This window comes from Glycine max, chromosome 1 (genome assembly GCF_000004515.6).
Source record: "Glycine max cultivar Williams 82 chromosome 1, Glycine_max_v4.0, whole genome shotgun sequence".
Lineage (NCBI taxonomy): Eukaryota > Viridiplantae > Streptophyta > Magnoliopsida > Fabales > Fabaceae > Glycine > Glycine max.
The window spans coordinates 42985472-43057560 of record NC_016088.4 but is presented as its reverse complement, the minus strand read 5'-3'; the positions used below and the strand labels follow the sequence as shown (position 1 = coordinate 43057560).

Here is a 72089-nt window from a genome sequence, read left to right as displayed (position 1 = left end):
ATTTTTGAAATTGTTTTGTAGTGTAATTAGGTTTTGTAATAATTTGTGTAATTTGATGATATATTGATTTTTATTATGTATGGGATTATTTGGTCAAAAAATATTTTTCTGATTTGTTTGTTAGGTATTGATTTTATTTATAAAAACAAAAAAAATATTTTAGTTATTACTAAGATTAAATTAGATTACTAAGACTAAGATGAAATTAGATTTTCAAAATTAAGATTAGTTTGGCCAAAAAAAATAATGTAAAATATTTTAAAATTTTTAGTTAGTTTTAAAAAAATGATTGAAATGAAAATTTAAACAGGAACTCATTTTAAGTTTTAAAAAAAAAAGATGAAACCAAAATTAAAAATTAAAAATATGATTGAAATAAAATTTTAAAATATATTAAATTTGGTAGTTAAAAAAAATATTGAAACCAAAATTTAAAATATATTAAGATTGTTAGTTTTAAAAAATGATTGAAACTAAATTTTTAAATATATTAAATTTGGTAGTTATAAAAAATATTGAAACCAAAACTTAAAATATATCAAGATTGTTAGTTTTAAAAAATGATTGAAACTAAATTTTAAAATATATTAAATTTGGAAGGTATACAAAATATTGAAACCAAAATTTAAAAGACATTAAGATTGTTAGTTTAAAAAAATATTGAAACAAATATGTAAAATAATTTTAAAATGTTAGTTAGTTTAAAACAATTGTTGAAACCAAAATTTAAAATATATTAAAATTGTTTGTTTTAAAAAATGATTTAAACGAAAATGTAAAAGATTTTAAATTTGTTAGTTTAAAAAAATATTGTGCAGATAATGGTTAGAACTAGAGGCATCGGACGCGCTTAAGGCCGAGCAATAGGAAAACCCCTTGGAGGAGAGAGGCGAGTGACAATGATAATGATTCCCCAGCGGTGAAGGCCTACTGCATTTTCCCGTAGGTAGCGACAATAGGCACGTGTTGTCGAGCATCCTCCTACAGCTACGGAGGATTTAAATGAAGAGCAGCAACAACCACCTATTGAAGAAGTTGTTACTGATGTTGAGGGTTTTCCATGCGGATCCCATGACACGTTAGTTTTGAGAGATTTTGAAAATCACATTGCTTTAAGCATGTGGAATAGAGAGGTATGTAATTCTTAAAAAACATAAAGCATGTACTTTACAACTTATTATTTTTGTTGTTACATGATCAATATTATTGTTTGCTGGAACATCTTGACCTGAAGCTATCTTCCCATGGAAGGAAGATGGCTAAGTTTGAAGCCCTGCTCCAGAGATTGAAGGCCTTGTGCCTGCCAGTGGACTAAGTCCTTTGATCGCATGTTCTCTAGATATGGGCTATTGAGGACTAATGTTTGCTTTTGTGGAACGTTGGCATAATAAAACTAGTAGTTTCCATTTGCCTATCGGAGAGGTGATTATCACCTTGGATGACATCACGTCGTTGCTACATCTGCCTATCGTAGGGACATTCCACAGCTTCGAGCAACTTCATGTCGATGACACTGTCGATATATTGGTGGAATTAATTGAGGTCAACGCTGCAAAGATGAAAGCTGAGATGATTCAATGTCATGGCTCTTATGTTCGACTATCGTGGCTGCGAGACATGTATTAGACAAAAATCGAGGCATGTCACTGAATTGTAGCAGCACGAGCGTATTTGTTGCATGTGCTTGGATGCACATTCTTTGCTAACAAGAGTGCCATGCACGTGCACGTGGTATTCTTGGATATACTACGAGACTTGACGCACAATGAGACTTACGCTTCGGGCGCTGCTGCACTTGTGCACATGTATGATAATTTAAATGAGGCATCAAAGAGCACGACGAGACAACTTGCAGGATATATCACTCTATTACAGGTTAGTTCAAATGTTAATAAAATATTATTTCATTGGCATTGGTTATTAAATGTTGTTGATTATTTTAATGAGTATGTTTGAAAATTTATCTAGTGTTGGATCTACGCGCATTTTCCATCTGTTGGTTCTACCCTAGCTGCCGAGGATTATGATGAAAGGAGACTGCATGCATGTTGATGGACCTTTGGCAAGGCTGCCCGTGTCGACGTATCGCATGCGTCTGGACAAACTAACCCTTGACATAGTGTGCTAGATTTTGTATGGTGATCACTGTTCATTTAGAGAATTTGAGGTCATCTTGTTGTTTTCCGGCCATCTTAGATGGGGTCCCTTGACAGTCATGTTAGACAAGTGGCCTTAGATATCTTAAGAAGGGGGGGGGGGGTTGAATTAAGATATCACAAACTTTTTCCTAATTAAAAATTCTATTTTGATTTTAACCCAAAATTCTTTTCAAAATGAATTCCTAAATAATTATGCAAATTAAACTTACTGAATATAAGCAATAAGCAATAATCAATAAAAGAGTTTAAGGGAAGAAAGAATGCAAACTCATATTTATACTGGTTCGGCCACACCCTTATCCCTACGTCCTTTCCCCAAGCAACCCGCTTAAGAGTTCCACTATCTTGCAAAAGCCCTTTACAAGTTCTGAACCACACAAGGACAACCCTTCCTTTGTGTTCAGATTGCTTTACAACAAGAGACCCTCGGTCTCTTAATCCCTTTTCAGAAATAAGATGAAGAGAAGAAGAAATCTCTCTTGAAAGAGATAGATTGAACAATTGAGCACTCAAATAATTCCTTACTGAATTGCAAGTGTATTGGCCAAGGAATTTTTTTAAGAGGATAAGATTATTTTGCTTTTTAGAGGATAAGAACTTTTTGTTCTGAAAAACTCTAATCAAATTCGTGTTCCAAGTCACATATAAATAGACCTTTGATGACCATTCATAAACCTTTTGGATAGATGTGACTCTTAGAAAATATTTTTTGAAAAGCTTCTCTGGTAATCGATTACAAGACTTGTGTAATCGATTACAGGCTTTAAAATTTGAATTAAAATGTTCTGTAACTGTTGGTAATCGATTACCATCCATGTGTAATCGATTACACATTATAAATTTTAAATTCAAATTTCTAATGACTGTTGTAAATATTTTCAGCTGTTGGTAATCGATTACAATCCTCATGTAATTGATTACATGCCTTCAAAAATATTCAAAATTAATCTAAAAATGTTTCAGGAAGTGTTTTGGCCACTGGTAATCGATTACATCCTCTGGTAATCGATTACCAGAGAGTAAATCTCTTGTAAAAACATTTTGGCTTAAATTCATTGGCCAAACCTCTTGTTGTTTCAACTTGGAATTCCCTTCCTAAATCACTAGAGATCTTCTAGATGATGTATCTTGAATTTCTTGGATTTTTGTCTTGAATTAAACTTGAGAAGCGCATGATCACATGGCATCATCAAAACATCAAAGTCAAAGTCTTTGCTTCTACAATCTCCCCCTTTTTGATGATGACAATTTAATTCCTAAAATCAAGATACAAGATAGAATATATGCAAGATATAACGTTCACTCATTCCATACTCCCCCTATATTTTGGAATTAATGATCTCTTGATTTCTAAGCTTCTAAATCCCATAAATCCCATTTCTCTCCCCCTTTGGCAACATCAAAAAGCCAAAATTTGCGGTAAGCAACACGAGGTTGAAGAATAATAATCGAATATAACTAAAGTTCACATAATCATTCATAAACCAAATATAATCCAGTCATAAAATACTAAGTGTCAAATACCAAAATTTAACTAAAGTTCAGAGAATAATAACTTAAAAAGCATAACCAAATACACGGCTTAAAATAAAAGATAATAATAATCTAAAACTAGGAAAGTGGTGGAAGGTCGAAGCACCGACGAAGATAACTCACATCCTCTTCAAGCTGACTGATGCAGGTATCCATGCCTTCAAAGCGATCATCCAAGGAATCAAAATGTTCACCAACATAGGTGCGGAGGCCACGTAATTCTTAAAGAACTTCATTCATGAGGGCTGAGGAATCTTCTCTTTGAGGCGGAGGAGAGGGAGTATGCTCGTCTTGCAGAGGTTGCACGTCCTTCTTTAGCCACTGTCCATCACGATCTTTACAGTAACCAAATGAAGTTACTGCACCAGCACCAATGGCAAAAGATCTCTTGACTTGAACAAAATGTTCATCATCAAGAGGAATTTGAAAATGACGGAGGCAAAGAGTGACCAATTGAGGATACGGAAGAGGTGCATTGGCCTGTAATGCCTTATGCATTCGGTACCTAACCAAGTGAGCCCAGTCGATCTGACGACCAGTAAGGAAAGCCCATATCAAAATCAAGTCCTCCTCAAAGGCTTGAGCCAAATTAGAAGAACGGGGAAGAAAAATTCTAACTATGATAGTGCATGATGCGACAATCAAAGGTTAATGATCTGGCCAGCAATCTACCGGTCATATCAGCCTAGTCATTACAGACCATACGGCGAGCATCATGACTAGAATAGTCGAACTTCAAGTCATCAACAATGGTGCCCTCAAAAGGTGCACCTGGACTGGGTAATTTAGTTAATAAAAAGAACAAAGATTGATCAATGATCATAGAAATACCATGCACCTAAGAGTGAATCGTACCATCCTGAATTTTTAAATTACTGTAAAAGACTCTAACTAGTTCAGGATAATAAGGCAATTTTAAGGACATAAAATCAACTAATCCAGAGTTTTGAAACACTTGATAATAGTCAAATGTCTCACCATTAAAGAAGTCTATGTCTGGGTACTTAGGGTCTAAGATGATCCTAGAAGAAAATTGAGAATTGTACCGTAGACATTGATCATCTAAAGAAAATAGAGTAGATGATGACAAGGAAGGGGAAAGTGGTGTTGTGGGTGCTTCAGATGGTCCGTGGTGTCGATGGGCAGCAGCGGCGGTGGAAGTGGATGAGCCCTTTCACTTTTTCTATGATTCAACCATTTGATGAAGTTTTTGCAGATTTCAATCGGTGGAATCAAAGGCGGACTGAAAATGATGAAGTTTGGGCTTTGTGGGACGTGATTTGGTTAAGAATTGAGGGAGATATGAGGATTTGAAGTTTCAGGAGAAAGAGGCACGTCGAGGAGAGTGTGGTTGTGCAACGCTGCTGGTTTATGATAGCTTTTATAGAGAGGACCACTGGTAATCGATTACAGGATATTGTAATCGATTACAGGATACTGTAATCGATTACAAGTATGATGTTCTACTATAATCGATTACACACAGTGGTAATCGATTACTAGGCCATTTGTTCATGTGTAATCGATTACACAGGTTGGTAATCGATTACCAGAACACTATAGGAGCCTTTTCTCTTAAAAATTCCTAAGTCTAAGTCTAAAATCATCAACAAACTCTATCAATCAATCATACTAACAAGAATTTCTAGTAGTCAATCAAAATTAAGCATAATAACATACTTTATCAACCAACACAATCAATCAATCATTAAGCATAAATGTTTCAATCAATCAATTAATCCTTATTTATCCAAATCACTAACATCTAAGAGGCCTAATTCTCTTCTAATGGTAAAGAATGTTTCTTTGGGGAGAGGTTTTGTAAAGATATCAGCAAGCTGATTCTTTGTATCAACAAATTCTAGCACACAATCTCCCTTTAGAACATAATCTCTTAGAAAATGGTACCTAATTTCTATATGCTTGGTTCTAGAGTGTTGAACTAGATTTTTGGAAAGATTGATTTCACTTGTATTATCACACCTAATAGGTATATGGTAAAGAAAGATTCCATAATCAGAGAGTTGTTGCTTCATCCATAAAATCTGTGCACAACAACTGCCGGCAGAAATATATTCCGCTTCTGCAGTAGATAAAGCAACATTGTTTTGTTTCTTACTATGCCAAGAGACTAGAGCAGATCCAATGAATTGACAAGTTCCACTTGTGCTCTTTCTATCTGTTTTAGAACCGGCAAAGTCTAAATCAGAGTATCCTATTAAGGTGCATGTGGAATTCCTAGGATACCATAAACCTATATTCATAGTGCCTAATAAATATCTTATGATTCTTTTAACACCACTAAGATGTGATTGTTTGGGATTTGATTGAAATCTGGCACACATACACACACTAAACATTATATCAGGTCTACTAGCAGATAAATAAAGAAGGGATCCGATCATACCTCGATATTGCTTAACATCTATTGACTGACTGATTTCATCTTTATCTAAATAGCAGGCAGTGCTCATTGGTGTAGCCATGTGCTTAGTATTTTCCATGCCGAATTTGTGAATTAACTCTCTTCATTACTTGGATTGACTGACGAAAATACCAGCCTTGGTTTGTTTAATTTGTAATCCAAGAAAGAAATTAAGTTCTCCCATCATTGACATTTCAAACTCACTTTGCATGTCATGAGAGAATTCCTTGCACAATAATTCATTAGTAGATTCAAAAATAATATTGTCATACCCTAATTTCGTCCGAGGATTATTATCTGATGATATGCAACCTTTGATTAGCCGCTTTGAGATACTTGGCACCCTTTGTTGCACAATAGGTGAAGTCCCGAGACGTGCCGGGAATCAAAAGGAAGCAGGCTTACGCAATTCGTGAAAATCCGTGATGTGACGGAAATCGAAAGGAAATGTTTTTGCGCAATCCGTAAGCTTCCGTAACTTCTTCAAAAGATAAAAAAGAGTAAATATATAATCCGTAAGGATTCATAACCTTATGGAAAGAAAAAAGGTATCGTTGCGAAATTCTTAAAGTTTCGTAACGTTACGGAAAAAGAATCAGCAAAAAAGGGGCAAAGGGGGTGTATTTAGTAAAATGGGGGGTGCATATAGTAATTTTTGAATCTGGGCCCTTCTAGAGGTTTCTGGGCAATTTCGTGCTTAATTTTGAAGCAACCTAGCTCGCCTGGGCGAGCTAGGTGGCCACCACACCCCCCATTTTGTTGAAAAATAGGATTCCGGGACACCCGTAATGCTTCCATAAAATTCTCATAACCCTAAATAAGCATATTTAACTTAATACGGGTGAGAGGGAAGCGAAAAAAAGAAGAAAATCAAGTCCTATATGCTTCCGTAACTTTTCCGTAAATTACGAAAGAGGGGGTGAACTTATCAAAATTGGGGGGATGCAAATAACAATTTTGAAATTTTGAATTGGGCCTTCCAGAATTATTTTTTGAAGCTGGATTGCTTCTGCCAGCTCGCCTGGGCAAGCTGGGCGGCAACCTCCTCCCTTTTTTTCCTATAAATAGGCTGAAGGGGGCTGTTCTAAGGATCCCGGATGCCCCTGGTGAGGTATTTCAGCTGTTTTGGGTGAAAAAAATTGTTTCCGTGAAGAAAATCCAAGCCGAGGTGCTTCCGTAACGCTTCCGTGATGTTTCCGTAAGCAAATCCGTGAAGGTTTTCCTCCGTTATTCACCATTCTTCATCCGTTCTTCGTTCTTCAACGGGTAAGTTTCCAAATCGAGCTTTTCAATTCATTCTATGTACCCGTGGTGGTCCCCATTTGTTTTGTGTACTTTTATTCTCGTTTCATTTACTTTTCGTACCCCCTTTTGACGTGCTTCAGTCATTTATTTAAGTCGTTTCTCGCCTAATCTAAAAATAAAATAAATTTCCACCGATCATTTGAATTGTAGTATTCGTTAATTTCTGTTAAAATGAATTCCGACCGTTCGGTCGTGCCGTAACCACGTTGGAAATCAAAAAAGAGGTAAAATAATAATATAATAATAAAAAAATATCTTTTAGTAAAATGAAACACAAAAATCAATCGGACGTTTTCTCTTTGGGATTTCTCATTCTTAATTGAATTGACTAATAACTAAAGCGAAACTAAGGCTAAAATCAATTCGCCAAGTCAAGCTCGTCCACCAAAAAATCACTAAAAAGGATTTGAAAGTTTTATCTCAGTTTTTTCCTCACCAAGTTAAATGGATCATTTTTAAGGCCCAACACCTTTAAATGATCACCTTTCAAGTAAAAAGAATCGCTTGATTCACCTTTTAAAAAAGAACTACGTAGGTCTGATTTCCTCTTCGATGGAGGGTACGTAGGAGCAAGAGCCCCGCTTTTGTCGACCTCAAAAATAAAAAGAAAATAAAAGTTAAGATAACACAATTTCACAATTCTAAAAAATAGGTTGTTGTCCTTTGAGACAAACGTAAGAGGTGCTAATACCTTCCTCAAACGTAAATACAACTCCCGAACTTAGAATTTTTATTTCGACCGGTTTCCTTTGGTTTTTCCGACGTTTTCCACAAATAAACGTTGGTGGCGACTCCGCGCATCTTTCCTCCTTTGGAAAGCGCACCCGTGAGCCTCGCTCTCGCTCGCCCGCGAAAGGGCACGTTGCGACAAATATCATCAACATAAATTTGAATCAATAAAATATCATGTGATTTTCTCTTTATAAAAAGGGTAGTATCTACTTTGCCTCTAGAGAAATCCTTTTCTAAAAGGAACTTACTCAGACGCTCATACCAAGCCCTAGGGAATTGCTTTAAGCCATATAAAGACTTTTTAATTTAAAAACATGATTAGGCTTGTCTGAGTTTTCAAATCCAGGGGGTTGATCTACATATACTTCCTCTTGAATAAAGCCATTTAAGAATGCACTTTTTACATCCATTTGATAAAGCTTTAAATTCATTATGAATGCATAGGCTAATAGCATTCCGATGGCTTCTAATCTAGCAACTGGAGCATATGTCTCCTCATAATCTATTCCCTCTTCTTGATTATATCCTTTGGTGACTAATCTAGCCTTATTCCTTATAACTATGCCATTTTCATCTAATTTATTTCTAAATACCCATTTTGTTCCAATGATTGGGTAGTTTTAGGGTTTCTCGACTAACTCCCAAACATTATTTCTTTCAAATTGGTTTAGTTCTTCCTGCATAGCTATTATCCAATTTTCATTTATTATGGCTTCATTTAAATTTTTAGGTTCAATCATAGATACAAAATCATGTTATTGCATAAATCTTTGAGAGAGTGTCTAGTTGTTACCCCTTTTGAGATGTCACCAATAATATTGTCAAGGGGATGATCTCTTGAAGTTTTCCACTCTCTTGGAAAATCATTATTTGCTTTGACTTCTACTAGTGGATCTTCATTGCTTCCTTCTCCTTTTCCTTTAGAATCTTGTCCATGAATGTGCATTTGTTCTAAAGATTCTGCAATATCATCTAAAATATCTTTTCTTGGAGAAATAGCATTAGACTCATCAAAGGAAACATGAATTGATTCTTCAATTGTCATTGTTCTCTTATTATATATTCTATAGGCTTTACTATGCAAAGAATATCCAAGGAAAATTCCTTCATCAGACTTAGCATCAAACTTTCCTAAGTTTTCTTTTCCATTGTTTAATACAAAGCATTTACAACCAAAAACATGAAGATGTGAGATGTTTGGTTTTCTACCATTGAACAGTTCATATGGGGTTTTCTTTAAAATAGGTCTTATTAAAGCCTTATTCATAATATAGCATGCAATATTAACGGCTTCAGCCCAAAAATATTTTGGAAGAGGAGTATCATTTAATAAGGTTCTAGCAATTTCTTCCAAAGACCTATTTTTCCTTTCAACAACTCTATTTTGTTGAGGGGTTCTAGGTGCAGAAAAGTTATGTTCAATGCCATGCTTTTCACAAAATAAATCAAATTCTTTATTTTCAAACTCACCCTCATGATCACTCCTAATATATATAATTTTGAGATTTTTCTTATTTTGAATAACTTTTGCAAGTTTCTTAAATGCTTGAAATGCATGATTCTTATGAGTGATAAATAGTGTCCAAGTATATCTAGAATAATCATCAACAATGACAAGTACATAATAGCTTCCACCAAAACTCATAATTCTAGAAGGACCAAACAAATCCATATGTAACAGTTGTAATGGTTGAGTAGTTGAAACAATGTTTTTGGATTTGAATGAAACTCTAATTTGTTTTCCTTTTTGACATGCATCACACAGTCTATCTTTTTCAAATTTCAATTTAGGCAAACCAACAACTAAATCTTTTGAAATTAATTTATTTAAGTGTTCCATGTTTATGTGAGCAATACGTTTATGGCATAGTCATGGATCATCATCTTTGCTAAGAAAACATTTATTATTATCTAATTTTTGGCTTAAGTCTACCATATAAACATTGTTGACTCTATACCCTATATGCTTTATATTAGTATCATGTTTATGTTCAATGATACATTTTTGAGAATCAAATGATACTAGATAGCCTTTATCACATAATTGACTAACACTAAGCAAGTTGTGCTTAAGACCTTCAACAAGTAGAATATTTTCAATGGAGTTTGAAGAATTCGTACCTATTTTTCCAACTCCAAAAATTCTACCTTTGTTGTTGTCACCATAAGTTACATGCCCACTTTTCTTGGTAGAGATATGTGTGAACTTTGATGAATCTCTCGTCATATGTTTTGAACAACCGCTATCTATGTACCATTTCTTCTTCAAAGATACCTACATGATCAAGTTTGTGACTTAGGTACCCAAACTTTATTGGGTCCTTGTGTGTTAGTGTTAACTAAAGATCCTTTTGGGATCCATATCATTTTGATATTGTTGCAATTTTTCTTAAAATAACATGTAGAAGTGTCATGCCCTTTTCTTCCACAATAAAAACAAGTGATGAAAGGAGAATTATATTTATGTGTGAAAGCAAAGAAATTTTTGTAAAATTTTTGTTGTTTTTCAGGTTTATATCCTATTCATGCCTTATCAAAGACACGTCTTTGTTTTACTAATATGACATCTAGGTTATTTTTACCAATAGAAAATTTAGCAAGTGAGTTTTTCAAATCTTTAATTTCTTTTTCATACTTGCTACAATAGTAACATGAATCAGATATTACTTTTTCATCAAGAATAGTAGAGACATAAACTTTATCATTTGATTTAGAAATTGAAACTTTAGTTTTAAGATAATCTAATTCTTTATTTAATTTTGAAATTTCATTTTCTAAATTTGAAATTGTTTTCTTAGCATATGAAACTAACTTTGCAAGTTTGATTGATTCTCTATGCAAATCAGCAAATGCATCTTGTAATTCATCAAAAGAAATGGATAAGTTGTTATTTGAAGATGTTACCTCTTCATCGCTTTCATAACTTTTAGCCATTAGGCACAGGTTTATCTCTTCATTTTCTGAATCCTCAGATGATTCCATATCATTGTCATCCCATGTGATGTAGGCCTTATTCATCTTCTTTTCACTAAAATGTTTCTTTTCAGATTTCTCCACTCTTTTCTTGAAGATTGGGCAATCGACCCTCAGATGTCCAAGTTGATTGCATTCAAAGCATTTTGGAGTAGAGGATGAATCTTTTGTCCTTCTTTTAGGTTTAAAATTTGGTCTCCTTTGATTTCCTCTGAATTTCAGGAACTTGTTGAACCTTTTTACAAAAAGGCTAAGATCATCATCTTCATTCAAATTAATTAAGTCTTCTTTATCACTTTCTTCTTGGATTGAAGATGAAGCTTTAAGATCAATTCCCTTCTTTTTCTTATCATTTTCTTCGTGTTGATTTAGTCTCAATAGTTCAATTTCGTGTTCCTGTAACTTTCCAAATAGTGTAGCAAGAGACATGTTAGATAAATCTCGTGATTCAGTAATGGCTGTTACCTTAGGTTGTCATTCTCTGCTTAAACATCTCAATACTTTATTTATGAGATCTTCATTTTGAAAAATTTTCCCTAAAGATGCAGGATGATTTACTATGTGTGTGAACCTCTTTTGCATGTCTTGTATACTTTCATTTGCATTCATCTTAAATAGTTCATATTCATGAGTTAATGTGTTTATCCTAGATCTTTTAACATGTGTTGTGCCTTCATGTGTTACTCGTAGGGTATCCCACATATCCTTTGCACTTTTATAGTTTGATACCCTAAAGTATTCATCCATTCCTAGGGCATATGTAATTATGTTTTTGGCTTTTAAGTTATATTGTACTAGTCTTCTTTCTTCCTCACTCCAATATTCCCTAGGCTTTTCTATTGTTGTAATTCCAGCAACCATGGTGGGAATATAAGGCCCTACTTTTATTTCATCCCAAACATTTAAATTTATTGCCTCTATAAAAATTTGCATATAGGTTTTCTAGTAATGGTAACCCACTCCATTAAAAATAGGAGGCCTATTTATTGAATTCCCTTCAGGAAATAAATAGTTTGATGAGTCCATTTTTCTTGAAGCTTCTAAACTTTATACAAGAATGAAGCTCTGATACCACTTGTTAGACAAGTGGCCTTAGATATCTTAAGAAGGGAGGGTTGAATTAAGATATCACAAACTTTTTCCTAATTAAAAATTCTATTTTGATTTTAACCCAAAACCCAAGATTCTTTTCAAAATGAATTCCTAAATAATTATGAAAATTAAACTTACTGAATAGAAGCAATAAGCAATAATCAATAAAAGAGTTTAAGGGAAGAAAGAATGCAAACTCATATTTATACTAGTTCGGCCACACCCTTGTGTCTATGTCCAGTCCCCAAGAAACCCGCTTAAGAGTTCCACTATCTTGCAAAAGCCCTTTACAAGTTCTGAACCACACAAGGACAACCCTTCCTTTGTGTTCAGATTGCTTTACAACAAGAGACCATCGGTCTCTTAATCCCTTTTCCAAAATAAGATGAAGAGAAGAAGAAATCTCTCTTGAAAGAGATAGATTGAACAATTGAGCACTCAAATAATTTCTTATTGAATTGCAAGTGTATTGGCCAAGGAATTTTTTTTTAAGAGGATAAGATGATTTTGCTTTTTAGAGGATAAGACCTTTTTGTTCTGAAAAACTCTAAGCAAATTCGTGTTTCAAATCACATATAAATAGACCTTTGATGACCATTCATAAACCTTTTGGACAGATGTGACTCTTAGAAAATATTTTCTGAAAAGCTTCTCTGGTAATCGATTACAAGACTTGTATAATCGATTACTGGCTTTAAAATTTGAATTAAAATATTTTGTAACTGCTGGTAATCGATTACCATCCATGTATAATCGATTACACATTATAAATTTTGAATTCAAATTTCTAATGACTGGTGTAAATATTTTCAGCTGTTGGTAATCGATTACAATCCTCATGTAATCGATTACATGCCTTCAAAAATATTCAAAATTAATCTAAAAACGTTTCAGGAAGTGTTTTAGCCACTGGTAATCGATTACATCCTCTGGTAACCGATTACTAGAAACATTTTTGCTTAATTTCATTGGCCAAACCTCTTGCTGTTTCAACTTGGAATTCCCTTCCTAAATCACTCGAGATCTTCTTGATGATGTATCTTGAATTTCTTGGATTTTTGTCTTGAATTAAACTTGAGAAGCGCATGATCACATGGCATCATCAAAACATCAAAGTCAAAGTCTTTGCTTCTACAAGTCATTCACCGACCGAAGATGGTTGTACGACAGTTTGAATACGTCTAGAATATTCCACCACATCCTACTGTGCCTTTTGTTTCTATTAAAGAAATGGATGATAGATGGATGTAGTTTGGTGACTACATTGCACCTGTAGGGAAAATCTGTGTAGTTCCTGGCTAGTGTTCGTCAGATTACATGGAGTGCTTCTACATGATTTCGCATGCATTTATGACTCCGACACAACTAGGGGATCCTCCTAAAGTTCCACCTGTTCAATACTATGACACATTTGTTGAACCAGATATGCATCAGCAATCGGTAGCGGCAGCGGCTCCTGATGACGCAGACGTTGATGTGCATCGTCTAGGACATGTAGTGGTAATATTTATTTTTTGTATTTTGTGTTTGTTGTTTTCTTTTGTATTTTATTACTAACAATTGTTATGTTTGGTTTTTTCCCTTACTAGGATGGTTATGTAGCAATTGCTGATAAGTTGGAGAAGCTTTTGAACCTGAGGATCCTGACCGAAGGAATAGAAGCCTATACGGTTGCTAAAGAATGTCTAACCATTGCAAGAAGCTACTTTGGCCAACCAACTGTAGGTCACAGATTGAGGCGTAGGCAACATACGGATGGGCATTGAAGTTGTTTTGTTTTCCCTTATATATGTCATTATTAATTTTTTGGATAATTTATTTATTTGGTACATTTATGTATTGACATTGACATTTGGTTAATTTATAATTTTGATGCGTTAATTATGGACACGTTTTTATTTATTTTATTCAAATTTTTGTTATCCATTTATCATTAATTAGCCATTAATGTTGATTTAAGGAATAAATTAATTTGTCCATAACAAATTACAAATGTATGTTTTTTACAACATTTAAGCATCATAAATCATTTTCAAAGTTGACAACACAATGTGAATTGCATGCATCTGTTTAAAAAAATGAATACTACACCCACATATTGACATAGAAATGACTACTCAGTTAGTTAAGTTCTAATAATAACAATGCATGTCTGATGCAAAATTAAATCATGACACAACATTGTTGTACTTGACAACACATAGCAAGTGGCACGCATCTATTTTTAAAAAATAACACAAGCAGTCTCATTGAACAACATCTATATATACCACATCAACACTCTTAATAATCACACATTCTCCTCCAATCTACCTTTAGAAACCAAATTCTACAAGAAACTATGGCATTTTTGGGAGAAACAGACAATCAAACCATTGTCAACTCCATATTAGCTTTTATTTTTTCAAATGGATCGATTATTCACAATGAATCTGATGTTTATTTTCAAAGTTCCACTCCGATACTCATTCGAGTACCTAATGATTGTGGTTTTGAAACACTAGCAGAATGCACAATACCCTTCAACTAATCAATGATCAATATTTAGATAAAATTTGCTACTGTCATCCATTCGCAGATGCAGGTAACTAATTTGTCTTTCAATGTATGCAATTGAAAAATGATGATGATGTTAACATAATGTTAATATGTAATGATCAATATTCGTGCGTTAGTCTGATTGAGTTATTATGTACCATTGGTAGAACACCGAATGATATATTAAACTTACTTCAAGCCACTTGACTCCTACTCATGATGCTCTGTTATATTACAATGGAAGGTGGAACATGTCACGCCAACACGACTTCATGGGTTACTCGTTAACAGAAAAAAATCCAAAAAGATTTGACATTCCTTTGGGATGTATCATTGAACAACTAAAGGATGTGACTAAGAAAGTTGAACCTCAAGGGATTCTGCCTTATGGTATTCATGAATCACAAACGGTAAGACGATTATTTTTTTGACAGCCAGGTCATTCTGAGTATTCAGACAAAGTTATGTGTTAGACAAATGGCCTCAGTTATCTTAAGAAGGGGTGAATTAATTTCGCACTAACAAACTTTTAACCCCCTTCTAAAAGAGATAGGCTCATAATGCAGAAGAAGAAGCAATCAATTTAATAGTTCTTTAAAAATGAAAGACAAAATTTATTATAATAAAATAAATGAGATAAGGGAAGAGAGAATGCAAGCACAGTTTTATACTGGTTCGGCAAATTTCGTACCTACGTCCAGTACTCAAGCAACCCACTTGAGATTTTCCACTCCCTTTGTAAAAATCCATTTACAAAGTTTGAATCACACAAGGACAACCCATCCCTTGTGTTTAGGAATCCTTACAACTTAAGAGACCCTCAATCCCTTAATCAATCACTTTGAATGAGAAGAAAGAAAGAAGAATTCTCTCTTAAAGAGAAGGATATTACAATTGAAGTCCATGGAGAAACTCTTAATGGATTTGCAAGTGTTTGCCCAAGAGTTTCTTTTGAGAGAGCATTTGGCAATGAAGTTCTCTTGGAATCTCTCTCATTTCCTTTTGAGAGGATAAGACATTTTGAACAAGCAAAACTCTCTCTTTAAAATTCGTGCCCAAGTCACCTATTTATAGGCCTTTGATGACCATTCACAAATCCAATCAAAAGATGTGATTGTTGGCAGATTTTTTGAAAACTCTCCACTGGTAATCGATTACAATGTTTGTGTAATCGATTACATAGTTATAATTTGAAGGGACATGACTTTTGAATTTGAATTTAAGGAGTTTCATTACTGGTAATCGATTACAAACATATGGTAATCGATTACATGTTCAAAATTCAAATTCAAAACCCTTTTCAACAGCTCTTTTTCATTCTTCCCTTCTGGTAATTAACTACAATTCCTGGTAATCGATTACCAGAGCCTTGCATGACTTTGAAACCCTTTGTTTTGAGGCAAGGCTTGATCTTTAGTGAATCTTGAAATAAGGCTTTGTTTGTTGAAGCAATCTTGAATTAATCTTGAAGCAAATGCTTATCCTTTGAAGCGGCCTTGTTTGATTTTTTTTTTGCATCATCAAAATTCATGTATTTATACATTCATATTCTCCCACTTTTTGATGATGACAATCAAGTGATTTCTTTTCGACATCATCAAAACAATGCATGATCCACATTATGAAATTTGAAATTATTGAGCTGAAAACTAACGATGACGTGTTGAAGGTCTTAGTACAGTCTAATTACTGGAAACAATATGGCCCAATAGAAATTTTAGATGTTTTTAGTAAACCGGTAATCAAAATGAAAGACGACATGTCTCGGTTGTAACATAATTCAATGCAAAATTACTATTAGTTAATTGTAGTTTTTAGTGCATTTTATGTTTGTTTCAACTATGTTGTAAGTTAATGTAATGTTTAAATTCGTGTTCATACGCTAATGAAATTGTATCTTTATTATTTTCAAAGTACTTAATTATGTCCTAACTTTTAAAAATAATTAGTGGAAATAAATTATTATTTACATAAATGTCAACAAAATTACAAATGTCAACAAAATAATTATTTACAGAAACGTCATTCTTCACCAAAATCAACAAATTCGATTTTTAGTCTAGACAAATTTGTGTAATGTTGCATTCTACCTATGTATAGGGTGAGCCACTGCTTTATCTGACTATGACAATATGTATTCCACAACAATGCCAATAGTGGTAAAGGATAATAGTCTCGTAAAACAACATGTTACATAACGACAAACAGATTGAATGTAACATAACCAACAACATTGTCAACATTTATACTAACGTAATATTTATGCAAACACCTGTACAAAATGATTCCCATACACATGATCAATATGTATGGGGTGGGCCACTGCATATTACGCGATGCACTAAAGAATCTGGTGGTGGTTGACTTCTGTGAGGAAAAAATGTCATGCTTTGTTGTCGTGAAAAAGAAACAACAATCATGTTGTATTGTGAAGTAATGACATATCCTATATTTGTAATATTCATCCACTTGTCCATGGTAACCTACATGTAACAGACAAAAAATAGCGGTTACTTAAATGTTATTTTAAGAAAAAGTGACATAACAATAAACTTACGCACCGTAGATAATTCATCAACAAGTAGGGAACACTTTAATTCCTCAAATCTCTATGCCACCAAGCAGGTTGATATACTCTTCCGACCAGCTTGTCAGTTCTTTATGCAAATGGTTGCGCATCAACAACCGTGATTCTTCACCCATACCCAATAAGACAATTATTTCCCGATAGCCACGGTTACCATCTGCTTTGACATCAATAATGTTTTTCAATAGAATCCTGGTTGCACAGATGAAATTGATCTAACATTAGAATATTTTGTATATGTATTTGTTGCTCAGATGATGATGCATTACGTTTCACTGAAGAATTACTATTTTGCATAGTGTGTAACGCATCAACATACTCCCAATAAGATGGATCACGTTTTTGTGACTTTTTTTGTTTGGTTAGTGGTTTTTTTGAAGTACCCTTGGTCTTCACTTTCTCTGGAGGAGGACACATAAAGTTCATATCAAGATAAGCAATTTCTCGCAACTTTGTCTTCAAATGTACTTTGCCACATACATCGATCTGCTCAAATTGTTTCGATATTGTTTCCATCTCCTCAGTTATGGTCACCTCTAGTGGTATCGAGCCAACAACATATTTTGACAACTCACATGCACATGGAAGACCGTGGGTACTCCTGATGACACATCCATAACATGAAGGGTTTTTGCCTGCATAAGGTACATGCTCATAATCAACAGCAATTTCATTTAAAGTGTACCTTGATACCATGTCAAGTAGTTTTTTGTACAAGGTAACTTTAAACACATGTCCAACCACGTGCGTGCTTGTCTCAAAAGATGCCTTAATTTGAGTGTGTTGAAGTGTCATCATGTTGTTCATTGCTTTCCAAACACTGCATACGTCACCAAGGGAGTTTTGTAGGAGTCTCTTTAATAACCAATGAGCACTCTCAACCCTACAAATGAAGTATACAACAATGTATAAACAACCACAACATTTTCATTTAAGTCAACACTTAAACAAATCAACACAAACAAAAAACAATATTCATACCTGTTAGTGGTTGTGTTTCCTAGATGCATCACTTTGTTGGTCTATGCTTTCACAAATTTTTCTTTGTGCAGAATCACCCATGTTTGACACACATAGTCCACAAACATAGGCCACAAAGAGCAAGTCATTTCAAAGTTTTTAAGGTACTCATCAAAAGAACTCTCACGTGGACAGTCAACCAAACTCCCCCAAGCCTCCATGACATAATCTCATGCATTCTTTTGAGCAACCAGGGTTTTGCACTTTGCCTTCACATTCTTGTCAATATGAAACCGACACAGCAAGTTCATAGCATCCGGGTATACAGTTTTCACTACATTCATCAAAGACAAATCTCTATCGGCGACAATAACCCCGGAGAGTGCATCAACTCTCATGAAAAGACCCTGAAACCGTTGTAGAGCCCAAACAACATTATTAAGATGTTCCCCTTCCAAGTAAGCAAAAGCAGCGAAGAATGTCATTCCTGTTGGTGTAACACCAACAATATCAAGCAATAGTAGTTTGTACCTATTTGTTTTATAGGTATTGTCAATCAAGAAAACCAAATTACAAGAATTGGTTAATTTTACTACATCAGGATGACTCCAGAACAAGTCACGTACAACATTATCATCCTTCATCCTATGCGAGCGAATATATTGATCTCAATTAAGCATCATCATGAGATGTTGCATTCGGTGTTACTCTATCTTATGGAAGAATTGTAAGCATGTCTGGCATTGCAAATTTTTTTTATTGTTGTATAATTGTTGGCATTGTGCTCCTTTAACGCCAAAAGAATATTTATTGGCTTCAACATGGACTTCATCATATTAGTAACAACAATCTTCTCATCTTTAGTCAGTCAACCCGCATATGGATGCCTAACTAATGAATTTTTCATTTCATGATTGTGAACCCCACAAATTAACTTCACCAACCATCCTTCTCCCATAAAAACTGGCTTCGCACACAACTTAAACGGCCATCCACATTTTTTACTGTCAGTGCATGTTCTTACCAAATCATTCTTCTTAGGCCTATACTCACCACTCCTTTCGCAAGTTATTGAAATAAATGAGGCCCTTCCTCTAACACCATTATTGGTGTCTGACCTCCTTATCACGACAACAAATCCAATATCATGAGCCACCGATCGAGCCCAATGTAAAACTTCATCATGACTAGCAAACAACTATAACACAATTCAAAAAAGGTCTGAGATCAATAAACAATTACGTAATATAATTACTATACCAACAACAAATTAGACAAATACCCGAGAAGTATTAAAGGCATCAGAGCAATCAACATGTTCTACTTTCACGCCAACATCTTCCTCATTTTCAACATTCGTATCAACTTCTTTAGACATGATATTATCATACATCCATTGTTCTTCGTCCATCTTAATAAAACATTTAACAAATTCAATGATAAAAAAAATACAAGCTAAAAAAATTATACAATCACCTCATTTGTTATCAACACAAATATATCTCTATACAAAAATAACAAATGTATTGTACATCATATAACCACAGACTACATTTTTACTACATATCTTCATTAAAATATCATTCAATAAATATCATATAAATTCTAATAAATACATCATTCAATAAAATACCAAATTTGCTTAATTATTAATCACTGTAATAAACATTAAAATACATAATCCAGTTAAATGTATACACAAAATTATTGTAGCAATCTAATATTTTTACCAATCTAATTACTAAATTATTTTCAATTAATTACTAAATTAATTTTTAAGCAATCTAATGTTGGTTTTAGAAATTTTAAAAAGTTTATATATATTATCATTTTTTACCAATTTAATTACTAAATACATTTTTTTATTTTTTTTTATAGCACTATAAACTAATATCACCAAATCAATATTTCTAAAATTGCTAAAACTATTACAAAAAAAATTACACTACACAAAAATTAAATATATAATTCAAAAAATTTTATTTACAATTAAAAAAAATTAAAACCTATAGATTGGCAATATGTATGGCCCATATAGATTGGCAATCTGTATGACCCATACAGATTGATGATCTATATGAGCCTTACGGATCAGCAATCTGTACATTTCTAAATTTTTTTGCGTACCTCTTCTTCTCCTACAATGAATAACGACCCAACTTCACTGTATACTCTTGAACAACGCATGTGCACCATCGGGGACAAAAAAATGCTTTTAGAAGGAGACTAACAGAAGCTAACGAAAGCAACCTACACTAAGGGAGTGAGATTTTGCAGAAAAAAAAGGCGCTAAAGAAATGTAAAACAGATGCTGCTATTTATAACCAAAAGTACCCATGACATTTTCAAAAAACTGCTAGGTGTCCCAGCAAAAATGTTGGGTGCCCCAAGCAATTGCCTTTAGCTATCTGTGTGAACTAGAGCTGGGCCTTAGGAGTTTTAGTTTTACTAATGCACCCTATTTTTTGCTAAATCACACACCCTACTTTATTTTTTAGCAGAGATAAAAATACCGGTGGGACCCAAGGGACTTGCGGGTACAATCCGTTAAACCCGCAGGTTATGTGGGGCAGGCTAAAAAGCCCGCTTTTTGAACATGCTCAAAAGAATAAGGCTTGTATACCATGTGGGCTGTGGGTTTTGCAGGTAACCCACAGGCCTGAACCCGTTTGCCCAAGTCTAAATATAGATCATTATTCCTAATCGTAGGATGAATCTTATTACCATAGGATGATCCCCGCGAGATTCGTGCATCCTCTATGTAACTCCCCTCTAATCCCTTCGACCACCATTTGTCATGGTTGAAAGCGATTTCTAACGACTTTGAAGATGGCATATAGTTTTTTTTTCCCTTTATGTCTCTAGTAGCCCTTCCACTAACACAACGACCACCGCATCTTTATGCCCCCAACACACCAGATCTAGATGAACTATGGCACCAGCTCTCACAGAATCAGTAGTTCCCTTTCCTCCTTTGAAACTCCTTCATCACCTCCACCATCTACGATGGGTGTACCACTGTTGAGATGGCAAATCCAGCCTTAGTCCCACTTTTCCCAACGTGACTTAAACCCAAACCCTTTCGAATTTCACCTTCATCGACATAGTCCTCGCATTTTTTTGCTTCAAGAATAGATCTGTACTTGTTGCAAACAGATTTGTCGTTCCAACACACAAGGCACACCATTGTGGAAGGTGGTCTTCATCGTAGTAGATCCAATTATGCGAAGTCTTGTCAAAGCAGTGCCTCTCTTTGTTTCTTGACATGACTTAGAGATTTAGTGGATATATATTGATGATAGGGTATTAGTAATTGGGATTGGAGGGGCGTGAGATGCGAGGCGACGAAAAGGGAGGAAGAAAAAAAATTGAAACATCGTCACCAGAAATCCCCTCCGACAATGACGAATGGTGTTCAGAGTGTGAAGGGTTGAAGATCTAGTGTGGAGAGTTCTACAATAACATGATTCATCCTCCAGTTAAAAATAAGGCTTAAATATGTGTTTTGTCTTTTAAATTTGAGTTTAAAAAAATTAGTCCTTCAAACATACAAAATACTCTTTTTAGTCTTTTTCCTAAACACCAATAGCATGTGCCAAACAAGGAATAATTTTTTGCATTTTCCATGATTCTAAACCTTCATAATCATTTAAAAGAAAAATAAAAAAAAATAAAAACATGAGGATTTCAACTTTAACTTTAGAAAATCTCTAAACCCAAAATAATCCCCAAATCACCTCCATCAAGATGCCTAAATGGTTAACCTCCATAGGCAAAAGCAAAACTCAAGAAAAGAAAAATTAGATCTTCCTAAACTCTCAATTTGTGCCTTCATATATTATTATCTTATACTATACAAATGAAGGACCAATTTGATAATCTCAAAGCACAAAAAAGGCTTTGGTTGGCAGTATGATATGCGTCAAGGGAAATGCAATCTATGTTGTTGTTTGTTGAGTCATGGTTGGTCCATATGGCGAACATGGTGATAACGACACCGATGGAGGTGGCGTCAGGGCACATCGGTGGAACTGTAAACGCATGGCAGTACATATAAGGATGATAGTGAACCTGTTGGAGATGCTAAAATCAACGGAGGTGGTGTGGTTGCCAGAGACAAAGGAACATCCCACATACAACCCTTCACCTTTGATAAGTGTTATGCATACGTTATTTGTATATTGAAATCATATAGCAAATTTGTAATTTCCTTCTCTTTTATTGCTTCTTTTGTGTTAAAACAATAGGAACTTAGCTTCTTCTGAGTTTTTATCCAGAAGATGCTAAAGTTGATCAAATTATAGTCATTTTTGTTGTATTTTTTTTGTAGAGATACAACAGAGGTTTGGAAGAGGACTGAAGAACTGGAATATCGCGCTCAGCATAATAGCCTTATTTAGCACATCAAGATCGCTCAGCCCAAGAAGCCCGCTTAGCGCAATAAGCCACATTGGAAGCCAGTTGTCACGTGCAAGCATACTAAGTACGCATCCTACGACTTAGCACATGGTCACTTAATCTAGCTAGACATGTGCGCTTAGCGCGAGTATCGCACTAAGCGCATAAAGGCGGTTCTGATTAGCCATGAAGTGGGAAAATATGTTGAAAACAAATTCATTCATTCATTCAAAACACTTCAATGTGATAAACCCATTATTGTTTTGGAGTTTTTCAAATCAAACTCTCTTGATGTAATCATTCTAACTATCTATTTAATGTTATGTTGATATTATTGTTCTTTTTTGTACTTATTATCATGTCTGTGGTCTGATCATCCATTCTCATGTAATGTTTTAGGATTTAGACATTTGGAAATGTTCATATTCTAAGAACTTGGAAAGACCATCTAGGTGATTCATATCTAGGAATAAAATGGTATTATTTAAATTGATTTATGCATCTTTGCTCGTAATGCAAATTATTTGATATAACTCTTAAGGGATAGAAGTGTTATTAGGTGATATAGGCTCTCTCACTTGAGGGATCATGGTTAGAGTAATTTAGTGGATGTGGGTTATAATCATTTTAATGTTAAATAGAGAAAAATGAATTATGATTGCATCAAGAGTAGTTCTGGTAGGCTGAGCCCCCAACACGTCTCATAACTTATCAGTAACGTCATTTCACAACTCTGAGTATTTGTTTTCTTACCTTTGCACATTCCTTGCTTTGTAGTTAATTTCCATCAATTTATACTTATGCGTAATCAATGAACAAGATTCAATTTGATTCATCAACTGTTTAAAAATTATATATATATATATATATATATATATATATATATATATATATATATATATATATATATATATATATATACACTATGAGTACAAGCAAAGTCCTCGCGGACTCAACACTCGATCTTGCGGACCCAATTACTACTTGAACAAATTGGTATGTTTGTCAAGGAGTAAACAACCTTCACTCCACTAGCCAACATATCTACCATAAAGGTTTCAAGAAATGCCATAGGGACGCTACGCCACTGAGATCCACAACCCGAAGAAGAAATCCTCGTTTGGTTCAGCACCTTTGACATCGACAAGGGAGTCGACGTTGGACCTTCCCCTATGTGTGTGGATTGGGAGCAAGGGTCAAAGATTCCAAATAGAAGATGAAGGGGATTTTGAGGTTACCAAGTTACAGATTGATTTGAAGTTTAGAGATTTATGAGGATAACTAGACAATTTCATGATTTTATTTTTTTTATTTTTGATTTAAATGATTCTGACGATTTTGAACCGCCAAAAATTACATTTCTAAATTTTAATTAAAAAATGTAAGACCCTATTTGGCATTTGCTAATGACAATTTGGGAAAAGGACTAAAAAGAGTTTTTTTTTACAAAAAAATTGAGGGAAAAAAAGTAGTTTTGAAGTTAAAGGACTAAAAAAATATGCCTCAACATTGAGGGACTAAAAACCTATTTAAACCTAAAAATAATGATCCACAGTAAATCACCTATTAGGTGGTCTACTATTGCCTTCGCCTACAATTTGGTATCTTATTTATGAAAAGTTGTAAAATAGTCTCTTAAGTAATAATGTCTTTTATAGCATATTATCCTTTTTGAAATACTGGTATTTTTTTTTTATTTTGGAGCTTGATTTTGAATCTATTTTTAATTGATTCAATATGTGAAATTTATCTCATTAGATTCACTTATGGAAACTATATGACTCAATTAATGTTCAAACATAAACATTATAAAATTGTGTAAAAATTGAGTCTTATGAGCAATTTTTTGCCTGATTTGATTTTAGGAGTTTTTCCAGTTTTTTGAAGACTCTTGTGACACATTTTCCTCTAATTTTATCTTGTTTATGTTATTTTTGGTCCAAACATTAGTTAGGTTCCATAGGTTTCATGCAGCTGAATCTAAAGGGACAAATTTCATGTTGAATAAATTTTTTTAAAATCATGCTCCAAAATCTAAACAATCAATGCTAACGAACCATTTTACAAGGGACCAAATTACAACCTAATAAAGTTAAAAACCCATATGAGTAATTTAGCCTATTTTATTATAATGACATAATTGTAATTATATAACTGTAATATATATATATATATATATATATATATATATATATATATATATATATATATATATAACTAGTTATGTCAAATTTTTTGTTTCTTCCTTTTCTCAAAATAGAATTTCACTAATTTGTGGCTTTTCTCCTGACCTATTACCTTTTAGTTACCTTAGAATTCCTATTCTTATGGGAAGCCCAAAAAGAATTCATCTTCAAAGTATTGCAAATAAAATCAAATCCAATAATGACACTTGTAAAAGGTCCATTTGCAACAAATATTGGAGTACAAAACTCCAAGATGTTACTCTACCAACAATCTTGCATATATTTGTTACTTCAAGAATCAACTTCAATTCTCAAACAAAAGGGTTCCTTATCACACTACTCTAAATCAAATCACAACAACTATTTCATGATTGGATTGCTATCTTTGGGTCACATTTTTCTTAACCAAGTAGTCTCAATAACTCAGGAGAGGGGGGGGGGGGGATTCAATTACTATGAAAATCATTTGCGCCCAACTTTAGTTCCAAAGAAATTGAATATATCTAATTTTTTAAGAATATATATTCAATTCTACTTTGACATAATAAGAAAGATAATACTTGTTTGGTATCCTATAGTTGTGCTAGTATTATCCTAGTATTACTCTAACCCTAAGTCTATCACATATAAGATATCAAATCTACTTAGTAGATGATAAACACAATATAAAGAGATAAGGGTTAGAAGAGAGTGCTCTAGTGAATTTTGTATTGGTTCAGTCAACTTGGCATACATCCAGTACTCAAGCCACAACTTAAGATTTTCCACCAAGCATAGCAATTACAAGGATGAAGTTGATTATGTATGCACAATGACAACCCCTCTTAGAACCCTATATTCAACACTTAAGCTCATCAATACAGAGATTGAGTTGATTACATATGCACCGCAACAACCCAAAATGATACAATTCTCTAAACCCTAAACCTAGACCCTCTAAGTTGATTATGTCTGCACACCGACAACCTTTAAGGGACATCACCATTTCTTCTCATGACAACCCTTCAAGATCTAACACCTTGAGTAACAATCCCTTGAGAACTAATGCCTTGAGTGACACCTTGCTAACTGTAGTTCTCCATAGTTGGAATAACAACTCTCTTAAGAACCTAACACTATCTTTCTCACTCTTAGACACATCAATGATCTAAGCTACTTGGCACTTAGCTTCAGTAGTTTTCTAGACTTGTATACTAAAGCTCTTGACAAGCTTTTATACTCTATGTTTGGTGCATTGAGCTTTATGAGTGGACTTAGGCTTTGCATAAAGATAGAAAAAAATAGATTAAGATTAGATTAATCTTAGATATATTTCAAATATATCTTTGATTCTCTTTAAATTTATCTCTTATTTGAAAAGCTATTTGTTTTTACAAAATATCCTTTTCATATTTATCTCTAACATAAGATTCTCTTCCTAGATAAAAAAAAAAGTTCATATTTTCTTAGAACACATATTGCTTTTGTCACAAAAAACTTATCAATTTTGAAATGGGAGTTGCTAGGTGCACCCAGCAATATTGCTGGTGCACCCAGCAATTTATTGAAAGGTCAATTTTGCCCTTCATTTAAAAACATAAAAAACTTTATCCCTCTTTCGGAAGCATTCTGTCTTCTCTCTTCCGCGAAAAAGCTTTTCTCCTCTCTTCTCTCTTCCGCGAAAAAGCATTCTGTCTTCTTCTCTTCTTCTCCGCGAGGCTTCTCCGGCTTCATCTTCTCCGCGAGGCTTGTCTTCCATTTGCATTCGAGGTAGGTGGCCTTCTTCTTAGCTTTCCTTTTGTTTTGCATTGTATGTGTAGCATTTAGGGTAGGTTAGTTGAACCATAGGGTAGATGAACCTTAGGGTAGAGGACGCCGGAAAAAATGGCGGAAGCTTGGTGACGGTGAGCCTTCCAGAAGACCCGTTAGGGGTTCTTCCGGAACTTCCGGAAGAAGATCTTCCGGAAGATTTCCGGAAGAAGGGTTCTTCCGGAGGTAATGAAACGACTTCCGGAAGAACAGATCTTCCGGAAAACTCTCGGAACACCTCTTCCGGAATGTTTCTGGAAGATGTACTTGTTCCGGAAACATTCCGGAAGAGGGTTCTTCCGGATGACCTTTCAAAGGTTCCGGAAGCACTTTCCGGAAGAGTCTTCTTCCGGAATTGTTCAGGAAGAAGTATTTCTTCCGGAAGTAGTGTTTTAAATTATTTTTTTTTAAAAAAAATATTTTTTTTGTTAATTGTTTTTGTTAATTGTTTTAGTTTATTTTTTATATCATTTTAGTTGACTAATTTACTAATTATTTAATTTAAAATTACTTATGTATTATTTTATAAATGAAGTAGTTTATTTGTATAAATAAAGTTGTGTATGTTTGGAAATATTTTTTTCCTATTATTGTTTTATTTGTATATATAATTTTAGTTGTGTATGTTTACTAATTATATATTTTGAAAGTAGTTGTTTTTTTTGTCTATAAATAAATTTTTTTATTTTATTATCAATAAAGTTGTTTATTTGATTATAAATGAAGTATTTTTTTTTATAAATGAAGTTGTTTAATTTTTTTTTTTAAATTAAGTTGTGGATGTTTAGTAATGAATTATTTTTATATTAGTTGTGTTTTTTTTTATAAATGAAGTTGTTTATTTTTTAAAAAAAAAATTAACTTGTGGATGTTTACTAAGTAATTTAGTTGTGTTTTTTTTTAGAAATGAAGTTTCTTATTTTTTTTTAAAATTAAGAGTTGGATGTTTACTAATTAATTTTTTTTACATTAGTTGTTTTTTTTTATAAATGAAGTTTGTTTAATTTTTTTTTAAATTAAGTTGTGGATGTTTAGTAATGAATTATTTTTATATTAGTTGTGTTTTTTTATAAATAATTGAAGTTGTTTATTTTTTTTAAAAAAAAAATAACTTGTGGATGTTTACTAAGTAATTTAGTTGTGTTTTTTTTTTAAAAATGAAGTTTCGTATTTTTTTTTTTAAATTAAGAGTTGGATGTTTACTAATTAATTTTTTTTTACATTAGTTGTGTTTTTTTTTATAAATGAAGTTTGTTTAATTTTTTTTTAAATTAAGTTGTGGATGTTTAGTAATGAATTATTTTTATATTAGTTGTGTTTCTTTTATAAATAATTGAAGTTGTTTATTTTTTTAAAAAAAAATTAACTTGTGGATGTTTACTAAATAATTTAGTTGTGTTTTTTTTTATAAATGAAGTTGTTTAAACTTTTTTAAAAAAATTAGGTTGTGTATGTTTTAAAATAATTTGATTCAAGTTAGTCTTATTTGTTTATAAATAAAGTTGTTTTTTTATAAAGAAAATTGTGTATATTTTGACCGAAAGAAATACGTGTTCGACATGATTTACAGATCATGGCCAGAACACGAAGTTTAGGTCGTGCCATAGGTAGAGTTGTAGGCAGAGATAGACCTGCTGACGATGATGCTGGCGATGTTCCTGAGAGGCGTAGGCCTACTGCCTCAGCCCGTAGACTACGCGTTTATCAGATGACTACGGAGGGACGTGATATGACTGAGGACGTCGCTGACATGACTGATGATGTCCCTGAGCAGCCTACGGAGGCACCTGAGATGCGTGTGGACGCACAGGGTGCTGATAGTGGTGAGGGGTCAGATGGTGATGATGCTGCAGAGGGATTCCTTGGTGGTCCACGAGACCCGTCAGTGCTCACATCATTTGCCGAGCATGTTGCACATGCCATGTGGAGTGGACAGGTATTTTAATTTGTTAATTATTTGTCATTGTTTATTTGTTTGTTTATGATTAATTTTTTTTAATAATTGTATAATTTGTACTTCAAATCAGGAACGTCCTGATTTGAAGTTAGTGTCACATGGGAGGAAGGTGACACTGATTGGGAGGTCAGTGCCTGAGATTGAAGGCCTGGTGGCTGCCACAGGATTAAGTCCACTGATAGATTGTTCAGTTATTACTGGCGATCCTAGACTTATATCCGCATTTGTGGAGAGGTGGCAGAGTGAGACTAGCACCTTCCACCTTCCTGTAGGAGAGCTGACGATCACATTGGACGATGTGTCGTCCATCCTACATTTGCCCATCACTGGCGCCTTGCACAGTTTCCACGCTCTTTCTACGGAGGAGGCCAGATTCTTGCTTACGGAGTTGCTGGAAGTGTCTGAGGATGAGGCCAGAGCCGAGACAACACTCACACGTGGAGCATATGTACGATTAGGATAGGTTCGTGACATTTATGAGACCAGATGTCAGGCCCAGCGGTGGATTGTCGCAGCTCGCGCTTATCTGCTGCACCTTGTTGGTTGCACTCTTTTTGCTAATAAGAGTGCAACATACGTGCATGTGGTCCACCTTGACGCTTTCCGGGACCTCGCTCACAGTGGTGGTTACGCTTGGGGGGTTGCCGCGCTGGTTCATATGTATGACCAGTTAGATGAGGCTTGTAGGACCACCACCCGACAGCTTGCGGGGTACTTGACGCTACTTCAGGTAAATTTTGTGTTTATTAATATGTTAGGTTCGATTATGATTTAAACATGTTTTTATGTTATGTTAACCTCAATTATTGTGTAGTGTTGGATCTATGAGCACTTCCCTAGTGTGCATCAGTGCGTGACTGACGATACATACCAGGAGACGTCCCCACGTGCTTCCCGGTGGTTGACGTCGAAGGCGCACATGAAAGGCATCACAGGAGCACCCTACAGGGCACGTTGTGATGGTTTGACCGTCACAGATGTGTCCTGGTTGCCGTACACGGAGCATCAGGGTGTTAGGGCGTTTCAGGAGATTTCATCGTTCCAGGGTCAGCTCAGATGGGGTCCTATGATCGTCACAGTTCGACCGGAGAGGGTGGTACGCCAGTTCGGTTACATCCAGAGCATCCCTCCGCCGCCTGTTAGTGCACGATTGTCACACGATCAGATAGATGACAGGTGGATGGAGTTTGCGGATCACTTACTACCTGCGGGTCAGCCTTGTCTAGTGCCTGGGCAGGTATCTGCGGATTACATTGAGTGGTTTTTCCGCATATCTCACCCTTTCATGACACCGACCCAGGCAGCTGACCAGCAGAGGGATGCACCAGCTGCAGACCCTGAGGACTACATACAGTCGCCCAGCCCCCAGGTTCCAGTGGCATTTGACCCCCCTCCATATGTGGTAAGATTATTTGCGCGTTTAATGTTTTATGAGTTGTTGTTTATTTTGAATTTCATAATAAATGTTTTTACTGACTTTGACAGGATGATTACGAGGGATATGAGGCGATTGCACAGAGGTTGGAGCGTGTGCTCAACCTTAGGATAGTCACTGCAGGCACAGAGTTATATGACATTATGCAGGACTGCCTGACGATCGCGAGAGGGGGACCCAGTGCTGATGGGACGGTCAGGGCTCGTCAGAGGCGCCGCACGGACCATTGATCATTGTATTTATTTTGTTGTGTTGTAGTTGACATGAATATTTGTAATTATTACAGTTTTTGTTTAATATAGTTGACGTGTTTTGCACAGTTTATTATTTTATAATATAGTTTGTTATTCCGATTGTTTGTGGTCCTTAAGCGAAGTTTACGGTTGTTTTAAATTTATTTTTTAAAAAAGGGAACCTAGAATCATGAGTTTTGTTTGTAAGAATTACATAAAAAATAAAAGTTTTTAAAATGATTAATAATTCATAAGTGAACCCTTTTTCCATGTTCATGTACCCATGTTTGTAAGAATTACATAAAAAACATAAGTGCGCATCCAACAAATTTGTTCTGCGGTGGCATGTTCCATTTCCCGTTGTAATACAGGATCGCGTCATGAATACGAGGCATAGTGCGTTCAAGTAAGTTTATTATTCCATCTGGTGTTCTTCCAACGGTGCATAATAACTCAATCGGACCAACACAAGAAAATTGATCATTACACATTAACATTGTGTTGACATCGTCATCATTTATCAATTTGATACACTCAAAGCGAATTTGGTTACCTGTATCGGTGAATGGCTTCCGGTAGTGAATTTCATCCAAAAATTGTTTGTTGGATAGCTGAAGGGTATTGTGTATTCTGGTTTTTAGGCTTGCAAAATCACACCTATTTGGTACTCGAATGGGCACCGGAGTTGAAGTTTGGAAGTAAACCCCAGTATCATTGTGAATAATCGATCCATTTGGATAAATGAAAGCCAACCTTGAGTTGACAATCGTCTGACTGCTAGTTTCTCCTAGAAATGTCATAGTTTGTGTATCAGTTGGGAGATTATTTGAAAGCAAGATATTGTGTGATTTAGTAGCCTAGTCTGCCATATATATAGATGGTTGTGACCGAGCCTTTGTTTAACTTTGTTTACAAAAAAATAGACACGCGTAAATGTGTAGTCAAGTCAGCCAATGTGTTGTCGCTAATGTGTAGTCAAGTCAACCAATGTGTTGTCGAGCGACTGCTAGTTTCAAAATGTGTACTGAAGTCAGCCAATGTGTTGTCACGCTCAAACTGTAATACGCATGCATGTCATTATGTGTTGTCAATTATGACAATGATGTATGCTGCACGCGTAAATGATTTTTGTTGGACCAACAATTTCCTTGCTTAACCAAACGAGTAGTTGATAATATTAATTGGTTAGTAACGGGTTACAACAAATTATATCGCATAATGAATACAATTAAATAAACAATGTTTAGTCTTCATTTAGGTCTACATAGTGTGTTTTGAATGACATCAAGCTTGTGTATTGCTGCATTCTACTAATATATGGAATTGTCCATTGCTTTGCCTGAGAATAACAATTGCTTGACCACAACAGCGCTGGGGGCGGCAACGGACAATGGTCTTTCAAATAAACATGTTGTACATGAACAAACATTATATCATGCGCTGACGGTGCCAAACGAACCAGCGAAGTCATTGCGTAATTGTTACACTAACTATATTCAATGTACCTGAACAAAATGATTTCCAAACACGTGACCGACACATATGATGCGGTGGCCAGAAGAGTCAGGTGGTGGTTGACTTCTAAGAGGGAAAAATGTCATGCTTTGTTGTTGGGACAACGATACAAGGATTACATTATACCGTGAAGCAATCACATATCCCATGTCTGTTATATCCATCCACTTGTCCACACTAACCTGAATGAACCAAACATACACATGTAAGTAATTTAAACATTGTTATTAAAAAAAATTAACCTAAAAACATACCTTTGAAAAGCCATCAACAAGTAGGGACAACTTTAATTGTTCAAATCTCTTTGTGCCACCGAAGAGGTTCATGTACTCATGCGACCACCTGCCAAGTTCTTTAAGCAATTCATTACGCACTAATGGCCACGAATCTTCCCCCATACCTAATAAAGCGCCAATGGACCGATATCCACAGTTACCGTCCTCTTTCACATCCACAACGTCACGAATGAAACCTTGAAAGAATGACGCAAATTGATCCAACATCGGGATGATCCTTGTTGGCTGACGCGGTTGAGAACATGATGCACTTCGTTTCACTGGAGAGTTGCTGCTTTGAACAGAATGAAAAGCATCAACATACTCCCAGTAAGACGGATCACGCTTTGTGGATGTTTGACTTCTTTTCATCGGTTTCTTCGGTGCACCTTTAGTGTTCACCTTTGACGGAGGAGGGCACATAGAGTTATGATCAGGGTATGCGATTTCTCGAAGTTTACTCTTCAGAGTTACTTTGCCAGCCACATCAAGTTCATCAAACCTTTTAGATATGACCTCTATTTCTTCCTTGATGGTGACTTCCGTCTCACATAACCCTTGGTCTGAAAAGCAAAGTCTCCTCCAAAAAAGATGGACTGACTCCAATGGGATGCTCCTAGCAGTATACCCAGAAAGCTCACATGCACAAGGAAGCCTGTGCGTGCTTCTCATCACACAACCACAAGAAGAGAGATTGTTGCCGAGATAACGTAGACGGTCAATCTCAGAAGCAATCTGATTTAAAGCATCCCTCGAAACCATCCCAAGAAGCCTCTTGTATAAGGTTTTTTTATATACATGGCCAACCACATGCGTACTGGTTTCAAAGGATGCTTTAATTTCGACGTGTTGCAGCGTGATCATGTTGTTCATGGCATCCCAAACACTACATAGGTCTCCAACGCTATTTTGTAGTACTCTTTTGAGAGCCCAATGAGATGATTCAACCCTACATTTAAAATACACAACAAACATGAAAATATACAACAATTAAATACCATTTAATATTAATCGTTACTAAAAAATAAAATCAGTTGTTGATACCTGTTTGTTGTTGTGTTGCCTAGGTGCATGACCTTATTCGTCCATGCTGTAATAAATTTTTCCTTGTGGGGGATAATCCATGTGTCGTTAACATAGTCAACGAACATCGGCCAAGGCGAACAAGCAACTTGAAACTTCTGATGCGACTCATGGAACTCGTATTCGGACGGACAATCAACCAAAGTACCCCAGCTATCCATTACATAGTCCCACGCTTTTTTTTCCCCGATTAAAGATTTGCACTTCGCCTTCACATTCTTATCGATATGAAACCTGCACAACAAATTAGTAGACTCGGGAAACACAGTTTTCACTGCATTCATCAGTGCTAGGTCTCTGTCAGTGACAATAACAAGAGGGAGGCGATCGTGTCTTAAAAATAGGCCTCGAAATCGTTCCAAAGCCCACACAATATTATTAACACGCTCAGCCTCCAGATATGCAAACCCAGCAGAGAATGTCATCGCCGTTGGTGTCACTCCAACAAAGTCAAGTAGTGGGAGTCTGTACCTGTTTGTTTTGTAGGTATTGTCTATAAAAAACACTAGATGACATGCATTGCATAACTTTACTGCATCTGGGTGACACCAAAACAGATAACGCACCACAACTTCATCCTTCAATCTATGCCAATGAATGTATTGATCACGTTCGAGAAGCTTCATCAGATGCTGCATTTCGGTATCAGCTCCTCTTATTGAAGAACGATATGCACTTCTTGCATTGTAAATTTGCTTTATCGTGGTGTAACTGTCGGCATTGTGTTCCTTCAACGTTAGCAAGATGTTTTTCGGTTTCACCATCGACTTTGTCATATCAGCAATAATTTTCTTTTCTTCCTTAGTCAATCGCCCGGCGTATGGATGTCCAACTAAGGACTTCGCCAATTCATGATTATGAATCCCACAGATCAACTTCACCATCCAACCTTCCCCTCCACGCACTGGTTTCCCACGAAGCCTGAAGGGACAACCACATTTCCTACTCCTGGTGTCTTTTCTAACGAATTCTTTATTTCTACACTTGTACGTACCACTCCTTTCACACCCAATTAACACAAATGAACTTCTTCCTCTGCTACCGGTCTCTGTGTCAGATCTCATAATCACTGCAACAAATCCATTTTCATGGGCAACTGTTCGAGCCCATTGCAAAACATCATCTCGAGTAGCGAATACCTACAACGCAACCCTAACATATTAATTTTCATACAAACCATCAATTCAACCAATGACTCAAATTATCTATGATTACCTGAGATGTATTAAAAGCATTTGAACAATCGACATGTGGTTCATTCACTCCACATTCTTCTTGATTATCATAATCATAATCCATATGAACTTCTTGTGACATCGCAAAGTCATACCTCCATTGATCTTCGTCCATCTTAAGGACATATGCATCATACACAAGTACATTCAAATTATCATATAACCACATCCAAAAATTTACTACACCTTAAATAACAAACATATTAATAGCACATATGCATCATACACGACTATATTAAAATTATCATATAACCACATCGATAAATTGACTACTTATTAACTAACAACTAATACAAATATATTCTAAATTTATAACTACATTATTTACTTAAACTAAACTTATCACTATAATAAACAACTAATAAAACATTTTTGTACCATTATACATTTAAGTTACCTAAATCATTTAATATTATACCATTATACCTAATTAAATCAATAATCCACAACATATATAAAACAGAAATAAAAAAAATTATAAAACAGAAATATATATATATATATTTCTGTTAGTTAATAATAATTTTTTTATTTTATAATGGTATATATATATTTCTGTTAGTTAATAATAATTTTTTTATTTTATAATGGTATATATATATTTCTGTTAGTTAATAATAATTTTTTTGTTTTATAATGGTATATATATATATATATACCATTATAAAATAAAAAAATTATTATTAACTAACAGAAATATATATATATATATATATATATATATATATATATATATATATATATATATATATAAATTATAAAACAGAAATAAAAAAATGCTAATAATTTAACATTCCGGAAGACCTTCTTCCGGAAGTGGTCATTCCGGACCTTCCTCCTTCTGTGCCTAAAATTTCTTCCGGATACACTTTTTACTGTTTTTCTTCTCTACAAACTAACCGGAAAACGAAATAAATGCGTACCTCCGACGAAATAGGAACAACAGCCACTAATAAAACTTCAAATACGAAACACGGGACCACCAAATCTTCAAATACTTCACTTCACGGGACCACCAACGGACTGCAGAAGGGACCACCACCGAAACAACAGCAAACGGAAGAAACAAACAAAGCAAACGGAAGAAGAAACAAAGAAAGCGCAGTAAAACACAGCCTCAACACGTTAATTTAAAGAAATTTACACAAGGGCAAAATCGTCATTACATACGCATTAAATATTATTTTATTTTTACTTATTATTATAAAATGAAAATTCTTTTTTCTTCATTTTGTTATAAAATAATAATAATTTTTTTAGTATGTATTAACTTTTGTAATAGAAATTAAATGTTATCATAGTAAATAATTTATATTTTTAATAAAATTTACGAATTAATTAATTTTTATGGTTTAAATTAATATTTGACATGCGCGTAAAAAACAAATTATAAATATTAGTCATAATTACGTTCACTAATTATTTAATTATTTATGTATAATAGTATTAATTATTTTATAAATTAGTTTATGCAATTAAAAGTAAATTATTACAAAATAAAATATTTTTAAAAAAAAAAACTAACTTCCGGAAGAAGCTTCTTCCGGAAGACAATGGAAATCTTCCGGAAGAAGCTTCTTCCGGAAACATTCCGGATGACGTTCTTCCGGAAGTTGTCTGTGAGTACTTCCGGAAGACACAAATTCTTCTTCCGGAAGAAGGTTCTTCCGGAAAAGTTTCCGGAAGAATCTTCTTCCGTAAGAAGAATTGCTGAAGGGCAGTTTCGCCATTTCACTGTTTGCTGGGTGCCCCAGTAATAATGCTGGGTGCACGTAGCAACTCCCTTTCGAAATCTCATTGCTTCAATTATGGAAAGACCGTTTTTGCAAGAAAATACAAAATCTTCAAATTTGGGCTGCTAGACTCGTGGGACTCAAGTATGTTAGCCAAGCTCGAGTTTTAGTGGGGCAAATTTCCCCATTTGGGGTCCTTTTGCAAACTTATTCCCCATTTGGGATCGTTTTGAAACTTATTCCGCCATGGTGCTGTTTTGTACGTGGTTTGCATGGATTGTGCATGCAAACCGCAAGCTTCAATGGCGATTTCGTGAGGACGGGACACGTGGATATAGCAAGCCGCTGCTGGTGCTGGCGATATCAGGGGAAGGCGCGTCCCGCCAGCAGAGCTGGCGATTTCAAGGCTGTGCTGAAATCGCAGGTTTGACTGGCGATTTCAGACAGGCTACGAGTTAGGGTTGCAGACATTGCAGGACGTGCAGGACGCAGTTGCAGCTGGTTTTTTTACTTTTTGGGCTTAGGGGAGAGTTGCCATTTGGTTTGGCGATTTGCACACATGGAAATCGCCCCTTTCAATGGCGATTTGCACCTCCTGGGCCTTTATATTCTGCTTAGTGTTTATAAAACTCACCATTTGAGTGCTTCGAATTTTAGTGCGTTCTTCAGAGGTTTTCAAAATTGTCCAGATTTGCTTCATTTAATTTTATCAATCTTCAAAGTTTATTTCAAGGTTTGAAAGTCTCAACCAAGCACTGTTAGCAAGCATTTTGTTGAAAGTCCAAACACTGTTAGCTTCGTTTAAATTTGATCAATATTCTGTTGATTTAATTTTTTTATAAATTAGTTTTATATGTTATATGCCTATTCGTGTGTGTTGAAACTTTGTTTATGAGTTTAAGTAAATTGATAAATATTATGTATGTTAAAAATTGTGTATGGAAAATTAAATTTTTTTTATCAATATTAAAAATTTGTGTATGTAAAATAAAAATTGTTTAATATTTTACTTTTAACTGTGTTTAAAATTAAAAATATTTATAGCATCATATTTATTTGAAGTAAGTATTTTGAGTGTAATTTATTTCTTAATATGAAGTTGTAATAATTTATTTGTTAATAAAAATTGTTTAATATTATAATTTATTTCTTAGCACCCTGTAAGTCCTAATTAGTATAATCTTTGGCAAGGACTTTTAGAAAAATATGGGAGATCAGTAAATTGAGACTTTTATTAAATCCTTTCTTATATATATTTAAGTTCCTCCAAGTTGAAAATTTTTAAGGAGAAAAATATATTAAGTTAATTATATTAGATTTTAATAATTAAAGATGGTTGTAAAAAAAATGAAATTATAAGTTCACGTTATTATTGATTGTTTTAAATTAATTAGCTCTCTATTTTTCCTCCTTATAAATTGGAAACATCCAAATAAATATAAACCTTGTATGTCCGCTATTTTCTTTCTGCTCTTCCCCCTTTTTTCCAATTTTCAAACATACTTAAAATTTTAATCTTAATTTTTCACAGCTCAATTATTATAACCGTCTAACATCCTTTTTTGTCCTTTTTTTATTTATAACATTAATTATGATATTTATTTTTTACTTTAATTTATTTGCTTCTTTCCTTTCTCTTTTTCCTCATAATTAAAGTGAACACATTCGTTGAAAGTGTGAAATCATCATTTCTGCAAGAAATTGGAGGCTCGTGTAATTTAGATCATGCAAAAGCCATTTTCACTAATATGAAGTATGATGTATTTTATTTTGTCTTTAAAAGCCATTTTCACTAATATGAAGTATGAAGTATGCCATTCTCAATTCTTATACAATAGTATAAAGCGACACTAATCCAATATGAAGTATGATGTATTTTATTTTGTCTTTAATTAATATCTTGAAATGGTTAATTAATTTTTTTCAAAACAAAAATTGAATGTGAATTTCCAATAAAATAACCTTTTGTGTGATTACATTTTATTAGTTAGGATTTTAAGTTTTATAAAATTGTTTGTCTTATTTAAGTGTATTGACGTTTAATTTATTTAAAGATAATAATTTTGATTACATCTTGATTAGTTTAAAATTACTACATGTTAATTATTTAAAGTGTCTTAATGTGAAATTGATTTGAAGTGAATTTATTTTTTTAAAATAAAGTTTTATTTTGAAGTTCAAGCAATTTTTTTGTTGTCATACCCATTTTATAAATTATTTGATGTGTTAAAATATTGTTTTTGTAGGTAGACGATGAATTCAGTTATAACAGTGTTGTATTTCAATGGAAGGGTATATGAAGATAATGATGGTGTAATATTCGAAGGCAGTAAAAAAGTCATTCAGATTAAACGTGGAATTAGTTTCAATACTTTAAAGAAAAAAATTGGAGACAAGGTAAAGTTACAAAATAATGAAATTATTTCTGCTATTAGTTGTAGATTTTTAGTGTCAGGAAAATATATTGCCTTGCAAATTTGTGATGACGAAGACGTTGAAACGATGTTGGAAAGTTTTAAACAACAAGAACAAATGTCAGTTCTTGAATTGTACATAGAAAAGGATGTGGCTGGTGGTTCAATGTTTCATTCTGCAAATTCGCTTACATCATGTGGAAATTATTTATCTAATGACGAGACGCAACCGACAACAAATATGAGCAATTTACATATTGCCGAAGACGATGATGATGATGATGATGATGATTATCTTGTGTCTAACTCATACGTTGAAGAGTCTTTAGACGAAGATGACAGTGTTGACGGTGTATCTGATACCGACGATGAAGTCACCAACATTCCTCAACCAGTAAGGATTGTTCACCCAGAAGAAGGTATAATTTGCTGTACAAAAAAATTAGACAATACATTTATTATTTGATGGAAATTCCATTTAATGCTAAATAAGTATGATTTGAATTTTTATTTTGAACTGTTAGGTGCACAACGAATTGAAAATCCATTTTGGAATGATGCTATGCATTATAACAATATCAACTGGAGTTATCCTGATGAGGAGGACATTTACGGTTTAGAGTTTCCGTCGACCTTTAATATTGGTGAAGAATTATATGTTGGCATGGAATTTGATAGTAAAGATGCGGTCAAAAATGCAGTCAAACAATATGTTATGAAGGTGCATCAAAGTTTCAAAGTTGTTGAAAGCAAATCGAACAAGTATGTGGTTTGTTGCTTGAATAAAAGTGCAGAGTGTCCTTGCCCTTTCTATATGAGGGCAATTTTATCTAAAAAAACAGATACGTGGAAAGTCACACAATGGGGTGGACCACACACATGTTTGAATATGACCATCACACAAGATCAGGAGAAACTTGATTCTGATTTAATCGCCACTTGTGTAGTAGGTACGTATTTTATGTTCATATTATGTTAATTATTTGTTAATTGTCATTTAAATTTTGTTATGTTATTCACAGGCATGATCAGAGAAGATCCATCAATAAAAATTTCTTTGATTCAAGAGAGGATTAACAGTGAATTTGCCTACAAGGTGTCATACAAAAAAGCTTGGTTGGCCAAACAAAAAGCCATTGCAATTGAATATGGCGATTGGGATGAGTCATATGCGAAACTTGGGTCGTGGCTAACACACATGCAAAATCATTCCCCTGGATCACATTTTCAAATACTACATGACGATTTTATCGTTGGGAATACGGTTAGTCACGAACATCGTCAATTTCATAGAGTTTTTTGGACTTTTGGCCAATGTAAAGAGGCTTTCAAGTATTGTAAGCCAATCATACAAGTTGACGGGACACATTTGTACGGAAAATATCGTGGGACCCTCTTGATGGCCACATCACAAGATGGAAATGGTGGTGTCCTTCCTCTAGCATTCGCGGTGGTGGAAGGTGAGACATTGACAGCGTGGTCATGGTTTTTGGCACACTTGCGTGAACACGTCACAGATAAAAATGGTATTTGTCTAATATCTGATCGACACGCGAGTATAAAGTCCGCTGTCGCTAATGAAGCACTTGGTTGGCAACCTCCCCACGGTTATCATGTCTACTGCGTGCGACACATAGCAAGCAACTTCAATCGGAAATTCAATAATGCCAAACAAAAAGAAATGTTAAAGAAATTGGGTAAGATTTCATATTTGATGGTCATATTTATTTAAGTTTGATATATACTTAAAATTCTTATTCATAACTAATTTGATGCAGCCTACACTCCTTGCAAGCACATTTTTTATCAAAATCTAGAAAAATTTCGTGAACTGAGTCCAGCCATAGCAACATGGATTGATCGCATTTCAAAAGAAAAATGGACGATGGCTTATGATAGAGAAGGACGTCGGTATGGCCACATGACAACCAACCTCTCAGAATGTATAAATAAGGTTTTGAAGGATTGTCGCAACATTCCCATAACAGCGTTGGTTAAATCAACATACAGTAGGTGTCGAAAATACTTTGTTGAGCGTGGCCGCCAAGCCCAAAGACAGTTAAATGAAGGACAAGTATATTGTTCAAAGCTTGTTAAAGAACTTAGAAAAAATCAAGAACAAGCTTGTTCGCACATCGTTCGCGTGTATGATATCCACTCCACAAGGTTTGAAGTAGAGGACAGCTTCAACCCTATAACGCAACGTGGCGGACAAAAGTGGGCAGTAAACTTGAATGGTCGTCATTGTCAATGCGGAAGGTATTCTGCGCTTCACTATCCATGTTCACACATTATTGCAGCTTGTGGTTACGTGAGCATCAACTACTACCAATACATAGATGTTGTTTACACAAACGAACACATCTTAAAAGCTTACTCCGCACAATGGTGGCCTCTTGGGAATGAAGCGGCTATTCCTCCTTCTAATGACGCATGGACACTTATCCCTGACCCAACTACAATTCGTGCGAAAGGTCGGCCAAAATCAACAAGGATAAGGAATGAGATGGATTGGGTCGAACCATCTGAGCACCGACAAAAATGTAGTAGATGTGGAGCCGAAGGGCATAATAGGCGTCGCTGTCCAATGCAATCTGAGCATGGGAGTTGTTCAAATCATTGATTTATGTATGTTACTGAATTGACTTGTATTTGTTTAAGTTCTCTTAAATGTATTGAATTTGTCGGGTTCAATGAATTTGTTAGTTTATAACATTACTTATTTTGATTTCTGTAAATTACTTATTTTGGTTTGTATACATTACTTATTTGTGGGGTTCAATGAATTCATTTCCCTAAGCGCTAACTGTTACCACTAAACCCCAACCCCTAAGCAATAAACCTAACCCCTAAACACTAAACTCTAACCCTAAACAATACACCTAAACCCTAAACCATAACACGTCAACCCTAAACATAGGTAGAGTGAAAGTGGGGAGTCCAATGCTTTGGTTAAGGGTATTCAAATTGATACTAAAGGAGAACTATCTACAATGATGAAGTATGGACTTTGTCAATGTGGAGTATCTGGACGTTTGACTTTAGTTAGTAAAAGTACTTAATTTTCGTTGGTGTACTTTATTTTCTAGACGTTTACCATTTTTCGCTGCAATCGTTCCAACTGGTCAATAAATTTGTATGACCATCGAGGAACTTTTTTACGCATTTCGTTTATTGTAATACACTTTGTTCTATTTCCATTTACTATTGTTTTTTCTTTGAAATCAGTTCTAATTGCATCAAATAATGTTTTTATTATTTGTTTTATTTGTTCTTCATAATTTCTTTTTATTATTATAGTTTCATGCGCCACATAAACTATACATTAGTAATAAAAATTGATAATAAAAAATAGAAAAATGTAAATTAATAAAATACATAAACCCCTAAACACTAAACTTAAACCATAAACCTCAACCCTAAACCCTAACCCTCACCCCAAACAAAACCCCTAAACCTAAACCCTAACCATAACCCCTAACCCTAAACCTAAACCCTAAACTTCAACCATAACCCCTAAACCTAACCCCTAAACGCCAAACTTAAACCATAAACCTCAACCATAACCCCTAAACCCTAACCCTAACCTAACCCCTAACCATAACCCCTACCCCTAAACCTAACCCTCACCCTCACCCTAACCATAAACCCTAAACCTCAACTATAACCCCTAAACCCTAGCCCTAACCCCTAAACACTAAACTTAAACCATAAACCTCAACTCTAAACCCATAACCCTGGCCCTAACCCCTAAACACTAAACTTAAACCATAAACCTCAACTCTAAACCCTAAACCATAACCCTAACCGTAACCCCTAAACCTATCCCCTAAACACTAAACTTAAACCACAAACCTCAACACTAAACCCTAACCCTAAATAGTTAGTACCATAAACTCTAAACCCTAAACCCCAAACCATAACCCTAACCCTAACCCCTAAACACTAAACTTAAACACTAAACCTACACCCTAAACCATAACCCTTAACCCTAACCGTAACCCCTAAACCTATCCCCTAAACACTAAACTTAAACCACAAACCTCAACTCTAAACCCATAACCCTGGCCCTAACCCCTAAACACTAAACTTAAACCATAAACCTCAACTCTAAACCCTAAACCATAACCCTAACCGTAACCCCTAAACCTATCCCCTAAACACTAAACTTAAACCATAAACCTCAACTCTAAACCCATAACCCTGGCCCTAACCCCTAAACACTAAACTTAAACCATAAACCTCAACTCTAAACCCTAAACCATAACCCTAACTGTAACCCCTAAACCTATCCCCTAAACACTAAACTTAAACCACAAACCTCAACACTAAACCCTAACCCTAAATAGTTAGTACCATAAACTCTAAACCCTAAACCCCAAACCATAACCCTAACCCTAACCCCTAAACACTAAACTTAAACACTAAACCTACACCCTAAACCATAACCCTTAACCCTAACCGTAACCCCTAAACCTATCCCCTAAACACTAAACTTAAACCACAAACCTCAACTCTAAACCCATAACCCTGGCCCTAACCCCTAAACACTAAACTTAAACCATAAACCTCAACTCTAAACCCTAAACCATAACCCTAACCGTAACCCCTAAACCTATCCCCTAAACACTAAACTTAAACCATAAACCTCAACTCTAAACCCATAACCCTGGCCCTAACCCCTAAACACTAAACTTAAACCATAAACTTCAACTCTAAACCCTAAACCATAACCCTAACCGTAACCCCTAAACCTATCCCCTAAACACTAAACTTAAACCACAAACCTCAACACTAAACCCTAACCCTAAATAGTTAGTACCATAAACTCTAAACCCTAAACCCCAAACCATAACCCTAACCCTAACCCCTAAACACTAAACTTAAACACTAAACCTACACCCTAAACCATAACCCTTAACCCTAACCTATCCCCTAAACACTAAACTTAAACCACAAACCTCAACCCTAAACCCTAACCCTAAATAGTTAGTACCATAAACCTAAACACTAACCCCAGACCCCTAAACACTAACCCTAAATAGTTAGTACCATAAACCATAACCCTAAATAGTTAGTACCATAACCCATAACCCTAACCCTAACCCCTAAACACTAAACCATAACCCTTAACCCTAACAGTAATCCCTAAACACTAAACTTCCTAACCCTAAAAATAAACCCTAACCCTAAACACTAACCCTAAACCATAACCCTAACCCTACCCCCTAAACACTAAACCATAACCCTTAACCCTAACAGTAATCCCTAAACTTAACCCCTAAACACTAAACTTCCTAACCCTAAAATTAAACCCTAACCCTAAACACTAACCCTAAACCATAACCCTAACCCTACCCCCTAAACACTAAACTTAAACAATAAACCTCAACCCTAACCCTAACCCTAACCATAACCCCTAATAGTTAGTAACAACAGTTACATTCGTTAATACATCGTTAGTTAGTACTAATAGTTAGATGCTCGACAAAAAGTGTACACATTAGTAAACCTTAATAAATATGATATCATACATTAAGTGTCAAAGTCAAATTACAAACATAAAACAACAAATATAAGCAGAGACATTAAAATCATTCATTATCATGTCTGTGGTGACGTGAGGATGTGCCACATGGTCGATCTCATCTTCGCGCTTGACGATCGGGATTTCTTCTGTCACGATGCCTCGCTGGTTGTACTTCCTCAGCCTCAGCAGAGAACTCCTGACACAAATCAACACCTAATAAGTCACCCATATCAGGTATTGCTCCGGGTACATTCCATTGCGGAGCTAATGGGGCGTCAGGTGTCACCATTGGGGCATCATGTTGCTGTGTAGGAGTCATAGTTGGCCATGAAAAATGAGGTTGTGTTTCCGCAACACCACCAAACGAATGTGAGCTTGTAGACATATCAGTGTGATGACCTTGGAATGGATACTGATACATCTGTGAAGGATACTCCGCAAATGTTGGTGGCGTGTAATACATTCCATGGCCACGCTCCTCAATTTGTTTCTCATATTCTTGCGCTTCCACAGCCTCCCTTCGTCTGTCAAAACCGCGAGTTTCAACACTTGACTGAAGCATGTGAAACTGCTGCGGTGGGAATCGACGCTTTGATGTTGGACCCATGTGCCGCCGGCTCAGTCATTCTCTCTTGCTCTTTTGATAAAATCGTGATCTTCTCCACATAAGGCACGAGATCATCCACTGTCCATGTGTTCCTTCCTTGCGGTGACACCATATACTGTAATGTCTCCGCAACTTCAGCCTGCAAATATTAGGGTTCACACATTAATTCCCATGCTTTCAAAAATAAATTGAAGTTAAAAATTGATAAATAAATAAATACCAATGTAGTTGTGTTAGCATTGTTTGGGTCGACAAACATCTTTGTTTTTCGCCTATACCACACCATGTAATCAGAGTTAAAACTCAATAGGCCCTCCTGTCGAGGATACACGTCGACCCTAAACTCAGCTCGATTATTCCATTGGCTGATCATTGGGGCTAACAACTGGAACCAATTTTCAGATTGTTTGCCTTTCAGCGTTAGCCCATGGATATTTAGTGGTTGCGAAGGACATTCGGGAATAGGTTGTTGCATCCCAAATTGTCGCAACACTCTATCGGGTTGGTGCCACTCAACAACATGGAAACAAATTAGTGGCACCACCGCGCACCACGCTACGCTACCAACCAAACATATCGGAGGCAACGACGACATAACAGTTGTTGTGTAAGGCTCCCACAGAAACTGCATACAATAACAAAATTGTTAATTTTCACTTAAACATGACATTGTATTAATTGTTTAACGAATTCATTATGTTCTTCTTACCTCATGTCTTTTCATGATATCCAACTTGCAACGAAATACAATCAGATCATCATTCCCAATATGCTGATTTCCACGTCGCAACCACCTAACAAAAATATGAAATCATCAATGGACACGCGTTACATTATTAGACCTATTTAAATGAAATCTTAATTTTAAAACAGCTAACCTGTGTCCGAGTGGCTTATTTTGGATCACCGGAGGAGTCCTCTTTGGAGCCAAAGTCGTGCATCGTTCCCATGCCCAGATTTGGATTAAGATGCACATGCCTCCGATTGATTTTATTTTGTAATCGGTGGCGCTGCACATCTCTCTATATAAATAGGCAAGCACGGCAGGTCCCCATGCATAAGTGCTGCACTGGTCAAAGTCCCGTAAAAATTGTAGGTACCGTAGGGAAACTTTGCTGCTGCTTTTATCAACAAATAGGACTCCTCCTATGAACCTAAGAATCCATGCACGGGTAAACCTTTGTAATTGTTCTACGTTCCCGTCATGGTTATTGATGTGTGAAAAATGATGAGCAGCCAGCTTAATCTAACGACACTGCCTTGGAGTTCACCTTCCTGTGGTCTGACTCCCAATAATTCTTCACACAATTCAGCCCAATCAAGATTCGTTTGACCAATTAATGGTGCCCCGTCAACACGCATACCTAATAATACTGAGACATCTTGAAGAGTAATCGTACACTCCCACATCTCATGTGAAAGTATGTGTTTCGGGCCTCCATCTTTCAATCAAAGCAGTAATTAATGAAGCGTTTATTTTTAAATAGCCCATCTTGATTATCCAATAAAAACCGCATTGCCGAAGAAGAGGAATAATTTCCTCTGGAATTTCTTCTTCCCCTTGATACGTGGGGACAGCTCGTCTTATGTGTAATTTGCGGTCTTCTTCCCCATTCCAAACATGTTCTGAAACATGTTTAGCTTGCATCCATAGTACGTCTCCATCAATCGGACCAGACTTAATTTTAATATTTGATGAAGATGATGACGAAGATGCCATTGATACTGCAAAAAAAAATAATCCAATAAATTCACATAATAATTTATACATTAGTTATAAAGAAATAAAACTAACTACATTTACAATAAAATAATTAATTATATATCCCACACAATTTAAATTTTAACAAATACAAAAATATATAAAGAATTTATTTAAATCTATTCCGTAAATAAAATAAATTACATGCAAAAATTTTTTTAAAAAAATAACATCATATATATATAGCCATAAATTTATATAATATATATACAAAATTATATAACTAACCTAGCATACCAAATTTAAATATATGTAATTAAAACTAAACCTAAACTAAATAATTTAAATTAACAAATTAAACCTAATTTACCATTTCAAACTAAAAATAACTAACACAATTTTTTTAAATAACATCATTTATCATTTTTAATTAAAACTAAATAAACATAAATTTAAATAAATAACATAGATTACCATTTAAAAATAAAACTAACTAAATATAAATATATAACGTAATATATATATATATATATATATATATATATATATATATATATATATATTTAATATCATGTAATAGATAACGTAACATATATATTTACCTACAAAAACTAACTAACTATAACTTCACATAATATATATATTTAATGTAATGTAATATATAACGTAATATATATATTTACAAAAAAAATTAACATAATATATATACAAAATTAAAACTAAACCTAATATCATATAAATCTCATATAGAAAACTAATCTATCATACAAAACTAATCTAACATAATCTATCATAAAAAATTTATACAATGTATCATATAAACCTAAATTACCATACAAAATTTAAATATATTTCACTAAAACTAAACATACCACTAATGTAACGTAATCTAACATAAAAAAAATTTATCAAACTAAACCTAAATTAGCATACAAAATTTAAATATTTTTAACTAAACCTAAACCTAATATTATTTAAAACTAAAAATAAATCTATTGTACAAAACTATAATTATCAAACTAAACTTAATTTATCATTTCTAACTAAAACTAACTTAAAATAATAGGAAACTAATAACATACATTATTAATTATAATCAGAATACAAATAAAATAAATATATTTAACTAAACCTAATATTATTTAAAACTAAAAATAAATTTATTGCACAAAACTATTTCTAACTAAAACTAACTTAAGATACAAAACTAATAATATATATTACTAATTATAATCAGAATATAAATAAAGTAAAATTTTAATTAAACAAACTTACTACAATTTGTTTTGGGAGAAAGTTTTTGAAACTTAAGAACAAAAGCTTCTTCTACCTTCCTTTTTCTTTTCTGCTGAATGCACTAAGACACACTAACACACTCACGTTCTAGCTTTTTTTTTTTTTTTTTTTTCCGGCTGGATCCTCTAACACACACGAACAGCAACACACGAATTCCACAGAACTCACGTTCTCTCAGCTTTTCTTTCGCGTGATGGGTCTACGGGGAAGGGGGGGATTTAACGAATGCAAATCGCCAACACTGCTGGCGGTTTCCTCACCAAGTCGCAGTTCCTGTTGGCGACTCCCTGCTGTGCAGCTGCAGCTCGGTGCAGAGCCTCGGAAATGGCTTCTGTGCCTCTCTCTCTGCACCCTACTCGTAGCCCTTGGAAATCGCCAGTCAATGTTGCGATTTCAACAGTGCCTTGAAATCGCCAGCACCGCTGGCGGGACGCGCCTTCCCCTGATATTGCCAGCACCAGTAGCGGCTTGCTATATCCACGTGTCCCGTCCTCACGAAATCGTCATTGAAGCTTGCGGTTTGCATGCACAATCCATGCAAACCACGTACAAAATAGCACCATGGCGGAATAAGTTTCAAAACGACCCCAAATGGGGAATAAGTTTGCAAAAGGACCCCAAATGGGGAAATTTGCCGTTTTAGTGGCCAGACTCGAGTTTTCCATTTGGGACTAAGTTTTAGTTGCTGGAACTAGACTTTCCAACGCTTCCAGGCCCAAATTCAAGTTTTCAAGGTTCCTAACTAATTATAGTTACGTGAGGCTATGTGTAGTGGGTTTTTGAGTGACCTAGATCACAGTTATCATATTGGACTAGGACTGGTCGGTTCAACCTGTTGGCTAGAAACTAGGCGCCCAATTGGATCAAATATGTATCAGGCTTGGTGCCACTATGTCCGACTTGACTTCGAATGGGTGACTCGACAACCGGGTTGACTTGGTGAGTTTTGCATTATCTAGCTTTTTTTATTTTTTTTTATAGTTGAACACATGACTCATATTGGAAAAAAAATCAATTTATACCTTACATTTGTGTTGTTGGTAGATTTGCTTACTTTTTTTTTTTTTATCAAGCATAGTGACATCTTGAAATTTGAGTGAGATTGTTTGATGAATATTTTTTATTAAAATATAAAATCCATTGAAATTCATTAAAATTTGTATACTTTTGAATACCAAAAGACTTTTTTATAAGGTGTATTCAATTAGGATTTCAATAAATTTTAAAAGACTTTTTTTTAATAAAAAATCATGTGGAATTCGATCAAGAATTTTGAACAATAAAAATATGTCTTGTGGTATTCAATCAAGACTATCATGATTTTTTAAAGAGTATAATAAAATTCGTTTGTATTCAATTAAGATTTTTTTATAACTCATAAAATTTCTTTTGGTATTCAAAAGTATACAAATTACAATGGATTGTTTTTTATAATAGATTTTGATGGGTTTCAAGTGAATTTTTAGTAGAAATTACCCATCAAACAATCTTACATAAACTCTTGAGATTTTACTAGACTCTTTCTATTTTTTGCTATCAAACTTTTCTTTCTTGTATCAATATAAAATTACTCAAGACATATTCACAATATGTAAGCCAAAATCCCCACAATTCATATCTGCATATGCATGTGCTCATGATTTAGGAATTCAAGTCTTTCCATGTGAAATATTGACACCAATGGATTTTTTGGCAGGCAAATAGAAACACATTGATTATGGGGTACCAGCCATAGTACCATTCTTTTACACCATGACAAAGAGACCTTGAGTTATAAAAAGGAAAAAAACTTGAGGGAATTCATTTCCCAACATAACTCAAGCGGTCAAGTCAATCCCATAACTTTACAATGATAAAAACCTTTGCCCACCAAAACTCCAAAAGAACACAACCCATATAAATAAATCTTTCTACACAACATCTTCATCAAGCTCACAACATTACAAGATTATATTGTATAAAATCAAAGTTTCTTTCCAATATATACCATTAGATTCCGAAGCAGTCAACCATACAATCCACCAGAAAATAAAATCACATCCTCACAAAGTATTTTGGTTTAATATAATTCTACTTCCTTCGTAAAAGGCAGTATAAACATGGCAGAAATTCATAATTTTCTTCACTAACTATCCAATTGAGTCTAATAGATAAATCTTCATTTTCATTATTAATAGTACTAAAACTTTGAACCTATTATTCAAACTCAAGAGGATAAAAAAGATGTTAATGTATGAATGGTTATTATAAATTTAGATATGTCAAGAAATATTGTATAGGAAAACACAAAGTTAGAATCAAGTAGCTATTAAAAGATTAAAAAAATTGCATTGGTTTTACTTTTCTTAATCCAAATTTTATCATTTATTTTGTTATCTTTTTAATCGATTCTTATAATTTTGAATGTTTTCTAAAAATTGATCGAATTCTTTAAAATCTTATAAATTCATAAAGTCCTTTCAAATCTTATGAATTCATGTTATAAATCAATTAAATCCAAACTATAAAATCTCAATCACAAAATTCTTTTAATATCTTTTTAAAGTCATTACATTTCTAAAGTCTTTTAAAATCTATAATATTCTTTTATTCTAAAAAAGCTTTCTAAAATCATAATCCAATACACCCCTAAGTTGTAATTAATTAAATACTGATGGATTTTAACCAAATTGCTTAAAAATTCTAATTATCTTAATTAAATACACAAAACTTATTCCTATCATTTAAAAATTATAATTGAATATCACAATATTTTAAAATCTTAATTGAATATATCATTTATAGTGTGTTTAGATCGATGCTAACAAAATAAATTTTGTAAAATAAATTTTGATTAAAATTAATTTTAAAGTGATACAATTTATGTTTAAATATTTTTATTATAAAATCAAATTAAGATGCAATACAAAATTTTGGATATAACATATAAACTCTAAAAGATGCTTCAATTAGAATGAATTCTAAATTTGTTTTTAACGTAAACTCAAACGTATAAAAAATTTGTCAAAAAATAATTCTATTAATTCTCGAACATAAAATCAATGGCATTATTAATGTTTGGACACCTGGTTTGCCGCGAAACCTACAAGCGGTTTCCAAAGTGCATCCTCCGGCTCCTTATCCGTTGACGCTTACGTCACATCCTTCAACAAACAAACCAACCAATTTTATTTTTTTATTTTAAAAAAGAACAAAACATCGTTGCAAAAGAAACGGCGTCGTAAGCATTCAAATTAAACCTCGACTCACCCACTAGTACAGTACAGCCTGGTATGGTCTGAAGAACTTTGGAAACTGCTTCTCTTCCCACACAGCTCACACCCAACAACAAACATACAAACTCTCCTCTCACAAGGGCAAGACAGTAATTCCACATTCCCAACAACGGAGCCAACCAACCAAAACCTTTCTCCTTCTTCCTCTTCCTCCCCAATTCCCATTCAGATCCGATTAAGCCTTAACCCTAATTCCCCTCCCACCACCCACCAACAATGGGGGACTTCAACCTGGCGCTGGTGATCGTGGCGATCGTGGTGTGCGTCATCGTGTTCCTCTTCAACGTCTACCTCCTCGTCAACTTCCAGCACCCCGACGACGTCAACCAGGCTTACTTCCCCAAATTCGTCGTCGTCCTCGGCCTCTCCGTCGCTGCCATCTCCATCCTCATGCTCCCCGCCGACGTTGCCAACCGCCAGGCCTGCCGCCACGCCATCTACAACGGCGCCTGCAACCTCACGCTCCCCATGAAGGACCTCTGGCTCGCAATTTACATCCTCGACGCCGTCCTCGTCTTCTTCGTTATCCCCTTTGCCATGTTCTACTACGAAGGCGACCAGGACAAGTAAGTGTATGTCGTGGTGCTTTTAATTTGATGTTTTTTTTTTTTTGTTTTTAATTTTTGTAATCATATACTGAAATTGAACGAACCAGACGTTGGTCCGAGTGGTACTGGACCCAGTCCCCTTAAGCAAGGTCTCAGGACGGAAAAACATGATTGAAAAGGGAGACCACACCAAAGGTGCCAGGTTCTCCGATAGAGATGCAAAGCTGATGATACTTCGTACTAATAAGTAATAACATGGTAACCAAAATAAAAGATACTGAAATTAAAATTTTGTTGTGATTTTGGGAATCTGCAGGAGTGTTGGGAAGCGGATTAAGAGCGCGTTGTTGTGGATGGTGACCACTGCCATTGTGTGCGCTCTTGTTTTGGGGATTTTGTATGGTACGTTCTGATGCTCTAGTTGGTTGTTTTGTTTTATTTTCTACTTTCAGCTGTACTTTCTTTGTTGTTTTGCTTTGTGTTTGTGTGTGAGGTGGGGGCAAGGTGGTAATTTTGCTGTGTGTGATTTGAGGGTGTAGCTTATGGATTTGGTTAATGGTGTTGGGTGGGTGGATTTGTTTGGTTTAGTGAGAGTTACGTGATAGTAAACGGAATAATATGTTGTTAGAGTGATGATAGATATCCACTCTTATATAGTATCGTACATCTCGTCAACACCTGTTATTTCTCTGCCACTCTCTTTTGTATCATATCATATTACCTATCATATTTACATTTTTCTCTCTAAGGGTCATTTAGTGTTGGGTGTCCATAGATTATTTTGCATGTTTTGTGATGGTGGTTAGTGTCTGTGAGCAGTGGGATGAAAATTTGGAACTAGAGAGAGTGGAATTGGCTGTGTTGAAATTGGTGTGATATTGTCAGCGGATTTTGATTGTTTCATGCTGGTGATCACTTGTTGGTTGGTACTTGGTAGTTGGTAGGCATAGGAATCCATTGGTTGTGGTGCTGCTTGCTTTGGTTGTGAAGCTAAATACCATGCATCCATCTCGTAATAACTTCCACATTGAGTAAAAAGAAAAACAGTGGGGTTTAGTGATGTTTGTTAGTTTGTTCTTTGGGTGGTGGGGGTGAGATTATCGAAGATATCAGTTGGTGGAGTTTCTTTGCATTATAAAGCCATGTTCAAGGATTATTTGCTAAGGAAAAGAAGTTGTTTGATGTGGATTAATGATAGCATAAAGGTTGGGATTTAAACTAGAATAGGTTGGGTTGCACTTTTGTAGCAATATTAGTGCATTGTGAGCACCAGCAAATATTTCAGTCTGAGTGAAAATGTTGTGTTTTGTAGTTCCTAAATTATGATTCCTGAAGTGGTGGGACTTGGAGGGATAGTGTAAGGTGGGAAAGACAAGGAAGAACGGGTTAAAAAAATTGAGCATTGGGTATGGTGTACTTTTGATTACAATATATTTCAGAATTTCAACATATAGCATTTATTACAACTTTACAAGTTGGTTTAAGACTTTATAAGTATGAGAAGTGAAGAAAGGATATCCTTTCTTATGAAAATTATCGTAGATGTTATTTTATAAGATAAATTTTTTTGTACCCAAAGTTTTGATACCCCTGCCCTGTTGGATTAATTTGGATACTGTCAAGACTGCAATGGTGCCAAAAATTTGGGTCTACCTAAGAAATATGCTTTTACTACTTTATAAAAATTTCTGTGCTAGGACTAAACTATTTTATATGTGGTGAATATATAAAAGGCCCAAAGCAATACTTAAGCTGCTTATATGTTTAAGGTCAAATAAACTCATAACAGACAAATGAAATCCCTTGAGTTGAGTCAACACCCTCAAATATGTAAATAGCAAGATAAGACGAGATGCAGAATTTATAACATTTTAGTTTTTAGAGACAGTTGATGGCCTGCAATACAAGATGTAAAAACCCTATCAATGCCTTGTCAGTTATTTGAGATTGACTTCAGAATGATGTGTTACTGTGGTTCTTTCCCGAATTGCTTGATTTGCAACCATTTCTCCTGATCTGGTCCAGTTCTTCTATTGAAGCCTTATGTTGCCTAATTTTGTTAGAAATAAGTGAAACTGAAGAGACTTTTTTGTGTGTTAGAAATTCAGAACCATTCCTGGCCTTTGTCTTAGAGGTTGTGTGAGAGGTATAAACTCTTTGAACCTTCACCTAACAGGTTAAGCTTTTAGAATTAGTCCTTGACATGTTTTATGACTAAGTGGGCAGGAATTTGATTATAGCTGCCCCCATTCTTCATAAATCATAATCATAATTAAATAAAATTTCAACAAGGTAACATTGGCTTTTGTTTTATCTGTGTTTCAAGCCAAAAGGGCTCTTTCATGAAGGTGTGTGTTATGCATATAAGACCATTCTTGATCTTCCAAAATCCATAAGCATAAGGTTGCAACTTGCAAGGTATTAACTTCACCTATGCACCAAGTATCACCCTCTGAAATTTTACTTCATTCTAATCTTTCCTGATTATACTTATTAAATGCAAAATTTGTAACCTAGTGTAAAATCTGATTGTTCAATGTTAACCACCCACAATTGAGTGAACATTTCAAATCCACTTTTGCTTGATGCCTTGATGTGAACATTAACCTGTGTCTGACTGATGTTTTAGGACTTATTGGGAAGGTGGACTTTACTGTTAGGCATCTCTCTTCTTCCACAAGCCAATTTCCTAGCACATGGGACTTCAATAGTGGTCAACAATGTATTGGAAACACCCATCAGGTCTGCTTGTTTCTCTCACTCTTACCAACAGTCCATATTTTTATGCCAGTTTTGTTGTTCTTAGAAGCATTTCATTTTTCTGTTTCTCATTCTGGTTTTTTACCTTTGTCCTAATATCAGTGTTCTGCATTCACTGCCAGTCCTTCATCAGAAAAAACATGGACCATGCGTACTACCTTTCCTGAATATGTCGTTGCTCTTGCCACTATTGTTGGATCTGTGCTTTTTGCTGTAAGTTAATCCTATATCGTATGCTGCCTAGGGTAGTTTATGGATTTATCTCTACTACTTTCTTTCAATTATCATTTTTTTTCTTGTGAAAGTGTGTGTGAATTAGGATATTGTGTTAGATCTTTTTTGACTCCCTAAAAAATATGAACTGATTGGCTGATCCCATAAACTGTACAAAAGAAGAATCAATTACTTCCCAGGTCATATTTACTTTTATTTTTCATATTAGTGATATTAACAATTGTTTTCTTTCCATTCAATCCAGATATTTGGTGGTGTTGGTATTGCTTGTCTTCCATTGGGACTTATATTTTCATTCATTCGGCGTCCAAAGGCTGTTATCACTCGTTCACAGTATATCAAGGTGCTATATGCTTTTATAGCGAAGACGTACTAAATGTTGATTGAATATGCAGTACTATATTTATGGTGTGGTTGGTTGGTTATGGTTGTAGGAAGCAACCGAACTGGGTAAAAAAGCAAAAGAACTGAAGAAAGCAGCTGAGTCACTTCATCAGGAAGAAAGAAGTGGTTCGAAGGGAAGGAAATTTCGTAAAAATGTGAAATCAGTAGAGAAGGTAAAAAAATATTGGTAATTTATCAGTACTTTATAATGCAAAGTTTCTTTTAAGTATTTTATGTGTTCACCTGGACTTGCATATCGTAATTTGACGTGTACTGTTATAGTTGTGGCTGAAAGTTGTCTACAGTTAATGATTAGTGAAATGTTCTTGTTCTAGTTTGAGTGGTTCTGGTTTTTTTTACTCATCTATCTCACTTAATTTGCCAGGAGTTGTTTCAATTGGAAGAAGATGTCAAGCTTCTTGAGGAGATGTATCCACAAGGGGAAAAGGTAGATACTTGATTGCTTGGCATAAACAATATCAATATGCAATGGTTCTCCCACTTACTGATCTTGTATGAATGCAGGCTGAGACAACATGGGCACTAACAGTTCTAGGGTATCTGGCAAAATTTGTTTTGGGCATTTTAGGGTAAGCAATGGCATATAACAATCTGAGTTGCTTGGAATGCTTGATGCTGTATGACCCCTTATACATAGTTTTACATATTTTCTTCTTTCATCATCGAATAGGTTGTTTACTACTGTTGGGCCGATTTCTTAAACTGAACTGTATGTGTGATAATTTTCAATCGGTTTTCTCACCTGCTACATTTCATATAGATGGATAGCATTAATGGTTTCTTTTCATTATTAATTGATAGAAGAATTTAAAATTAATGATATGGAGTTTAAGTAAAATTAGGTGTGGTAATAGAAAAATAATTTAACTAGGAGAAAATAATGATATTAATTAAATAGGTATGAATTAGTTGAATTGGATACAAGAGTAATAAGAGTGGCAATAGACACCTGTTTGATGGGGCAGTGAATACAGCTGCATAACTATTGCTCAGTGTTATCAAATAGCAGCCATGGCGGCAGAATGGCGTTGCGGGAATTTGAAAAAACGCCACCAAATAGCGGTGACGTTGCGGGTTGCGGATGGCAGCGCCATGGCGGCCGCCATAGCTATGGCGGTCCTGGCGCAATTGCAGCTTTTTTTTTGTTTTTTGCGAGATAGGTGTTGGGCTGACCCGACCCAACCGTAACCTGACTTTCGCATGCAAAAGGGGTGAGCAGCGCAAGCAGGAACGGCACCACGCGAATGCGACGCGGCACGCCGGCATGCCGGCACCCCGCACCAACACGACGGCAACGACGGCGAACTCGGCACCCCACACCAGCACCACGCACACGACAAACGGACGGCGACGGCGCTACAGTCTGCGACGGACGGCAATTGTGGTTCTGTTTTTTTTTTTCTTTTTTTGTTGCTGTTGTTGGCGCTACAGTCTGCGACGTTTGGCGCTACAATCTGTGACACCCCTTTTCTATGTTTGGTTGTGTTTTTTTTTTCTTTCTGTTCACCTCTTTTTTTTTTGTTCAGTCCTTTTTTTATGATCTTTTTCTGTTTGACACCCCTTTTTTTGTTCAGCCCTTTTTTTATGATCTTTTTCTGTTTGACACCCCTTTTTCTGTTTTTTATGCTTTTATCCTTTTGTTATTTTGAACTCTTGAATGAGTTTATTTGGTGTTGGTACTTGGTTATTGTGGGAACTCATGATACTTTTTTAGTTTATTTGAATGCAATCCCTTGTTTTTTTAATTTTATATATATTTATTTTTTATCTATTGTGTTGTTAATATTTATATATATATAATTTTTTTGTCCGTCATGACGTCCGCCATTTTCCGCTACACCATCCGTCATATTTTTATGGCGGATTTTTAGCTTTCCGCCATCCGCCATTAACAAAACTGCTATTGCTGGGACATTACTCTTGCTTTCTCACTGTAATGAGCATTGCTTATTCTATAACAGGTGTTGTGTCTCCCGTCTCATGTATTATCTAACCTAAGTTTTGAAAACTGTGCCAGGTTTATCGTTTCTGTGGCATGGGTTGCTCATATCATTATCTATCTATTAATTGATCCTCCTCTTTCTCCTTTCTTGAATGAAGTTTTCATCAAGCTGGATGATATCTGGGGTATGTTGGAATACTCTTACCTTTAGTGATTATTCCATTACCATAAGCTATAGAGTATAGAGACATTATATATTTTATTTTCATTCAGTAATTCTTCATGATGTATGCATTCTTCTTTCATCAGGTCTTCTGGGTACAGCTGCATTTGCATTTTTCTGCTTCTACCTTCTCCTTGCTGTGATTGCCGGAGCCATGATGCTTGGGCTGAGACTAGTTTTCATTACTATACATCCCATGAAGTAATTAAACTTTGCAATCTATGACTATCTATCATTCATATTGCTTTTTAATCTGCAGTGGTCACATACTGCTTCTATTGATTACTACTCACTATGTGAACTTATCTATGGCAGGTGGGGAGCGACGCTCATGAACTCTTTTCTGTTCAATGTGGGGCTTATTCTTCTTTGTTCCATTAGGTCAGTGTAGCCTTTATGATACATTTCCGAATGGATACTATGTGTAGTAGTTTACTTTTAATATGGCCGCCATTGTGATTCAACATTTATGTTAATTTTTTATTTTGGACCATGATATATTTTAGGTTTAATTACTTTTTTGGTCCTCTGATTTATTTTTTAGATTCAATTTAGTCCTCTTGTCATTTAAAGGTTCAGTTAGGTCCTGTGTTTTTTTTAAATGGTTCTATTATGTCCTTTATTTTTTTAAAATGTTTCAATTTGGTCCCTTTTTTCTTCAATCTGCTCCAAAAATTGGTTTTAAGTTGGGGGGGGGGGGGGGGGGGGGGCGCAAGTTGAACCCATCTTGAAAAATAAGGAACCTGATTGAACTTTTTAAAAGTGGAGGACCTAATTGAACTTTTTAATAATAAGACTAAATTGAACCTAAAAAATAAATTAGAGGGAAAAAAAAGTAATTAAACCTATATTTCATGAAAATGATTTTTATTCTTCTTTGGTACTGGTACATACAGTAGAAGAGATTGTCTAAAAGAATGCATAGTTGAAAGTGGTCTTACTTTCCGATTTGGATTTTCCTGTTTAAAATTTTAAAAGGAGCAGGAGATTTTTCTTAGTTGTGTCAGTGGTATTATGAGTATCTGAGGAAGTTGTTTATGGAAATGTACTAAGTTGTGTTCTATACATAGTGAAAAATTATGGTGCTGTCATGATAATGTCATGCTGTGATAACATTGCTGAAAGTTCGGTTGTTTTACCTTTTCAGTGTGATCCAGTTCTGCTCCACAGCATTTGCCTACTATGCTCAAGCAACTGCAGCACAGGAAATATTTGGCCACACCTTGGAATCTCTTCGTGGAATTAAATATTTGTACAAGTAAGTCAAGCTGGATATTTTTCCCGCGCTCTTCCCCAACCCTTGGATTGGGTGAAGACGTGAAGTATAGAACCTACACTTTTCGTTAACTTGCAAATTTTGACCACGTGATGGGATGGTCCCAATTCCAACTCCCATAAATGACTCGTACAGTTGAGATTCTCTGTGGAATGCTTCTATTCACATTTCACGCACCCAAAGTATGAGAAACATAAAATAAATTCTGCAGGCCATATATTGACACAACACATGAGTATACAGCACATTGTTGAGATCTAATGACCAGCAGAGGTTTTTTTTTTGGTGTGTGTGTGTTTTGGGTGTTTGAGACTTTTAGTATGATTAACCTCTACATTGACCACATTAGGGGAGTAGTTTTTACGATTATCTGTGGTGAGTAGTATTTGGTACTGACATTTTTTATGCCTTACTATTATAATTAACCTGTGCATTTTTCACATCACAGGTACAACGTCTTTCAGATTGCATTTGTTGCATTGGCTGGATTGACTTTTGTATATTATGCTGCCTTGGTAAGCCTACCTCTGGAAAAATTTCTTTTCTTTTGTGCATGTTAATGTTCTTGCTGATACTGAAGGGTTTTAAATTTGGAAATATCAGGGATGGAGAAGAAAGAAGCCTAGTGGTAGGTTTCAATTGTCTACATGAGGTTATGGTTTATGGCATGGAAGAGTGTCTTCTAAAGGGAGCCATCGGGTATTCTTATCGCAAAATCTCATTTCAAGTGGCTTTTATTCGGATGTGCATTGGCCTAGTTTTGTTTTAATGTCGAAAGCTATCAAGTTGGCTGATCAGCATCCGAATAGAATCATTTTCCTGTGGTGTCATCATTAGGTGGGTGCTTGTGGTGCCACTTAGGTCTTTGATGATTCTTTCCTCGCCCTTGTATGTATTATTCATTCGTTTGATTTGTGCAGCACATTCTTCTGATTATGTAATTGAATATATGTGCACAAGAGACTACTGGGTTCTACTAACCCTTTGATGTATAATGCAACTCTTCCCAAACATAATTGTACCAGTTGTCATTTTAATATTCATGTCCGTGTGTCATTCCTATATTAACAGGGAGGGGGGTTGTGAAAAGGAACTTGCGGGTCTTCTGAAGGACGTAATAATCTGATAGCAATCAACCTATTTTGCAAATTAATTATGGTTTGTCCTAGAAGATAAGTATTATTTTTATTATAATAAAATCATGATTTGAGACTGAAAAAAAAAAGTTATGTTCAATCACAATGCAATTATGATGTTAACGCGTGTATGAACATAATTATGTTCAATCACAACGCAATTATGATTTGAAACTTAGTTTATGCACTTAAAACAGTAAAACTAAAACTATGATTTTAATGATGGCAATCATGACCCACACATACTTGTTTGGTACCTTGACTTCATTTATTCCTTCTATTCCTAATATACATCAAGTGCCCAAGACTGATTTGATCAATTCATTGCTCAAGAGCCTACTATGAAACTGACCTGAATAAAAATAATGTAAGGTTCTTGCAGGACTTAAAAGTGTCTAAAATATGCATCTTGGGCTACCTGTATGTGTACACAGTAGTATTCATTTTGTTGGTAGTCTTTTATTAGTTCTTCATAGATAAATATATTATTGCAAGTTATTTTACATATGTAACTTTAATGAAATAACCTTATTTATTTAATTTTTTATATTTTGCCAGACAAAAAATAGTCATTTTCAGTGCAGTTACCTGTGCCACCAACGAGAAAGCTGGTGAAGTTTCTTCATTCTTGTGCAGAAATTGCGAAGCTATTTCAGTTGTCTCTAAACTCTCCATTTCCCATAAAAATAGGAAGGCGTATCCTGGGATCAGTAATGCACAAAAATTGTTTTCTATCCTCATTCTCGCCTGATATTTGACATTAATAGTGGGGTGGGGTGATTATTGGCATCAAAGACAAATACTAGAGATTTACAACAACTCAAACACCCTGCTCAACTAACTGAGTTAAACCCCCCTTGGTCAATGAACAATTATTCAATTCCAATTGAGAATTTCTCTGGATGTTGTTCTAGTTAGAGACATCTATAGGAGTGTTTTCATCCGCACTGATTGGTTCATATAGTGAATCTTCTGCAAACTCAATTGGCATTGAATTCCAGTGCAGACTAGGTTCCCAGTCTGCTTCCCCGAGGACCTTCAATATCTCTTTTGCCACTATCTTGCTTCCCTCATTTGACAAATGAATTCCATCCCTATCAATCACCACCCCCATCAAATGAATCAATAGTGCATTTACACTTTTCCTTAAGATACATTAGACAGAGAGACATTGACATATATACTTACGTGAAGCAAACATCTAACCAGTCATGCCTTTGCTGGAGTGCAGACCAGAGATCAATGGCCTTCACATTCATCTCACGGCACAGCTCCAAACACGCTTCTGAGTATATTCGACAAGCTTCATTTGTCCTTTTTAGTGGCCCCAATAGATCACTGGTTTCAGTTCAACCATTAATTCATTAGAGTACAAGATTGAAACATGACAACAACAGCAATAAAGCCTTAAACCACTAGGTGAGATTGACTGGATGGATCACACGACGTCATTCGACACGGTTAAAAATCAAGTTTTCAGAACAAGATTGAAACATAAATTTTTATAAAATCAGGAAACAAGAATGTCAAATATTTTTGGAAGGATCTTCCATTCTCTAAATTTATCATCTGCCAGCATAATAGATTCGGGTCTTGTTAGTATAAAGCCAAATATGCCAACTTTTACATATCAGACATGCCAGTATTGAAGCTTAGTCTCAAGTTTGAATACCAATCACATAGCCTTTGGGGCTTTGGGCCATAGTACAGGTTTGAATTATATATTAGTAAATACCTTAGAGTTTATGAAATACATGTGCCAGTGAGGTTGCAAGTAGCACACCATCAATAGGTATGTGTCTTTGTTAATCATATAGCACAAATAAAAGCATAGTCTTCATAAAAATAGAATTGCAGGCATTGCTATCATAGCCTCAAGATAATGTGAAGCTATATCCAATAATCAAAATGAATTGTAGTCAGAACCTGAGAGTTTCATGCATTTGCACCTCATTGATGGGAGGGGAACTGAGAAATATTATGCGAGTCTTCTTTGAAAGGCTCTGACAACCATAGCGATTTTGGGTCAAATTTCATAGAAATAAATATGGATGTAAAGAATAATTGCATCAATACCAACAAAAAAAAAATACTTGAAGTCTTGAAAATATAACTTTTTTCTTTTCTATGCGATAATGTGTGGAAAAAGAAAGGAAAGTTGTGCACTTGTGTAAAAGTTTACCTTAAGATGGATAACGATCTTCCTCATATTTTCAATGTATTCTTGGAGGGGTACATGAGGGCTAAGGCCAGATGGATGTGGGTGCATAGAATCATTACCACCAAAGTACACAATTACCAGTGATGTTTGATCGGTGGCATCCTGAGTTGAAGATGACAAAGTAAAAGGGTGATTCCCTCTAAGTCAGTCTGAGCAAGAATCAAAGTGATTTCAATGTGCATAAATCAATCTGAAGATTAATGTGTGTGTGCGCCCGTTCATGCTGCAATTATGAAATGAAGTTTATTATAATACAGTTGATCTTTTCAATTTCAAACAAATGTTCTTAATATATCCATGCTCAGTTTGAAGGCAAATAGAGGTCATCATATGCAAGAATGTTCAATCTATTCTTTAGCATAAACTAGTAAATTAACTAACTGAGGTTCCATTAGTTACTACTACAACGAAAGTAATCACATTTTATCATTTGTCAAGAAAGAATGAGATATTGAAGTTGAAGAAAATGTGAGATTTTGAATCAACACAAGCAATTATTACACATGCTCAATACCTTGGGAAATATTTTATCCAGATTCTGCAGGGCACGCCTTGAATTCCAACCAGCATATCCTCGCAAAATTATATCTGCCTATGTCAAGTCAATGTGTGGTAAGTTAAACTCATTTACCATCATAATGGTTCACTCACAAAAAGGCTAATACAAATGCAAATTGACTTTAGTTCTCATTGGATATACTTCTCCGTAAGCATTTACGGGAAAAGAAGGTAAGAAGGAAAAATGAAAAAAAGATTCTTTCATAAGTTAAAATTAGTTTATGTATAAGTTAATATCTAGAATATTTCTCAAATTAGTTTCTCCAAAAACTGATTTTAACTTATATGTAAACTAGTTTTAACTTATGTATATTTCATTTTCTTAATTTTCTTTTCTTATCTTATCAGTTTTTATAGACAAGTTTATACAAATAGAACAGTTGTTATTTAGGCTTATATTTCAAATATAGACACTTTATATGCATGTGCTCTTAAACCACTCTCTTTCAAATACTAGATATTACTCTAATCTGTTGTTCCCTTGTACTAGAAGAAAGAAAGACATATGGAGGGGAGAGGGGTCTCAAACATCTTGGAGAGTGTAATCTGTCACAGCATTAATCTTTTCCTGTTCCATTCCATCATTTCTTTCTACATTCATTTCTCATCATTTATCATTGATCCAAATTCGGATACAGAGGAATCTTATCAATGAAATTTCCACTTTTTATCTAATTGCTAAAGCAGTTGGATTACAGGACCACCACTTCCTCAAAAAGTTCTCAATATGGTGACTTATGTTGGCATTAAATAACTTTTTTCGTCAATAAGTTGCATCTAACTTTCTCATTTCTCCACAAGAAAACGACTAGCCTTACTTTGCATATATTCATAGCAATCCGAGTTAGTGATAAATAGAAACTTTATTTTTTCTTTTTTTTTTTTCCAAAAGGATCTGTTCCATTGCGTGCATGCAGTCCTGTTCTTGAAAATTAAAAACACAAACAAAATTGAACAAAAATGAATCTCATTAAGGGTCATCCATAGATCACAAAAACCCACGTCTCTATATCAAACATGAGTTCATAAAAAAAAAAAACAATTCTTCATGGGTTATCTCAACAAGTGAAACCAAAGGAGAACAACAACTTTTACCCTCTTGCAATCATCGTTCACAACTGAAGCTAGAAATGAAAGTGAGTGAATAGCCTTAAATCATAAAACTCCAACATTAAGCAAATCAAAGTGCATGCAATAAATGAAAAAGAGAGAAAAAAACACGATATTAATCAACCTGAAGACAAAGAAGATAAGAAAACCATAATGGAATGAACAACAACAACATGAAACATAACTATTAAGTACCTTTCGAGCATACAAGTTGGCAAGAATAGCTCCCCAACCTTGATCACTATAACTGAACTCAACTATGGACGAACCAAACAGCACAAATTGAGGCCTCGCTGGTCCTACCATCTCTCACTTCCACAGTCTCAATAATACACTTAACACTGTAGCATGCATTCAAAATTTATAGACGTGGATTTTTGCTTTCTTTCCCATGTTGCTTTCTCTTGTCAATATCAACTTCCATAATATCAATTCCTTTCTCTTGTTGCCTTCTCTTGTCATTGGCACAGCAAATTCAATCATCAATTATCTAGTTTGGATATAAAGTGTATGGCAATGGTGTAGATAACAATATGAAACCTTTTAAAATTAATAAACGTCCAAATTTTTAGAAAGTGACCAATGACATAAATCGAATAACTAATTGAACTTGCCCTTTTATTTCAACTATTTTTTTTTCAATTACAATTAACGTTGGTAATGCATGTCAATCTTTGATATGAATCTTTATCGCGGTAGTTAACGTGAAAATTTTCGATTTTGATTTAAAAACCTTACTATAAATTTTTATGGTTGTATTAATTAAGACACACAGAAAAATCTAATTTTATAATATAAAGAGTAGATACAACAAAGATGTGTTATTAGAAAATAAAACAAAAAAGTTTTTATAAGGGGTAGAGTTTTGCCTTGTTACATTTATACAAAAGTTGTGTTATTTTCTCATATAGATTTTTGGGTGCGAGACTATAGTTATTTTTTACGAAAAATAATCATGCTTGAATAATTAAGAATATTATGAGAGAAAAGTTTCTTATGCCAAGTATTTAATGCAGTAACCTTCATCTCGAAATAACTTACTAAGCTTAAATAACCACGCGCCAATTGATACACAATTTTCTAACTTATAATTTGATTTAGTATACAAGTTAATTATATAAATGAAAATTTAGACTCTTATTCTCTCCACTTTTTCAATTAGTAATTTTATTTTACAGACAACTAGTCGTTCTTAACATTTTCACTTTTGAAATTCATTTCCCAAATTATTCTGGAGCTAGAAAAAAAAAATTCTGTATCAATAATTAAAACTACTGCCCTCTTCTATATTAAGTCTTATAAATGAGAAGCATATGAAATGACTGTTGTGCCCATGCTCTAAGTGCTAACATGTGTCCAATTTGTTGATTTTTTGGGCATTTCCATTTGACTCTAAGTGTCACCTTGTGCATGCATTCCTGATCATTCCCTCAACTACTCCAAACCTATTTCCTCTATTTTTGCGTAATTCCCTTATTACTGAGTGTTGGCTTCCTTCATTTGTTTGCTTTCTTTTTCATTTTTGTGTCTTCAATTCCAGTTTAGTTTTCCAGCTGTTGTGGCCTTGCATTTTGTGTTTTTCATATGAGGTTTTGCTTTTATTTCCTTTCTGCTAAAATACTTCAAGTTTTCTTGCTTCTTAGGTTTCATTTTCGTTCTTCATTACTGTTGTCGTGCATTTTACTTAGAGTTTTCCCATTTTGGTTTTTTTTTCTGTCGATTTCTTTACGACCACATGAGTTTTAGTTTCATGCATGCTCCCTATTGTTTCTTTTTGGTCATTTGGGATATTGTTTGGTGATCTGTATGTTTGGTTGCTTTTGCATGTTTTTGGGTGGTGTTGTTGATTTGTTGTTCACAAAGGTCAATATTTTTGGTTGTTTGTGGTTTTCCCTCTTATGAGGTGATCCACGAAGGAGCATCCATGAGGCAAGTTTGTTAGTTTTTTTTTTCTTTTTTGCATGGTTTTTCCTGGTGACTCTTTTTTTCCAAAACTGATATGCCTGATGTTGTTTGGTGTTTGACAGTCAAATGTTCGAGGTAAGCTATAATGACCATGGCTGGAATATTTTATGATATCTATGCATGTTTGCTTGTTACCTTTTTTTAACATCCTTGTCTTGCCTAATGTTATTTGGTGGATGTTTTGGTTCTCATTTAGGCAGGGTCAAGAAAATCGCATAATAGGCAAGGTGTTATTCGCAAGGTAAAATTTTTCTTTCCAGGTAAGCTGTAATGACCATGCCTGGAATGTTTTTTAATATCTATGCATGTTTGGTCGTTATGTTTTTTTTACCATCCCTATCTTGCCTAATGTAATTTGGTGTATGTTTTGGTTGTCATTTAGGCAAAGTCAAGAAAATCGCATAATAGGTAAGGTGTTATTTGCAGGGTAAAATTTTTCTTTCCAGGTAAGCTATAATATCTAACTACAATTTTTGTAAAATCTGAGAGTATTTCTTTAATTGGATATGGAAATTGTGAATCCTCATATAATGATTCTGCAACTAACACAAGAGGTAAATGTCTGATACAATTCCTTTAGTTAAAAAAATAACATAACAAAAGCCATTTTTGAGTATTTTGATGTTGGCCACCAGTTCATGTTCTGATATGTAATTTAGATGTTCCTGTTAAAATAGTATCGATGGTTACCATTATGGTCTCATACCTAATTTAATTATTTAAGAGTATTTTGATCTTGGTGACCAACTAATGCAATGTAGACATTGTAATACAAAAAAGTGGTATAATGAAAGAATATAAAAACATAGAAATAGCTCAAGCCCAAGATTTAGTCTATGTTGTGGAGATGGCAAGATTAAACTTCCATTGTTATAGAATCCACCTAAACTTCTACAACAACTTCTGCTTGATCAAAATACAGCTTATGGAAAAAATTACCAACAAAACATAAGAACATATAACATGATGTTTGCATTTACTTCTGCTGGTATTAAACTTGACAAATCAATGACTCATTCAAGAGGGTCTCCTACAATTAGAATTCAAGGTCAACCATGTCACATGATTGGAAGTCTATTGCCAATGCCTGGAAAAGAATCTAAATTTGCACAGTTGTATATCTTTGAAACAGAAAATGAAGTTCAAAATAGAATTAATACTATGAGGTAGTTAACAACACAACACCAATAGAACATGTTTGATTTACACTGATGTCTATTGTTACTTCTACATTGATGTCCTCTAAATTATCTATGCATTTGAATATCTGTTTTTTCAGCCACCATAATGAAATTGAAGCACATATTGTTTCAAGTTTGGGAAAAATACTGGATGAAAACAATGTTCATGCAAAGAGTTTCAGGATGGCAAGAGATAGATTGACAGGTAGTCAAGTGCATAATGTTAGGCTGAAATTGATCGCCGGTCGGGAAAAAGATGGGTGTACATATAATGTATCAAGTGTTCCAGAAGTTGCTACACTTATTACAGGTGATATTGATGCAAATTCAAAGAGAGATATTATTATTGAAACTCAAAATGGGCAATTACAAAGAGGATACACGAATTGCATTGTAGCTATCTAGCTCTACAATATCCTTTTATGGTTTCCTTACAAAGAAGATGGATATAGGCCTGACATTTTGCATCGTGATACATTAAGTGGGAAAAAAAAAAGAAAAAGGAATCGTCTTACAATGAGGAAGTGGTTTTCTTACAGACTACAATGCAGGTCGAATGAAGGTCAAACTTTGTTGCGTTCTAGAAAACTATTCCAACAATTTGTTGCTAAAGGGTACACAATGGTTGAATCAGAAAGAATTTCCTACGTTAGAAACAACCAAAAGAAACTCATAGTTGACAAGTTCTGCAGCTTGCAGCAGTCATCGGATGCGGGAAATACATAAGGCTTAAGTAAAGGCAAAAAAGTCATCTTGCCTTCAACCTTTGTTGGTAGCCCACGATATATGGATCACCTTTATTTTGATGGTATAATTATATGCAGTCACGTAGGCTTCCCAAATTTTTTTATTACTTTTACCTGCAATCCAAATTGGCTTGAAATCCATAGGTTACTAACACATTTGAATCTGACAGCAATAGACAGGCCATAAATTATCTCCCGAGTTTTCAAACTCAAGTATGAGCAGATGCTATCAGACCTTACAAAGAATCACCTACTAGGAAAAGTGGTCGCATGTAAGTTGATCCTAATTCCTCTTTATCCTACTTACAAATGACTTAATTATTGTAAGTTATTATATTAACATCTTAGCCAAGGTTGCAATATTCAAATACAATTATTCATAATGATCAACAGCCAAAGCTATTCCCTTTAATGCCTATCTATTAATGGTATCTCCTTACAATTGCAGATATGTATACAGTGGAATTCCAAAAACGAGGACTTCCTCATGTGCATTTATTGTTATTTTTACACCCCGACAACAAATATTCATCTCCAGATGAAATTGATCTTATTATATTAGGAGAAATACCTTCACAAAAAATGATCCAGAACTCTATAAATTAGTACAGAATCATATGGTTCATGGCCCATGTGGAAATTTGAGGCCTAAATCTCCATGCATGAAGGAAGGCAAATGCAATCAATTTTATCCAAAAAAGTTTCAGCCCACTACCCTTATAGATGCAGATGGTTACCCTGTGTATCGTAGTAGAAACACTGGTCAGACAATAACCAAGAATGGCATTATAGTTGATAACAAATGTATTGTACCCTATAATCCAAAATTGCTGAAAAAATATCAAGCACATATAAATATTGAATGGTGTAACCAAAGCACTTCTACCAAATATTTATTCAATTACATCAATAAAGGATATGATAGAGTTACTGCTGTCATGGTTCATGATGGCAATGGAACAGTTCCCCATGCAAACGCTCTAAATGATGAAATCAAAGAATATCTAGATTGCAGGTATCAGTCAAGTTTAATATGTAAATCATGTTATCATTGTTTTTAAAACACATTTATTTTGATGACAGGTACATTTCTCCATGTAAATCTACTAGGAGGATCTTTGGTTTTCCAATACATGGTAGAAAACCTGTCGTTCAAAGGCTGCACTTCCATCTTCCAAGTCAACATAGTGTTGTCTACCAAGACCAGGATGATATCGATGATGTCCTCTCTAACCCAAGCATTTCTGTATCAAAGTTTATAGCATGGATGAACACAAACCAAGCTTTTGTTGAAGTCCAAAGCCTTACTTATTGATCGAGGCCGTACCCGAATTAAACAAACATTTAAAAATGCAATATCTAGGAAATGATCCTAGGTCGTCTCGCAACGAGCAATGGTCAACCAAACGTTCATAATAGATAGTAATAAAACAATAATGAATTGGGGGGGGGGGGGGTTGTTTGTTTTTGTAAATTAAACAGCGAGCAAATTTTAATTAAAAAAATATCAGAATTAAAACACGTTGTTTCCCCTTGATTCTCAAGCAAGTCTCTTATCCTAGGTTACGAGAAATTATCCTTTATTAGTTCAACCACTTAATCCAACCCTAAATTAAATTACTAAGAAAAATTTAACATAAGGCATTCATTATGTGATTAAGCAACACATACACCAATTAATCGTGAACGATCATTAAGCATGAACGTGAGTTAAGCGCAGAGACAATTAATCAAGCACTAAGCATGCATGGATCAATAGCAACAAATACAGAATAATTGGTGAAGAGGAGAAACTGATCAGAATTTAATAGTAATAATAGAACCTCAAAGAGAGTTGTGCTTGATCCTCAAGAGAAAACAACGCTTGAGACTTAGCCTTCCATTAGTCAGTAGAGAACGAAATTGCAGATTGAAGCAGCAAACGAAATTTTATTGGTACGTGAATAGTAAAAACTGGAATCGCAAAACTTAAATTTATTCTTTCTCTCCAAAATGAAAAAGTGTCTAAAGAAGAAGAAGAGGAACCTAAAACTAAAAACTAAAAAGAGAGCGAGAGAGGGCTAAAACTAAAAACGAAAAAGGAGAGAGAGCGAAGAGAGAGAGCCTAAAACTAGAACCTTGGTGCTGTTATATAGTTCTTAGCCCCAAAGCTTACAAATCTGTTTTAAGTCCAAGCTCATAAATAAAATAAAATCTAGATAAGATAAGACAAAATCTAGATGAAATAAAATCTAGATAAGATTTAGATGAAATAATATCTAGATGAGATAAAATCTAGATATGATAAGATAAAATCTAGATGAAATAATATCTAGATGAGATAAAATCTACATAAGATAAGATTTGGTAGAATAAAATAGTCTGCTTTCTTCAAGTCCAAGCCCAATTCTGGATTCAAGCCCAATTGTTTATAATTCTCCTGAAATTAAATTAAAAACACAAAATTAGTCCAGTAGACCCAAATGATAAAACTGCATAATTAATTTGACAATTAAGGCTAATCAGTAATTAAAATGGTGACAAAAAGGGTTAAGAAATAGGAGAAAATGATGACACATCACTTATTCAGAATTTGTTACTAAGTTCGTGTATAACCAAAAACAGAGATGTTGGCAACTTAGGAAAAAAGGTTGCACTATTGGCAGGCTTCAATGGGTTCCCCCAACTACGGGTGAATTATTTTACTTGAGAATGATGCTGACTGTCTGTAAAGGACCAACCTCATTTGAGGATATCAAAACAGTTGCTGGTGTTCAATATCCTACATATAAAGAAGCATGTTTCGCTATGGGTTTTTTACAAGATGATAGAGAATTCATTGACACAATCAAGGAAGCAAAAGACTGGGGCTCAACACATTATCTAAGGAATCTTTTTGTATTATTACTTTTGACAGCTACCATGAACAAACCTGAAGAAGTGTGGGCACAAACTTGGCATTGGTTAAGTGATGACATTGTGTATAATCGTCGAAAATCAACAACCACTCCAGGTTAGCTTACATTTACCTTGCCACTGGAAAGTTTAATCATAAACATAATGTAACTTTCTTTTAAAATGTCTTAGAATTACATGTTGATGATGACAACCTGATGAATCTGGTATTACTTGAAGTTGAACAATTGTTACAAGCTAATCAAAGATCACTTAGAGACTATCCTTCAATGTTGTATCCTGAGAATGGAAATTTCGCAACTCATTTAGACAATGTCCTCATATTGTCTACGCTAAATTTCAACAACGAAGATCTTATATCAGAATTCCTTTACCTTTTTTCTCAAATGACAGGTTTATTTATTGAACCAGCAACATGTAAACCACACAAAAGTTGCCTTGCTTATTTTTCTGCTTTGCGTTTCTCTCTGCAATTTCAAACTGCTATTAATGTCAAAACAATTTCATAACTACAAATCAACAAGCAACAACTTATAACCAAATTATTCAGGTTGTCAATCAAAATGAAGGTGGCATGTTTTTCCTATATGGATATAGAGGTACAAGAAAAACATTCATTTGGAAAGCACTTACAGCTTTATTAAGAGCAGATGATAAAATTGTTATTATGGTTGCTTTTAGCGGCATAGCTTCTTTGTTATTGCCTGGAGGAAGAACAACACATTCAAAATTCAAGATTCCTAAGGAACACAATTGGCTGAATTATTGAATGAAGCAAGCTTTATCATCTAGGATGAAGCCCCCATGGCTCACAAATTCTGTTTTGAAGCACTTGATCAAAGTCTGAGAGATATTATTAAGGCGAAATCAAGTTCTGATAAAAATTTTAGTGGTAAAGTTATGGTATTTGGTGGAGATTTCCGACAGATTCTGTCAGTCATTCCTAGGGGCAAATTCTGCCAATCATTCCTAGGGACAACCGCTCTGATATTGTTAATACAACTATAAATTTGTCTTATCTATGGAATTATTGTCATGTTTTAACACTGTCGAAAAACATGTGTTTAGAAAGCAACATAGATGCAACAGATAGAAAAGAAACTGCAGCTTTTGCACAGTGGATCCTTGATATTGGTGATGGGATTGTTGGGCAGCAAAATGATGGTTATGCTACAGTTCAAATTCCACAAGATCTGTTAATCACAGAATATGATGATCCACTCTATGGCATAGTTAATTTTACATTTCCAGATTTGTGTCACCATTACACCAACCCTGAATACTTCCAATCTAAAGTGATATTAGCTTCAACAAATGAAACTGTGCAACAAGCTAATGATTATATACTATCATTGATCCCAGGTAATTATAACATACTTCATCTAATTGTGATTATTTTTTACTTTGGATTGTATCTCATTCTTAACCATGACTGTATCTCATTAATAACCAAATGTATCCAATTTTTCATCTGCATACTTACCTTATAATTTTGAACTGTCTTCATTCTTTATTTGGTATGGTAATCACAAAAATAATCACAGGTGAACAAATGAAATATCTAAGTGTTGATTCAGTAGATAAATCAGAAACACTTGAAAGTTGTCATTTCTGATCAGTGACAACTGAATTCCTTAATTCTTTAACAACATATAGTCTACCTAATCATAGTATCAAAATCAAAATTGGATCACTTATCATGTTGTTAAGGAACTTAGATCAAACTCAGGGACTGTGTAATGGCACTAGATTAATTGTTACAAGGCTAGCTAAACATTGTCTTCAAAGAGGTATTTGCAAATCTTAAAAGGTTAATCCAGTTTATATATATTCTACAACCACCCTCTAATATGCAGTTAGAAAATCATAACAGCCAGCTTCGGACACATAAATTCGAACACTGATTCTCCCATTATTAGGTAT

General features: G+C 34.6%; 2 protein-coding genes across 2 annotated transcripts; one reads left to right on the top strand and one right to left on the bottom strand.

Annotated features, from left to right (window-relative positions):
• The first annotated feature begins 50910 nt into the window (after positions 1-50910).
• Positions 50911-59391, top strand: LOC100796998 (LIMR family protein At3g08930). Its single transcript, XM_041017678.1, has 14 exons — positions 50911-51532; positions 51831-51916; positions 54144-54256; positions 54377-54487; positions 54753-54851; positions 54943-55065; positions 55278-55340; positions 55418-55482; positions 56931-57040; positions 57165-57279; positions 57394-57459; positions 58226-58336; positions 58803-58869; positions 58958-59391. The coding sequence occupies exons 1-14, from the start codon at positions 51183-51185 to the stop codon at positions 59003-59005; spliced, it is 1527 nt and encodes a 508-aa protein (XP_040873612.1). The 5' UTR covers positions 50911-51182; the 3' UTR covers positions 59006-59391.
• A 128-nt stretch (positions 59392-59519) lies between these two features.
• On the bottom strand, positions 59520-63866 carry LOC100796467 (GDSL esterase/lipase CPRD49). Its single transcript, XM_014774782.3, has 6 exons — positions 63575-63866; positions 62226-62303; positions 61673-61813; positions 61417-61493; positions 60679-60828; positions 59520-60584 (listed from the first exon to the last, which is right to left on the bottom strand). Exons 1-6 carry the CDS (start codon positions 63683-63685, stop codon positions 60401-60403), a joined length of 741 nt encoding a protein of 246 aa, XP_014630268.1. The 5' UTR covers positions 63686-63866; the 3' UTR covers positions 59520-60400.
• Between the last annotated feature and the right edge of the window lie 8223 nt (positions 63867-72089).

What these genes read in the sequence shown, in the direction of transcription:
- LOC100796998 (XM_041017678.1), top strand. Translation starts at nt 51,183, where the DNA reads ATGGGGGACTTCAACCTGGCGCTGGTGATCGTGGCGATCGTGGTGTGC. An exon ending in TACGAAGGCGACCAGGACAA is followed by an intron (nt 51,533 to 51,830) that starts GTAAGTGTATGT and finishes GGGAATCTGCAG; the next exon opens with GAGTGTTGGGAAGCGGATTA. An exon ending in ATGTGAAATCAGTAGAGAAG is followed by an intron (nt 55,066 to 55,277) that starts GTAAAAAAATAT and finishes TTAATTTGCCAG; the next exon opens with GAGTTGTTTCAATTGGAAGA.
- LOC100796467 (XM_014774782.3), bottom strand. Translation starts at nt 63,685, where the DNA reads ATGGTAGGACCAGCGAGGCCTCAATTTGTGCTGTTTGGTTCGTCCATA. An exon ending in CCAACTTGTATGCTCGAAAG is followed by an intron (nt 62,304 to 63,574) that starts GTACTTAATAGT and finishes GACTTGACATAG; the next exon opens with GCAGATATAATTTTGCGAGG. An exon ending in CAAATGCATGAAACTCTCAG is followed by an intron (nt 60,829 to 61,416) that starts GTTCTGACTACA and finishes AACTGAAACCAG; the next exon opens with TGATCTATTGGGGCCACTAA.